Source organism: Polyodon spathula, chromosome 31 (assembly GCF_017654505.1).
Source record: "Polyodon spathula isolate WHYD16114869_AA chromosome 31, ASM1765450v1, whole genome shotgun sequence".
In the NCBI taxonomy this organism is placed as follows: Eukaryota; Metazoa; Chordata; class Actinopteri; order Acipenseriformes; family Polyodontidae; genus Polyodon; species Polyodon spathula.
This window is the reverse complement of record NC_054564.1, coordinates 4,236,721-4,308,809: the sequence shown is the minus strand read 5'-3', so window position 1 is coordinate 4,308,809 and position 72,089 is coordinate 4,236,721. Positions and strand designations below refer to the sequence as shown.

Here is a 72,089-nt window from a genome sequence, read left to right as displayed (position 1 = left end):
TACTGAGTGTACAAAACATTAGGAACACCTTCCTAATATTGAGTTACACCCCTTTTTGCCTCAGAACAGCCTTAATTCGTCGGGGGGTATGGACTCTACAAGGTGTCAAAAGCGTTCCACAGGGATGCTGGCCCATGTTGACTACAATGTTTCCCACAGTTGTGTCAAGTTGGCTGGTAGTGGATCTCTACTCCTAATAGCTCGTTCCATCTCTGTTAGGTCGTCGGCTGCCGTACCCAGCTTGTGTCAAGGTAAGACGAGTTGTGCATTCTTTTATGGGTCTTTCAGCACCAATGTTGTACTGGACTGTCAGTTGACTAACTGTAGCCTGTCTGTTGTTCTGCACAATTCGTGTCAGCCTCCTTTGGCCTCTTTCATCAATGAGCCATTTTTGACCACTGGTCTGCCGTTGGCTGGATGTTCTTTGGGTGGTGGACCATCCTTGATACACACGGAAACTGTTGGCGTGAAAAAACCAGCAGCGTTGCAGTTCTTGACACACTCAAGCCGGCCTGGCACCTACTACCATACCCCGTTCAAAGGCACTTAAATCTTTTGTCTTGCCCATTTACCCTCTGAATGGCACACATACACAATCCATGTCTCAATTGTGTCAAGGCTTAAAAATCCTTCTTTAACCTGTCTCCTCTTCATCTACACAGATTGAAGTGGATTTAACAGGTTACATCAATAAGGGATCATAGCTTTCACCTGGATTCAACTCTTCAGTCTATTTCATGGAAAGAGTAGGTGTTCCTAATGTTTTGTACACTCAGTGTATATTTGTTATTGTTGTTGGCTAGTACTTTTGCTGGCACATCTGCAGTGCGCACACGGTATTCCCGCTTGCCTGTGTTGTGCAGCAGCTAGGTAATAAAAAATAAAAATAAAAAAAACACAGCAGGCCTTGGTGCACATAGTACCCGGGGAGTACAGTGCTCACTGGGCAGGTTCCAATTGTGGGTCTGCCCCCGAACGGGACTGCTGGACAGCCTTAGGGCTATCATACGTGGCTGTGAGCACTTTTCAGAGCACCAGAGCAGATTCCATTAGATCGCTGTATGTCTATAAGTTGAAATATTTTCAGAACTGATGTCTGACTATAAGTCATGACCCAGTCTCTTGCCCCATGCCAGTTATCTTGCAGTTTCTGCAAGAACTGCTTGATGCTGGTAGGTCACCATTCACATTGAAGGTGTATTTAGCGGCTATTTCTGCATGCCATGCCCCCGTAGATAAGGTATCTCCGGGTGCACTTTTTTTGTCTACCCAGTTTCTCAAAGGCATTCGGCGGTTACTCTCTTCCAGGAGGGCCGTTCTCCCCGAATGGAGCCTTGATATTGTACTGGAGGCTCTCAGAAAGGCCCCATTTAAGCCCATTCACTCCTTGAATCAGTCTGTGGAACTGGAGTCCATTAGCTTCAGAGGAAGATAGAAGACTGAACTTCCTCTGCCCAGTGCAGGCGTTGAGATGTTACCTGAATCAAACATTCAGTGAGAAGTGTTTTTGCATCCTCAGCACATGATTCCACACATTAAAGGTAAACCGAGATGGTATAGTGCTCTGCTACAGTAGTGAATGCATTAATTAGCAGCACAATGTTCTCTGAATTTCAAAAGCAAAGAACATAAACAATTCAAATATCAAATCAATACAGTTGTACAACATATTGCACGTTATTACTTTATTATAACATAATTTGGCACAACATCAGAGCTCAAAGCAGCCATGGGGAAAATCAAGCGAGTGCTCAGCATGAACCCCCTCCCCTGACAGTTTCTGTTTTATGTGATAAAGGTGATTAATGTGCACAAACTGGAAGGTCAGCAAGGTTTCTAAGAGTACAAAGAGGGCTATATGATGTAAATGAAGACCAATTAATTCTATTTTAGTTTACATTATTTTATTATTGTCCCAAAAATGTAAATGTGAAACCTCATAACATCTATACATTTCAACATAGCTTATGTATGTTTATTAGGCCTATTGCAATTATGAAAGGAAAAAAAATGCAAAAAGAGTTTTTAAGGTTACTTTTTTAAATTTTATTTTTAGACAATACCTTTACGGAAGTTTTGTACTTAATAAAGAAGATAAGATTGTTATTTACTGGAATCAGTAGGCTTCTTATGGCTTTATATTTGGAGTGCATTTCCTTGATGTTAAACCTTTCATGCATGGCGACCTCATGGGGACAGATACAAAAAAAAAAAAAACTCTCTTCTCGTCTATATTTGGGGACATATGGAAGACCAAAGCTTAAGGATGTTTTTTTTTTCCCCCAGCTATGTTCAGTTGTTCCCTGTTCTTGCTGTATGTGATAATAGGGGCAGACCCTTTTTGAGGATATGAGAATATCATAGTAATCACTTTCAGCCTTTATTGAGAAGATGCTTCCGAAGTATCTATTGACCCAAAACAACATGCACCTAGTATGATCTAAACCCAGAATGTCTTTGTTAAATGTGTGCTGTAAACACAATTAGAACATGGCAAAAAAAAAAAACGTTCTGTTAATTTCAGTGTCCGATGCTGTAAATAAATAACAAAATACTGCAAATGAACATTTTACCATTCAGCTAAAGAGCAGCTCTGTTGTCGAGAGATAAGCACGTGTCTTATGCAGATGTCAGTATTATTAAGTCATCAGTCACTAGGAGGAGGTCATTGCAACTGATGGGATCAAATTATAACTCTCCTAGGCTTTCAGTAATGTATTTATATTTTAATCCTGTATCTTTCATATATTTTGCAGTAAGAGCAGCAGAAAGTGTCTTGAGGTATATCTGGGGTTTATCAAGCCAACTTAGACGAGTTCTGACTTGTTGTTCTGCAACAAAACATGCCATTTAAATAACAACTTAAATAACGCTGATAAGCAGGGGTTCATTTATTAATTTATTCTTGTCTGACAAGCAACAAATATACAGTTCGCAAATGATGAACAGTATGATTAAAAAAAAAAACTCTATATACATGCAGAATAAAAAAAGAAATACTTTCTTGCTCCGTGAACTGAATAACAAAAGTGTACTTTAACTATGTATTACAGGATGCAACTTCTAGGAGTAATAACAGTGTTGTCACTCCTGTTTATCAGATTATTCAGCCCTCCACAGTATTGTTCACACCTGACGATTACGTTCATGTTAATGTTTCATCCAGTGCCTTCATCGATTTACAGAATAAAATCTGCACATGGAGGTAAGATTATTAAGAGCTAGGCGGATGTAGGTCATTGCATATGAGTGAAAAGAGGATGGGGTGGCCTAAAGGCACAGGAAAAACTAGAATGGGTAAAGAATGAGAGAAAAAGAAATTTTCTGGTAAAGTGGTATGACTATGTGTAGCACAATCATGAACGGCACACTGTCATGGAAGTTTTTCACTCAACTTCTGAAAGAGACTCCGTGAGATAGTCAATTTTGAATCAAACAAGTTTATAGCTCAAGGATTGCAAACCTGAGAACACACTCAACACACGCAGGTGTTAGGAAACCGAACAATGTTCTGACTACGCAGAGCCAGTAAGCATAATATATACCTTGTAACCTACAGTTATTGCGAGCCAATCACAGAAGCTTAACTCAATATTAGCGGATAGCAACAGCTTGGAATATTAAGATGAGACCAATCATATGCAACAATAACAACTTATTTAAATTGCAAGCACCCTAAAATCATGCTTATTCTAAGTAAGTCGTTGTCATTTCTGTGAACTGTCACGGATGCAGCTTGCGGTTCCTAAATAAAGAGAACTTCCTCTTTCTAGCTAGTAGTCAGTATCTTTCCATCCCTTGTGAGCCACCTGCCCTGCAGCAAGAAAGAGGAAGTATGTTCACAAACAACTACCAATAATAATACATTATTATTATTATTATTATTATTATTATTATTATTATTATTATTATTATTATTATTATACCTAAATCTTACAACCTGTAATAGCATTTAAAGCTGAGCATGGAGACCCTAAACAATCATAGCAGTAGCAACATTGTAATTTTCCCACCACATTACCTCACAAAACCACCCGTAATTAACGTACCTATTGTTAACATGAGTGCTGTTAAAACTGTCAGAGACTTCCTTTTTAAGTAAGCACTCTTTTTTGTAAGCGGGTGTGACAAAGTGCCCGCCCCTGTGTATGTTATCTGTTATGTGTTGCGTGTGGTGTGTTTAAATGTTGGTGTATAGTCATTGGTACACGGGATATAAACGGGTCTGTGTAACACGAGTGTTAAAAATGTATATGTGTATTTAGGCACGAGGATTGCACAGCACTTCACGTGCAAGTAAAATGTAGTAATATGTGAGCACGGGGAATTGCACTTTTTAATTCACGTGCTGGGATTCAAGTGAATAATTAATTGGTAATTGAATCCCAGCACAACAGTATATATAGATGCACGTTGTCACATACTGTGGTTGGGTGTTCGGGAGTGGAGAACGGGAGATAGAGATAGAGATAGAGATAGAGATAGAGATAGAGATAGAGATAGAGATAGAGATAGAGAAGTGTAAATATAGATTTCAATTGTTTGTGTAGCGTTCTTCCACTCTGTGTTTTGTTTGTCTGTTTATTTTGGCGCGAAGTGCCGTGTCCTGTCTTTTGTTTGTTAAACCCTTTTATTTTACAATAAACCGGCGCCAGCCAGCGCCACCATCATTTCATTTCATCCGTCCTGTGTTGTGTGTATTTCATTCCTTTTCCTGGTTCTGACACCGCCCACTTCGGCCGTCTCTGTGACAGCGGGTCATTCTACAAATGCTGCGGCTTCTGGATCTGAACATTACTTGGAAATGAAACTCATCATTCACTAAGAAAAAGTTGTGTAATGCATCTGTGAACATCTTATCTTTCTTATACAACTAAATTTAGAACTAAATACAACTAAAGTGATTAAGCTGCTCTTTTGTCAGTGGTGTTACTCATACCTAAAATGCAAATATTGGTTAACCACAATCTTAATTATTGATTTTTTTTTAAAAAAAAAAACGTTTAGGAAAGGAATGTCTTCTACCATTTTCTAAAAAATATATATATATATATATATATATTATATATATATATATATATAATATTTTTTTTTTTTTTTAAGTGTAAAATTGCATTGCATGCTATTTATTGATCTGAGCTGGCCCATTTTTCCTCTAACTTAAACAATAACTGAATATGTTTCATCAAACTTGCATAACGATGTCCTTAACATGTTGTCTTTCAAATAATGTTACAAGTAGGCATGTTGAAATGATGAATATTTAGGGTGTGGCATTCTTGTTACCAGAACATCAATCCTCCGTGCAGTGACACCACTGACACAATGTAACACCAATGACATTGACACATTGTTATATCAACAAACTTCATTCATTTATGAGCTGTTAAGAAATATATCACATTTTGACAGCTGACATTTCTTTAAAATACATTGAAAATGATCAATTAAGATGTTTTATTCTAACAATTCTAAAATATTTTGAATACATTTTCTAAAGGAACAACTGTGCTAAAACATGTAAACATAGACTAATCATTGTCTTAAAACTTGTAAATAAAATACAATTGAGCAATATAGCTAATTGTATGTTCTTAAAACATGGACCGAAAACACATTTTCACAATATAAACACAACCTTATGTGCACTGTACAAAAATATAAATGCAACATGTAAAGTGTTGGTCCCATGTTTCATGAGCTGAAATAAAAGATCCCAGAAATTTTCCATACACACAAAAAACTTATTTCTCTCAAATTTTGTGCACAAATTTGTTTTCATCCCTGTTAGTGAGCATTTCTCCTTTGCCAAGATAATCTGTCCACCTGACAGGTGTGGCATATCAAGAAGCTGATTAAACAGCATGATCATTACATAGGTGCACCTTGTACTGGGGACACTAAAAGGCCACTCTAAAATATGCAGTTTTGTCACACAACACAATGCCACAGATGTCTCAAGTTTTGAGGGAGCGTACAATTGGCATGCTCACTGCAGGAGTGTCCACAAGAGCTGTTGCCAGAGAATTGAATGTTCACTTCTCTACCATAAGCCACCTCCAACATCGTTTCAGAGAATTTGGCAGTACGTCCAGCCAGCCTCACAACCGCAGACCACGTGTAACCACGCCAGCACAGGACCTCCACATCCGGCTTCTTCAACTGCAGGATCGTCTGACCAGCCACTCAGACAGCTGATGAAACTGAGGGTTTGCACAACCGAAGAATTTCTGCACAAACTGCCAGAAACCGTCTCAGGGAAGCTCATCTGCGTGCTCGTTGTCCTCACCAGGGTCTTGACGTGACTGCAGTTCGGCATCATAACCGACTTCAGTGGGCAAATGCTCACCTTCGATGGCCACTGGCACGTTGGAGAAGTGTGCTCTTCATGGATGAATCCCGGTTTCGACTGTACTGGGCAGATGGCAGACAGCGTGTATGGCGTTGTGTGGGCAAGCGGTTTGCTGATGTCAACGTTGTGAACAGAGTGCCCCATGGTGGTGGTGGGGTTATGGTATGGGCAGGCATAAGCTACAGATAATGAACACAATTGCATTTTATCAATGGCAATTTGAATGCACAGAAATACAGTGACGAGATCCTGAGGCCCATTGTCGTGCCATTCATCCTCCGCCATCACCTCATGTTTCAGCATGATAATGCACGGCCCCATGTCGCAAGGATCTGTACACAATTCCTGGAAGCTGAAAATGTCCCAGTTCTTCTATGGCCTGCATACTCACTAGACTTGTCATCCATTTAGCATGTTTGTGATGCTCTAGATCGACGTGTACGACAGCATGTTCCAGTTCCCACCAATATCCAGCAACTTCGCACAGCCATTGAAGAGGAGTGGGATAACATTCCAGAGGCACAATCAACAGCCTGATCAACTCTATGTGAAGGAGCTGTGTTGCCATGTATTGCAGATTATGTCTTGCACTGACAAGTTTCCCTGTCTCTCTCAGTGGGTGGTACAATCCAAAAGGGTTTCTGTCGGCAAAAGAGTCCATAAGAAATCTGCAATATATTTCTTGTGGAGGTTTAACAAGGAATCACAAAGCAACCTTCTTTGTTTCTTCACTTTTTTAGTGATAGTATTCTTTTTGCTTACATCATTTCTTATGAAGAACTGTCTCACAAGTGCCTTCCTGTTGACTGAGGCAGCATTTTGTGTTCTGACATAGTGAAGTGCTTCGCCACCAGTTTTCCAATGCTTATATGAAAACCCAAGGCTGCGCTGACAGTTTCTGAAATTTGAACTTCTTGAATAGTTTTCCTGTGAACAGTGAGTGTAGATTTGCTTCACTCTCTTTTCACGTGCATTTTGGTACCTTGCCCTTAAATCCCCTATAAGTGCAAAGTGGAACCTCAGAGTTCTCTTCACAGATGAAGAGATTTTGCTACCCTGGACTTGAGACTTTTGACTGAGAGGCAGCTTTCCCTTGCAAATTGTAGTATCATTGCTTATATGTGTTGTACAGTTTTTTCCTCTAATTCCTGGATTGTCTCCTCTTTGCTCCCAGCACCACTCTGCATCCCTGGATTTTCTGTCTGCAATATGTAATGAAATGATTTATATACATTTTACAATGTTCCATTCCTATATATCATGTGTGCATGTGTATGCTACTAGTCAAAGTCCACGTCAACCAAGCATTGTACAAGCTCAGCCAATATACAAATGATTAACCACTGCAGTGACCAATGTCAACCACAGTATTGTTATTAATATGGATCTTACTCAATCCCAGAATACAAACTTCGTCTAAATATACATAATACTTAACATTAGATATTACTTTATATGTGTGTCCCGTATATCTTTGTTTTTGATACTTGCATAGGTATGTACAGAAAACAGTAGTAAGGCCTATACATTGTTACAAATTACTGTACTTACATCTTTTTTAGACTTGCAGTTTCAAAGATATGACAAAAAACTCACATGCACCCTATAGGCGCCTACCAAATGTTACCAAATGCATTGAACAGTGAGCAAAATTGGCCCTATTGCTTCCACTGCACCAGAGAGAGCGCCCTGCTTTTATTTGCTCACAGCATCCGTATTTGCATGGGTTAGGAGATTTTGGAGATTCATGACGTCAGGAGATTTATAACTGAGCTTGATGTACTAGGGACATCCTCATGAGTTGAAGGGTGGATCAAAACTTTCTTTTCTGCCCTGAGCCTCTCTCTGTGTTTTGCCTGCAACTCCTGCCACCTCCTTTGCTGCATTTTTCCTTCTCTCTCTGACAAATCATTTATCTTCTGACTTTTTTTTTGCATTTTTATATCATTTAGATACTTATCTCTTTCTTTCAAGGCAGGCTGCTCTACGGGCAGGGTCTGCATTCCTGCATCGCCTGTATCTTTTGTTTCTCTGCTGCACTGAATTTCGCCATACCTGACAAGTCATGTGATAAGATATGATATTGCAATACAGTAATGATAATATATACTTTTTATGTTGAACATTTGTTTAGGAGCTGGATAATGTCTAAAAAAAGACACAAATAGTCAGTGATGTTCTCCATTATCAGAGGTGTTACCAGCAAGACCGGTAATACCACTGAGTAACACCACTGACAAATTTGAGGAATGAGAGATTTTCCAAGATGAGACCCTAGCCTCACAGAAAAAAGTTCATCAGCCCTTTATGTACCAGTTAAGCATTAAGTGTATTTGATATTTTTGCTGAAATTACATTTTCCTACCAATAAAAGGAGGTAACACAACCAATGCTTTAAAGTGTGACACACAAAATAACCATATAGTTAATCAAATGAATGGAAAAGTGCAAGGGTGTGCTCACTCACCATGTGCTCATCGCCCAAGCCCCGCCTCCAATGACCTTTTGCAACAGGAAGGACTTCTTGAGGCCTTTTTATTTCATTGTAATGGAGAATTTTCATTGTGGTAACACCACTGACATTAAATTGAGTGACAAAGTTTAATTAAACATATTGAAATAATTATTTAAGACTACTACATCTCCACATATCTATACAAATATATAAATATACTTGCTTCCAACCAAGCTTTAAAAACTATCAAAATATATAATTTTTTTACACTAGAAAAATGTCATAACACCTCTGCTCATAATGAGTGACGGGAATTTTCATGCTCTCACTGACTTTGAAATGTAAAATAAATTAAACTTTTGCTGCTAAAAGAGTAGAAAATAATGTGAATATTCATAAAAACCTTAATTAAGTATTATGTGATTATTTGCCATTTTAATACAAATTTAATTACTATAAAGGTGAGTGACAGCATTTGCAACCACATTTGTAGAATGACTATTTGCATTTTATATTTTGTGTGTCACAAAAATCCGTGCTGTAAAGGGACAGCTGAAGCATTGATAACTCAGCAGTCTACGCACATGCTGTGAACTTCTGCATGCTTCTTAGCAGTTCAAATATTCATGTATATTTCCTAGTCCAACAGCTGTTTTCTGAACCTGCCGTTCAAATTTGCAGCTCTTATTAGAGAATTTCCCCTGATTGTCATTTAGGTATTGTACATTTAAAGTCCAAAATGTGGCAAGCTGCCCAGGTAGAGCCAATTTGATATTGTTATTTTTAAACAAGAGCTTAATTATATTTACTTACACAGTGCGTGTTTATTTAAGTAGCAGGAGTTTTCGGTCTTTTTTTTTTTTTCCAGGAAGGCGAAATTTCTTTCCACTACATCGGTGTTTCGAGTCCTCGTTCGTGACATGGGAACGTGTCTGTCCGTCTGTCCAGATACTCTTCTGAGTAATTCCCTTTAAGATTTTATTAAGCTGTGAGGTATTAATTAAATTAAACATGTTTATTACTAAGAAAAAAAAAAAGCTCTACCAGCATGTTGAGAAACCAATAAACTCAAACAGCCTCCTGGATGTTTGTCAGCTGTACATAAATAGTAAATAGTGTGTGTAGGAATGTAAGGTTGGCAGGAACAGGATTCATTTTGTCCCTGCCAACAATCACAGGTGTGGCCATTCCTCAATTCGCTCTCAATAGAATGAGATGACCAGTAGAACACTCCAATTAGCTGTGCTGTAAACCTGGATGGACACGACTTGGTAAGAAACTGGAACTGTTCTGTAATGTCACTCAAGTCTTACCAAGTCATTATAAAAACCCTTTTAATGCCATGCATCTTCAATTATCGGTGCATTCTTGTAATGCGTGTTATATGAAATATCAGCATAGTTTCTCCTTAATTTCCATAACATGATGAAGAAGAGAAATAGTGTGACAATCAAAAGGAAGCCAAGCCGACTGTTACTGATGGAATTGCGAAATATCTCAGGCAGTCATTCGGTATATGTTGTACGACTGCTCTTAGGAGATCTATCCTACGGTATAGGACAGGAAATATCTGTGTGGTGGAATATCAGCACAAGTAGAATTATTATTATTAACACACAAGTTAAAAACCCAGCTAGATTCGTTTTCTGATTAGTACCAACCTTTTTTAGTCCACTGTGAATTTCATTGAAAAAATAAAAAAGCTGAAGAACAGAATACTGTTAAGGGGCCGATTGTGATGTCACTGTTCTGAATGGACTTTGCATTTGAATGGAAGTCCGAGAGGTGCCTGAGGAATGATTTTTTAAAAACACGGGTTAATTACAAACCACAGGTTGTTGTACATCATAATTACTTACAAAGTTCAAAACTGATTAAATTCTCACACTACATATCTGACTGAAGCAAAAGGTTGTCCTCAGAGCATTTGAAGTCCCTATATTATAGCGCCATCTGTTGGGAAAAGCTGCATACTTTTTCTTTTTAAGAATGAAAACAAGACTCTACACTGAGTGTACAAAACATTAGGAACACCTGCTCTTTCCATTAAATAGACTAACAAGGTGAAAGCTATGATCCCTTATTGATGTAACCTGTTAAATCCACTTCAATCAGTGTAGATGAAGGGGAGACAGGTTAAAGAAGGATTTTTAAGCCTTGACACAATTGAGACATGGATTGTGTAGGTGTGCCATTCAGAGTTTAAATGGGCAAGACAAAAGATTTAAGTGCCTTTGAACAGGGTATGGTAGTAGGTGCCAGGCCCGCCAGTTTGAGTGTGTCAAGAACTGCAACGCTGATGGGTTTTTCAAGCTCAACAGTTTTCCATGTGTATCAAGGATGGTCCACCACCCAAAGGACATCCAGCCAACAGTAGGCAGGTGGTCGAAAACGGCTCAAGAGGCCAAAAGAGGCTGACACGACTTGTGTAGAGCAACAGACGGGTTACAGTTAGTCAACTGACAGTGCAGTACAACATTGGTGCCGAAAGACCCATAAAAGAATGCACAACTCGTCGTACCTTGACACAAATGGGGCATGGCAGCCAACGACCTAACAGAGTTTCTTCAGCTTTCAGCAAAACACAAGAAACTGCAGTTGCAGTGGGCGAAGGTACAAAAACATTGGACACTGGAGGATTGGAAAAACATTGTCTGGTCTGATGAATCCCAGTTCCTGCAGTTTCACACTGATGGGAGGACTAGGGTTTGGAGAAAAGCACATGAGTACTGTACTGTACATGCATCCATCATGCTGCATGTCAACATTGCAGGCTGGTGGTGGTGGTGTGATGGTGTGGGGTGTGTTTTCATGGCACACATTGGACCCCTTGATAAAAGTGGAGAAACGTTTGAATGCCACAGGATATCTGAACATCATTGCTAATCGGGTGTATCCATCTGCTAATGGATTTTTTCAGCAGGATATTGCCCCACGCCACAAGGCTAGGATTGTCCAGGAATGGTTCCATGAACATGACAGTGAATTTAGCTTACTGCAGTGGCCTGCCCAGTCACCGGATCTCAGTCCAATTGAGCATATGTGGGATGAGATTGAACGAGCTATTCGGAGTAGAGATCCACTACCAGCCAACTTGACTTAACTGTGGGAAACATTGGAGTCAACATGGGCCAGCATCCCTGTGGAACGCTTTTGAAAACTTGTAGAGTCCATGCCTCGACAAGTTGAGGCTGTTCTGACGGCAAAAGGGAGTGCAACTCAATATTAGGAAGGTGTTCCTAATGTTTTGTACACTCAGTGTATATACAGTGGTTTGCAGAACTATTCACCCCATACCAATAATGTCACATTTTGTTGAATAACAAATAATTTATGCACAGTTTTTCAAACAAACTATTTTTATTCAAACCTGTAGTGGTTAAACTGAACACTGTTATATGAGGAGGAGGTTAAATGTCAGCAAAACCTGCAAAGAAAATGTATAACATGAAATTTACTGGTTGCATAAGTGTTCAGCCCCTTAAGTCAGTACTTGGTAGAAGCACCTTTTGCAGCAATTACTGCTAGGAGTCTTTTTTTGGATAGGTCTCTGCTAGCTTTGCACAGTAGGATGGTGACATTTTTGCCCATTCTTCACGGGGAAATTGTTCCAGTTCTCATAAGTTTGTTGGTGATTGTCGATAGACTGCAGTCTTCAAGTCTCACCATAAATTGTCGATTGGATTCAAGTCAAGACTTTAACTGGGCCACTCAAGAACATTAATCATCTTGTTCAGCCACTCCAGTATGGCTTTGGCTTTGTACTTTGGGTCATTGTCCTGCTGAAATGTGAATTTCTTCCCAGTCTTGACTAACTTAAACAGGTTTTCCTCAAGGATTTGCCTTAACTTTGCACCCTCCATTCTCCTCTCAATCCTAACAAGCTTCCCAGTCCCTGCTGAAGAGAAGTATCCCCATAACATGATGCTGCCACCACCGTGCTTGACAGTTGGGATGGTGTTGACTGGGTGATGTGCCGTGTTGGGCTTGTGCCAGGCGTAATGTTTGGAATTTAGACCGTAAAGTTCAATTTGTGTCTTGTCTGACCACAAAACCTTTTTCCCCATGTCTGCAGTATCATCTGCATGCTTTAATATGAGGCTTTTTGCGTAATGGCTTGTTTCTTGCCACCCGTCTATACGGGCCAGCTTTGTGTAGGGACCGGCTTATTGTCGATGTGTGAACACTCTCAAGGTCATTGTTGGCTTCAGAGTGACCTCCCGAACCAGTTTCTCGCCCGGTTTGGGAGGGCAGCCTGATCTTGGTGGTGTCTGGGTGGTATGATGCATCTTCCATTTCTTAATGATGGACTTCACTGTGCTGAGAGGGATAATCAGCACCTTTGAAATGTTCTTGTACCCTTCTCCTGCTCTGTGCCTCTCTACCACTTTATCCTTGGCTTGTTTCAAAGCTCCTTGGTCTTCATGGTTGCTTTGATGGATCACTATGCAAGTTGGAGCAAAGTCTTTATATACCTGAGGGAAATTATCTACAAGTTAAACCATTGTGAGTACACACAGGCTGAAACCATTTCACTAATTTTGTGACCTTTCAAACAAATCGTTTGCACCTGATCTAACTTAGGGCTGCAGTAGCAAAAGGGTTGAATACTTATGCAACTGGGATTAATCTGTTGTTCTCTGTAAATCTTATTTATTTGTATTATATATGCATTTTTTAAAAATCATAGTGGAGTAGTTTGTGTAGATTCTACATGTAAAGTCTAATTTGAAAGCGTCATGGAGTACGCTCAGGTGCCAACAAAATGTGAAAACTTTGCAGGGGGGTGAATAATTCTGCAAACCACTGTATATTTTTTGCCCTGAAGCATATGATGCTCCTAACCAAGATGAAGCCTTATCCAATAAAACATGTCATGTGTGGCTCACCTGGTAGATGCGCAGCTGCATGGTGCGCAAGGTGAGTCATACAGCACAGGTACGCGTCCTGGCTCAGGGGTCAGTGGTTTACCATGATATATTTTACAGTATATGGAATAACATAAGAACATAAGAACATAAGAAAGTTTACAAACGAGAGGAGGCCATTCGGCCCATCTTGCTCGTTTGGTTGTTAGTAGCTTATTGATCCCAGAATCTCATCAAGCAGCTTCTTGAAGGATCCCAGGGTGTCAGCTTCAACAAAATTACTGGGGGGGGTTGATTCCAGACCCTCACAATTCTCGGTGTAAAAAAGTGCCTCCTATTTTCTGTTCTGAATGCCCCTTTCTCTAATCTCCATTTGTGACCCCTGGTCCTTGTTTCTTTTTTCAGGCTGAAAAAGTCCCTTGGGTCGACACTGTCAATACCTTTTAGAATTTTGAATGCTTGAATTAGGTCGCCACGTAGTCTTCTTTGTTCAAGACTGAACAGATTCAATTCTTTTAGCCTGTTTGCATATGACATGCCTTTCAAGCCCGGAATAATTCTGGTCGCTCTTCTTTGCACTCTTTCTAGAGCAGCAATATCTTTTTTATAGCGAGGTGACCAGAACTGCACACAATATTCAAGATGAGGTCTTACTAGTGCATTGTACAGTTTTAACATTACTTCCCTTGATTTCAATTCAACACTTTTCACAATGTATCCGAGCATCTTGTTAGCCTTTTTTATAGCTTCCCCACATTGTCTAGATGAAGACATTTCTGAGTCAACAAAAACTCCTAGGTCTTTTTCATAGATTCCTTCTCCAATTTCAGTATCTCCCATATGATATTTATAATGTACATTTTTATTTCCTGCATGCAGTACCTTACACTTTTCTCTATTAAATGTCATTTGCCATGTGTCTGCCCAGTTCTGAATCTTGTCTAGATCATTTTGAATGACCTTTGCTGCTGCAACAGTGTTTGCCACTCCTCCTACTTTTGTGTCATCTGCAAATTTAACAAGTTTGCTTACTATACCAGAATCTAAATCATTAATGTAGATTAGGAATAGCAGAGGACCTAATACTGATCCCTGTGGTACACCACTGGTTACCACACTCCATTCTGAGGTTTTTCCTCTAATCAGTACTTTCTGTTTTCTACATGTTAACCACTCCCTAATCCATGTACATGTGTTTCCTTGAATCCCAACTGCGTTCAGTTTGAGAATTAATCTTTTGTGCGGGACTTTGTCAAAAGCTTTCTGGAAATCTAAATAAACCATGTCATATGCTTTGCAATTATCCATTATCGATGTTGCATCCTCAAAAAATCAAGCAAGTTAGTTAGACACGATCTCCCTTTTCTAAAAACATGTTGACTGTCTCCCAGAACCCTGTTACCATATAGGTAATTTTCCATTTTGGCTCTTATTATAGTTTCCATAAGTTTGCATATAATAGAAGTCAGGCTTACTGGTCTGTAGTTACCTGGTTCAGTTTTGTTTCCCTTTTTGTGGATCAGTATTAAGTTTGCAATTATCCAGTCTGTCGGTACCATCACGTGTCAAGAGACTGCTGCATGATCTTGGTTAGCGGTTTGTAAATTACTTCTTTCATTTCTTTGAATACTACTGGGAGGATCTCATCTGGCCCAGGGGATTTGTTTACAACCTACATATGGACTAATTGAGAAATATTCTTAATTTCATCACAGTGGGGTAGAAAGAACAGGTAATGGCACTGCAGACACTACAGTGAGAGAAAACTTCTCATCTTTTTAAATTTAATTTACCAATCTTAGCTGTTGTGCTACAAGCTGATATAAATCTCAGGATGTAGTACACTAACCTGCGTTCTTTAATAAATGGTCAGAAATGTGTGTATATGAAGGAATTTAGGCAACGCGTCTTCTATGACACCTGGGGCCGGTTTATCAAAACTTTTAATCTGGAAAACAGTGATCCAGATTTTGTAATAATACATTTTGTGATAGCAGAATGTTTTGGTTTTTTAGTGTGGTGCAGCGTGGATGGGAAGCCCCATCCACTAGTAAAAACCTTGTGCAGAAGGTGGCCATCTCCTGAATTAATTAGTTGTGTAATTGTTGCTAATCGGGAGATGGTCACCTGTATATAAACCTGCAGCTCTCTGCACTCCGGGCCGGTGTTCAGAGGAGGAATGGCAGAGCAAGAGGAGAGAAGAGAGAAATTTAAAAACAAAACCGAAACTAATAGGATCAGTGAAGGCGATTGCCCAGCCTGACCTGGGTTTGGTGTTTATTTTGTGCTCGTGACATGTTTTGTTGAATATTTTATTTTGCTCTGTGAGCAGTGTTTTCAAATATTTTATTTATTTCTGTTTGTGTTTAAATAAACGACGCACCACCCGTCTTTTGCCTGCAGTACCTTGTGTGTGTTTTGCTTCCTGCATTCTGGCCTGACATCACCACATCGCCATCCTGTCACACTTGACAATTCACTTTTAATGTTATCGCACATACAAAGCATGCAATGCGAATTTTATTTACTTGGCAGAAATTAACTAACGAAAATGAGATGCACAACAGAGCACATCAACAGGGTACTTGAGAGGATGCGCTTGTCTGAATTACCTGTGTATGGAACTGCTACGACCATGCAACACAGTTCTAGCCTGCATTGCTTTGCATAATACCGCTATCAAATGAAATGTACCAGCAATTGAAGGTGAGGATTTGAGTGTTGACCTGCCGGAGCCTCAGGCAGGACACCATGTTGCACCTTTATAGAACTACAACAGGGTGGACTTGACGATTCACATGAAAGATATGTAATGTTCCCCACATCTGTATTTCTATACAGCACAGCACACACACATTTAAAAATAAAGAAATAAAAAATAAATCATGTGTTGGTGTCACGGATGGCTGGGTGGGTGATGTCACAGACCAGGAAATACACAGGCAAAGTACTGCGGGGCGAGTCGCCAATGCGCTTGTTCTTATTTCAATAACAATAAGAAGCACAAAACAACACAGTGGCCAAAATAAACAACCCCAAAACACAGTGTATAGTCCACTGAAGTCCAGGGGTGAAGTGTAGCTCGCGAAACAGAGTGCAGTTCTCAGGAGCAGGTGCAGTTGATAGGGCTGCTTCCGGGTTTGGGCACTGGCTTGATAGTGACAGTTTCCGGGATGCAGCCAGCTCTCTGTAGTGCACAGACAGGGTAGACTGCAGAAGGGTCGTACTGGGCTGCTGTGCAGGTGTGTAGTGCTGGTGATTCCGGGTGCAATACTGGTTCAAGAGCGTCAGTTTCCGGGATGGCAACAGCGGTCTGGATACACAAAACAGGAACACAGACAAACAAACAAAACACTTAACTCCCGACAGTTCTCCTCCTCCTCTCCGCAATCTCCTTCCAACACGACACGTAACTTCACAGTACACCACAACAAAACAAACCCACCCCTTCCCAGCACAGAGCTCCTGTTTATATTGATGTGGCTGTCCTCACATTGGTAAACAATCAACTAATTTAAAGATTACACACAAGTGTTTCTGGCAGGGAAGGTTTTTAACACACAAAACAATAATAACTTCACAGGGTTTTTCCCCCACAAAGTACATTTAAATAATAATAATAATAATAATAATAATAATACAACAAAAACAATACAAATACATATAGGGGCGGGCGTAACCCCTGTCAGTTGAACATCATGTAAATAAATGAAAAACAAAAGATGATATTCTTGATAAAAGCTAAACCACTAAATGTGTTTTTTTCTTAAATCAGACACAAGTTAATTTAGAAAACTTAAATATGTGAAACACGTATTACAATACTGTATTTGGACATATTAGTGTGTGTTCTCTATCAGAATTCAAACAATATATCTATGTTATATGATTATTAAAATTGAAATAAACTTTTGCAGTAGGATCAAAATGATCCCAATACTATGTCCAAAAGCAATCCTGATTTCCTCCGCGATTAAAAGCGAATTACCAAAGCGAGATCCGGATCACAGTAATCCTGATGGCATGTTGGCATTTTGAAAAACACAATTTCACAATATAATCCAATTTCCAAAGTTTTGAAAAAAAACAGCCTCTGGAAACACTGTGTTCTCCATTATAGGGATACCAAGTTAGTTATTACTACAGCTATGGCCAAAACTACTCTACTACTAGTACGGCTTCCGGTAGACTTTTGCGATATCATTTTGTAGTTTCTTTGACTACAGGATGTTTAATAAAACAGCTACATTTGTGAATGTCTCAATCCTAAAATTCTAGATGATGCAAAACTTTGTCCATAGCTGTACATATACAGTACATAAAAAAAGCACAGTGATGCTTACATTTACTAGCCTTGTATCCTAGATTGCTATCTAGCTGCACCCCTAACAGTAAGTGCCTGATTCCCTGTTATTGTAAAATGCTGTGGCTTGTCCTGGCAGGGTATACTGTAGGTTGATCAAGACAAATCCTAAGTTTCTTTAATGCACTTAATAAAAAGATTGACTTCAGTAAGATTTTTCAGTTTCTCCCTTGAATTTGGAGAGAGAAATACACTTCCTTATCTTCTGTAATGCCATTGTAAAATCTCGTGTTAACAAATGCTTATCACACTACATCAAAACAAAGAACAAAAGAGCCAGTAAACTTGGTATCAAAATATAAATTTATAATAAAACCATTGTGAAAAGTATATTTGCAGGAAATTTACATCAAACGTCTCTGAATAATTTAAAAACAAGTTAATCTGCTACAAATAATTGAAATAAAAACACACTTCGTACCTAGACTGTTGTTGATAAACCACTGAAATATCACCAGCTACCTGAGCTCTCCATGTAGCGCAATGTACCTTTTACAACACATTTTGTTTTACTTTGAAATTAATTTTACAGTAAAGCTATTGAAAATCGCATTGCTGAGTGGGGAAGGGTAACCGAAACATATTAGCAAAGTAAAACTGGCACATTTCTGTAATATCATTCTAAAATCTTACAAAGTCATTGTAAACACCCTTTTTAATGCAATGCGACTTTACCTAGATGTATGTTCTTATGATGAAAAGACAGGGTCAAGTAGATTTTTGTCAGGAATAACAGCAATACAGTGTAGCCAAAGAAAAGAAAAAAATATTACACTTCATTTGAATAAAATAGAACTTTTAGAAATGAAATCTTCAACAGGTGTCAACATCAATAGAAATCCTCATTTCCTGTTTCCACTGGGTTTCTGGTTCTCTTTTCTCATCCGATTCAAAACCCCTCTGCAGAGATTCAGAGCCTTTTTTTTTTCCCCCTCAAACCGCTTTTGTTTTATGGAAATTAAATCTAAATTAGCACGGAATGACCTCTTTGAAGTCGACTACAATGGTTTACCTATGAAAAACATTTATTTCTGTTTTCCAACAGACACGAAACTCTGTCCTTTCTGTTTAAAAAGTAAAGTGCTAAGATTTCTAGTATATATATATATATATATATATCTATCTATATATATATATATATATATATATATATATATATATTTTTTTTTTTTTTTTTTTTTTTTTTTTTTTTTCATATCACAGCGCTTCCTATGAAACACTTTGAAAAATAAAACCTGTGCAGCTTTATTTTTCAAATTGTATATGTTACTGCTGTGATGCATATAATTAAACAAGCTCTATGTTCAAGTCTAAAAGCATGTTACTTTTAAACAAAGGACTGTATTTGGCCTGTGAAGAAAAACGTATTTCCCTTTCAAGTATGAAATGTAACCATTGCCGTATGGGAATTTACCTCCTAAAGACCCGAAACCTGAGTATTGATGTACTGAAGCTGCTCAACAAGCCAGTGATGCAGTCATGCCCCGCCCCCGAGAGTACTTTATGCTCTCACCCCAGGAAACAGAGATAAACCACCGTCCCTGTACCGACCCGGTTCCAACCCGGTGCCGTCCCATACTGAGCAGGTGCTCCCTCTGAAAATGTCACCTCCCACCAGCAGGTGGAACATGAGGAACCTGTCCACCCAGAGGGCAGAGGGCTCTAGCACCTACACGGTTAATATTCTGTAGAAATCAGCCTGCTAGGGGCTGGTGGAGGAGAAAGAGGTACACCTGGTTCCAAGCCCAGATAATTGGATAAGGGCGAAACCAAGGTGTACAAAAGGTGTACCGTCCACATGTTCCCAGTACGGGTACAAGCGGGGTGTTCTCCAGACATAGGGTCTACCTTGTGGGTTCGACCCCATGACCTGTCCCATGCAGTTATACTGCAATTTTTGCAGGCCCTTTCTGATGAGATGAAATCGCCCTCCACGTTAAAGGTCTATGTGGGCAGTGTAGGCTACTCCCCATAACTTTACTAGGTTCTACAGGCTGAATGTCGTGGATCCTCAAAACCCTGGTTTTGAAGATAAAGTGTTAAGGGAGGCTTCCCAGTAGACCCTTACAACACAGGAGTTGAGAGGGGACTGTCGCCCTCAATTTTTTCACCCTAGCTACTTCTTGTTATGGTAACACACAAGGCAGCCTCTCCGCTTAGCCTTGTAGCATTCCAGTCGTTTTGCAATCTTGCCCTTGCGACGGCTGCGGTACACTCACCCTCTACAGCAAACCCTATAGGCCAGGCACTCAGTGATCTCAGACGGACACATGCAGGGCTGGCATTTGTCCTCGAGGCAGGTAGCTCGTCGACATCCGCTCTTGAATTCCCGGGTGCAAAGAGGCAATTTACTTGGTCTTGGTATCGAAGGATGCCCACCGACCTTCAGTCTGTGGGGTTGCTGCAGTGATGGAACATAAATGGACATTCTAAACTGGGTAGGAAATCTGTGGATAAAGCAATTGAGCACTCTAAAAAATTTTCTAAATTATATATATTATACCGTGTGTGTATATATATATATATATATATATATATATACACACACACAAGGTTTTACATAATAATCATAACAGAATGCAAGAATCAAAGACAGAAATGCCATGGAGGAACAGAATACATTACCCATTCACCAGTACCAAAGTGAAAAAGAAATGAAAAAGGGAGAACATTCATCAACTCTGTAATAATGTACCATTGTGCAACAATGAAGGCGTGGTCTTTTGGTCACGTTAGACAAGTTGTCTTCAACAGAGAACTCTATGTTTATATAGAGAAAAATGCAAATCAAATTATATCTGTCTCAGGTATTTAATTATTCTGTGTATACTCCACCTTACCTTCAAAATTGCAAGGAGAGCAATTTCTCGGAGGTGCAATTTCATATTAAATGTCTGGGGCAAACTTTACAGCCCCAAAATGTCGGGTTATCGTGCGGTAGCTTGGGATTGGATATTTGAGTTCTGTAAAGTAGAGCATAATCACTAACTTACAATAACATATTTCACATTAGTCCCATTCTATTCACAAAAGTGGCAGGCAATGGAAGCAAATTAAGTCAACACTTTGCCTCAAATTGTCAACAACAACCAACCCTTGTCACATGATTAAGGTCATAGGTCCCACAACTGAACAATGACCTTTGATCCCAGACAACCCTCTCCACACATGCCTGTTTTATTGATAAAATGAGTCAATAACTAAATGTATATATTGACTGCAACATATACAGGACATTGATGTACTGCTGGAAAATAAAATTGAAATTCTAACTTACCCTTTCTCAGGTACTCGTATCCGTTCAGTCCACAAGCAATTCTGATCTTCAAACTGTTACTAAGTGTCTCTGAAGACCATCATGAGCTGAGTCAAGTGTGAGTCTGTCAAATCCCATCACAATGAATATGTAAAGGTTAAAGACTTGAATTGACTGATTTTTCAAAACTCCTCAAACAAATGTAGAACCATGTTTGGTATTTTGTGCAACCATTGAACATAAAAAAATTAAACAATTTGCAGCCTTTTGTTTACCTGCTCTCAAGCCACTTTATTTGATCCGGACAGAAGATTTGGGCCAGCATCCTTTCCTACAAAAAAAATTTACGTGGATCATGAACTATCTGCCCTTAATTGTTTCTGGCAGTAAAACTTAAGTATCTGAATGGAATGATTAAGCACTTACCTTTCTCTCCAATTCCAGTTTGAGACTCTCAATCAATAGGTCTTTGTCTTGTGATGGACTGTCTTTGGCATTGTCAAAGGCTTGCACTGTTACTTCTGATATACCCTCTGGTGGATCAACACTGTTGTGGAAAGAGGATGGATCTTCCACACAAGGGTGATGCACAGTAGTTTCACAGGTGGAAAGATCAGTAGTGTCTTTTGGTGAATTTGAATTAACATAGACAGAGGACCCATCTTCCACAGATGGATCGGGTGCATTCATTTCAGAACAGGAATGCTCAGTGCCGTCTTTTGATGCATCAGAATCCACGTTGGTGGAAACTTCATGCTCTAGAGGATGGTCACCCACAATCAGCTTGCAGTAGGAATGGTCAGTTACACTGTACACCGCTGTGGTTGAGGTTACCTGTACTGCTTCCTGTTGACTAGTTTCAGTACGTTTGCTTGGTCTTACAAGAGCGCCAAGATCTTTATCTGGTACAGCACTACGCTTGAGGAAACCATTGCTGTCAAACTGGGCACTTGAAAAATGGTCCTGTAACAAGAAGGAATACATATAAAACGAGATAAGATATTGAACAGAATCTGCAGGAATCTTAAATTAAAGTCTGTATACATCTAAGGCCCAAGGTTGTCCAAGAATCCATCATTTTTAGATTATATAAACACAATCTTGAATTTTAGGATTGAGACATAATTAAACAATAAAACAAAAACCTATATGAACATTATTTAGATCTCACGTAATCAAATAGACTACAAGATGATTGTCGGTACCACTTGTTCAGATCAGTTAAACCAATTACCGGGATCATCTGTTTCGTACGCTGCCATCAGGATTAAATTAATACAGACTTGGAAGGTTTTCTAGCCTGCATTCCAGCCCACTTGATGTGACTGAATCACTGGTACGCTGCAACTGATAATTAAGGTCGTTCAAATGCAAAATATTCCGAAATGTCAGCATAAATGCACTGTTATTTAGCATAAAGAAATACACTAATAACCCATTCTGCACAAGTTACTCAAAAAGCTGGCTGAGTAGAAGGCATTAAAAATAGCAGTATATACCCCAGGAGCATAGGGTACATTGAGGCGGCCGCATCGGTACAAATCAAATTTTTATTTTTTTGCGGGGGTACCTTTTTTTTTCTTTTTTAAATGATGTGCCCACTTTCATTTTTAAGTGTGGCATGAGCTACATATTTTTATATATATTTTTTTATTTGCCATTTCTTCATTACTTTGATCTCAGGCTGTGTATACAAATTTGACAGCCAGGGTATTGAAATTTTGTGCCACACAGACATGTTCGCTTCTCATTGGTCAGCTTCCCTAGTTACGCTGTGTGTAGCTCCAGAATTGGATCAAGATTATGGATCAGTGGAGCCTGATCCAGATCCACTTAGTTCAACAGCTTCCTATGATCCGACTCCAATCCCATTTTTTGTTCTCGTACAACCGGACCCTGGAGCTGTGGGCAGTCCAGTATATTATTAGTGGGCGGTTCGGTACTGTACTGAACATACTAAAAGATTAAATCAATCTATAATGCATTTCTTTCAGAAGTAGCCAACACTACATAAGACTGTTTAGTGATTTTATTTCTTCTTATACCAATACTGTTTTCCTGCTGTGAGTCTATTGTTCTTGTGCAAGAGAACGCCGATATAAAGATTCATAGCTGCTGGTTTTAGTGCTTTTCATGTCTTGTATTTTGTGCGATGGCCTGATGCCATGGGATAGAAGAATTGGAGGTAATTCTATCCATAAATTCACTGTTTGGCAACGGCAACTAACATTATACAGTACTGTTTACTGGCTAATGGGGCCATGTGTATTTAGTGCACTGGCACCACTGCAACCTTTCCTTTACTTGGACCTGTAGCTGGCAGTGCGCCAGCCTGCTGTTTGAGATTTTGGGGTGTTTCAGTTGGTCCCCTTTGTGGAAGTATCTGTGAGCGCTGCAGTGCTCGGTGGGTAGTTGGTTGCTGTCTGCTGTTACTGTGCTGTTGTTGCTGTTCGCTGTGCTGAACCCGCTGTGCTTTTAAATAAAAGTGTGTGTTACTGGCATCCTCTTGCAATCCCCAAACTCGCTACAAAATGTTTCAGAACCAGCTTCAGCTGTAGCACCTTCTCTCACCTCAGTTTTATTCTGTTTCATTCAGTTTGACACCGATTCATTGATTTCTTATATAAAAGTAGCAGCACCAGTCCCAGCAGTGTCAGCGCCAGTCCAACAGTGCCAGCACCAATCTTACCCATCCAACAATGCCAGCACCAATCTTACCAGTCCCAGCACCAGTCTTACCAGTCCCAGAAGTGCCAGCACCAGTCTTACCAGTCCCACAGTGTCAGCACCAATCTTACCAGTCCAACAGTGCCAGCACCAGTGTTACCAGTCCCAGTACGTGTCAACACCATTCTTACCAGTCCCAGCACCAATCTTACCAGTCCAACAGTGCCAGCACCAATCTTACCAGTCCAGCAGTGCCAGCACCAATCTTACCAGTCCAACAGTGCCAGCACCAATTTTACCAGTCCAGCAGTGTCAGCACGAATCTTACCAATCCAACAGTGCCAGCACCAATCTTACCAGTCCAACAGTGCAGCACCAGTCTTACCAGTCCCAGCAGTGCCAGCACCAATCTTACCAGTCCAGCAGTGCCAGCACCAATCTTACCAGTCCCAGCACCAGTCTTACCAATTCCACCTTTAGCATCAGTGTCACCAGTCTTAGCATTAACTTAAGTAGCAGTGAACCAAACACATGTCTCTCACTGAAGGTATAAACCCATCTACTTATTCATATTTATGTTACATTTTTGTCCTTTCAATATCATATTTATGAAAATGTAAATAGGGTCATTTTAAGTTGGTGTGCTTTTGCTGGGAGATTTATTTGTATTTATTTTAAATTTCAAACATCATCCAAGGTGGGTCACTGGGTAAAAAAAGTTAGCGACTTATATTGCTTTGCAGTTTGCATCAATAGTCTCCTAGTCTCCTCATCTTCTTAACATGAACTGGATATGCAGGGTTATTTTTCGACAAAAAAAAGATTTTTTCCTCAGTAAAAATCTATTCTAGCGACATCTTTAAATCTTTATAACTGAATCACAAAAACAGACAGCTATTTTTAGAATAAAAGTAAAAGTTGGCGTTTTTCATAACGTGTCAACTGTAGAATGAGTAGATCAACCCTCCCCAGACAGGAGCACCTCACAAATCAAACACGAGGGAGCAGCAGTAATAGTGCTGTTTTTGGGGTTTTTTTTTATTTTATTTTATTTTTTAGATTGGTTAAATGAATACAAACACCCATTTTGAGGAAACACTTGACAGTCTTTCAATGAATAATGAATGAAGTTCTCTGGGAAGTTATCTACTTACCTCACACAGCCTGGAACCCGGAGCAGGAGTTCACAGCCTCAACCCATCCGGTCCTACTCTGTTGATTGACACGACCCATTCCCTACGTCTGTTTCTACACCATTTCCAATGCTTTGGTTTGGTTTGGTTTGGTTTGTCTTGTCTTGTCTTGTCTTGTCTTGTCTTGTCTTGTCTTGTCTTGTCTTACCCTCACACTCCACTTCTGGAGTGGGCTCCAATGATGGCGCCTGCAACCATACGCGCATTGACTCATGGGATTCATTGTCCTACTCTTCGGTTTACTGTCCTTGGTTTTATTTCCAAGTGAAGCTGATAGGTCCATTCCAATTGGTTCACGATTCTCTAACTCCCGCCCTATGAGTCATACATGTGTTTTGTGATAGGCTAGCTTCCCTACCATTCGCCTGTTTATAACCTGCTTGTTGTTCTTGCTAAACAAAACTGCTGTAGGCGAAGGCTTGAAGAAGAGAGGCAATGGCAGCTGTTCATGTGTTCTTGCTTTTATTTTGTGTTTCTTCAGGTAAGCAAATACACATTGAAAAAGACTCTGGGGTTTGTCTTTTTTTTGGCCATGTTAGGTGAACACTCTAGTGCGTCGTTTTGTTTCTATAATTAGGTTATTGATTGTCCTGTTCAATTTAAATAGCGGTTAATACGAGCAATTAAAAACACAAGCAGTTGTTAAAATAATTATGGTTTTTTCTGTATTTTAATTGATCTTAAATAATGCAATAGCCTTACATTTTCAATGCAAACGTTATATTTTTTTACCGCACCCTGCTGTCATTATATATAGACACTGGTCACAACCACAACAAATGGAAACGTCATGTTGGGAGTGCTGTGACAGTTTAGATTCGGAGGTTATGTCATTTATATTTTCAGACAATAATTAAAGCTAATAAAAATCTTCAGAAACAAAGGCAGAAGTCGATATTCATTGTCAAGTGTACACAGTCAGTTTTAACGCCTGTGCGTATTAATCGCGGAGTTTTGTTTCAGTTTGACTAACAAGAGGTGCAGTGTCGGTTTTGAATCAGTGCTACTCTGAGATAACAGTAAAGTATGTGTCTCACTTAATTGCCTTGAGACAGGTTTGACAGCTTGGCAGATGCTCCCTAGAATGATTTGCTATAACACGTTAGTAATTTAAGGGGAAAAACATTATGACCAAAGTGAAGAGCATACGTAATTTACAAATAATGTGTTTCTTAAATAGACGTGTGCCTCCTTTTTCTTTTCTAATTAATAAAATATTTTGATTGAAACTGTTCTACTGGAAGTGTTTATTGATGTTTTAGAACACGCTGAGAAAGTCTTCCTGTGGCGTCATTTGTAGCGTACTGTAGTCCACCAAGCGGACTGAATGCTGCTACCTAGCAGACGCGATGCGACCAGCGCAGCTGTGCATTGGTGACAAGTATCTACCACACAGGCGACGAGGAAGCGACACTGCAGCGACGCAAAATAAATACGATTCAATCATATTTTTTGCGATTTGTGTCGCGTGACAATTAGAGAAGAGCAATCAGAGAACAGCTTTAATGCACGTGGTCCAGCAGGGTGAAGCAGTGAGTACACAATAATACTTGCCATGGAAAAGTACCCAGCGCTTTATGACAGAGGGCATCACAGTTGTACAGATAGAGATTTTAAAGACAATATATGGGGGTCCATTTTGAAGGAACTGGATAAGTCTGGTATTTGGAATATGTATCACTCTTGATCATAGTTTTGTTCTTGATCAATTTGTGATATTTGTATGATGGCAGTTTTCAAACCTGTCACATCGCCTCTGTGTCGCTTCTGGTGTGTGGTCATGTCGCTGGAAATGTATTATTTCCTCCAGTGAAAAACTGCATCTCGTCTAGTGTGTGACAGCCTAAAGGTCTCCACACACTGACAAGACGTTTTCGCAGCGACATGACCATACACACCAAAACCCACACTGGTACGTAGTCTTCAACATGACGTGGAAATTACCATTGTCTTCTGTTTTTTTTTTCAACACATATGGCAATAATACATAATGTACCAGACGTATCCAGTTCCTTCAAAATTGACTCCCATGTATTGTCTTTCAAATCGCTATCTGTATAATTGTGATGCGCCATAAAGCGCTGGACCATGTGCATTGAAGCTGGTCTCGGATTGCTCAATGCCCTAGTTGATGCGCGTCAAACCGCAAAAATTAGGTTTGAATCGTATTTATTTTGCGTCGCCTGTCATGTTGTCTGTGGTGAGAAAGATACTTATCAAAAGTGCAGGTTCTTTTTTTTATTGTTGTTGTTGCATCGCTGCAAAAACCAAACTAAACAAGATTAGTTCAGTTTGCAACATACTAATCAGGAGAGCCAGTTGATTAGATCAGCTAAATTAATTAAGTGGACCAAGTTAGGCTGATCATGGGAACCAACCAATAGACCAGTGTGTAGAAAATATAAATGAGGATCTTGGACGACTTGAAGGAACATTTTCTGTTTGTTGAAGTGAAAATATAATTAGAGCACATTTTCCTTTCACATTTGATACAATTCTCATTGTTGTTACAGTTAATCTTCACAATGCATGGTGTGCATTTACAGAACTATCTACACTGCCCCGTTGTGCTCCGCACACATGTTAATGGTTGAGCCCACTCGATACATGCTGTTCGGTATTGGTTATTTTAACAGTAGATTTGTGCGGTTATGGTAAAAATGCATGTTCAATGCAGGGCAGTCCTGTTCGGAGAGCATGTAACACAGACAGCTCTTCTGCTTTTTACTCTACATGTAACCATTTGTTTCAGTGCGTTTGTTCTGTTTACAATGTTAAATACACCACAGTAAACACAATATCATATATTTTAGATATTGCCAAACTTTTATTTTTCATTATCACAGTCTGAAAGCACATTTCTACATCGGGTAAGCTGCAGTGCATTTAATTTTTAATTCGTTAAATGTTTGTTTTTTTAAATTTATTATTTCAAGAGTACACCTCCTAATTACAGTCCCAAGTATTTGCTGTCACCGTTCTTAATGGTCGGTTTGAGAAATAATGTCTGTTTTCCCGCAGCAGCAGCTGACCCTGCTTTAGTATAAAAAGTATAAAACGGTTTTCAATTATGGCAACATTTAAATGAGCGCATCTGCTTCTTTGTAACTGAATATATCTAGGATAGAGGCGTTGCTATAAATGCAACAAATGAAACAATCAGTTCGTGTTAATCAAAGCACTATTTAGGCACCGTACGATTTGAGTGAGAAAGATAACCATGGTTTATTGGAGTTTATTATTTTCATTATAATAATTTTCTTAAGTTTTCAGTGCATTTTTGTCACAAGTTTTGTCACCATCACAACTGCTGCATGAACCTGTGGTTCCTGTATTCTACTGATGATAATACAGTACCTCTGGAATTCCTTTACAGACCGACATCATAGTGCATTTATAAATGTGAACACAGGTATTGTGTGTGGAATTGGTGCAACGTAATCATGTTATTGTTTGGACCCAAACCCTTCCTCATAGTGGCGCCTAGTTGCTGTAGCTGAAAGGGCACAGCGAGCATAATGGCTGTGAATAGACAAACATTTTGAGGGGCACTGCAGCAATTGATAAGGGCACTACAAGGTTGTGTTAGAAGTTTGGAATGCCTTTTTAAATGTATACATTAAGTGCTATATTGTATCTTGGCTGATTTTTTCAGGTATAAGGAAGATAAAGAATACAGTTTTCATGTGTGTAACTCGTATTAGACCCAGAATAAGCAGCGTAGTATCTTAACTTCACAGGACTTACTTAATGCACTTAATGCAGATAATTTCTGTGACCACCAGGGTCTGTTTTAATACACTGCAGTCAGCTCTTAACATGATCTAGTTTAACTGGTGATCCCAATGAGAGAATCAACCTTTAGTGTGCTGCAACTGGGATCATCGCTGGCACAAAGGCAGTGCAATCAAGTGGATCAAACTCACTTAATCGCTTAATTTTCTTTTAGTATTTCTATAAAACGGAAGCATATATTGTGATATATAAAATACATAACCATGTAGGAGCATACCAAAAATATGTTCTACATGTTTTACCTTTATATCATGCCCTGCCCATACCATACTGTGGGTTCTTGTCCCCAGCTGTGGCGGGTCTGATCCCGGTCCAGTCTGAGTGCACGTTGGGCCCAGTGTTCTGGTGTCAGGATCTCCACAAGGCTGTGCAGTGCGGGGCAGTCCAGCAGTGCATGCAGACAGCATGGAGCCAGCAAGCTGAGGTGAGTGTTGGGGATCAACCATGCTAATTGCAGATGTTTTAGCACAAATGTCTTTAGCTTTCTTCTCTAAAGTTACACCTTTTGTTCATCTGAAATGTTTACAATTTAAATGAGAAATGTAATAAATAATAAGTAAAATATGCTATCATGCTAGTGAGAGAGAGATGCATGGGGTAGTGTGTGATGAGAATTTAACCCCCACCTGAGGGGTATTTTTTGCTAGGTTGGGGTGTTTGGGGGCATGTTTTCTTGTTTATCTACACTTGGAATGTATTTCACTATGCTTTATCATTTGTATATGGTTTAGAATTTTGATATATTGTATGTGAATATGCTGAAAAAAACATATGCAAATAATTTGTTACCACAGACTGTTGTCCAGTTTCCAGGGTGAATGCTGTACCAGCGTTGGCAATCCCCATTGCAGAAACCCAAGTATCACCCACAGTCATTCTGCATTGAAGGTGTATGACTAGTAAACAAGGGGTCTGTAGCAGGCAATACATTCCCCCACCTCCATTCCATGAACATTTTGGGGTACATGGCTAGTGTGGTGGCATGCTCATTAAGTATTATTTTGCTAATCTGGGTGTGCAATTTTTGAAAAATGCTAGAAAGATTTACTTATCCTTTATATATCTACTTGCCCCATCTGTCACACAACACAGACTCAAAAAAAGTGTAATATAACTTGTAGGAGTTTGTTTTACTTAACAGTGACCACAGTCAATCAGTTAGTAATTTAACTGCCTTGTAGCTTGACAGGTTCACTAACAAGCTACACAAGGTTTATTGTGACCCCACCTCTCCTCAAGTGTATAACATACTGTAGCATGCGCAGGGGAAGGCAGCAGTAGGGCTGGTAGGTGACGTAATCACACACTCTGGGACATAAGTCTGACATAAGCTCCTTGGAAAGGAGCCGGCTCTCTTGTACAGCGGTATCGGCACTGTGCTTTAGTGTGAAAGGTCCCGGGTTCGGTCCCCCCTCCACCTGTGTGTTGATTGTCTGCATTAACCGAGATTCCAAAACTGAACTGGGAGCAATGACATTCTGTGTATTCTTTTCTATTAACAGCGAAAAGCAGGCGTGGCGACAGCTGTAACTAGAAAAATAAATTGTAGTAAGGCAATGTGGCGGACTGTCAATCAAAGCAAAAATTAGAAAATCAGAGCTGACAGGTTGCCTGCCTGTAGTCGGTTAAGGTCATGTGATCGCTCTGCCTGAAGATGTAAACGGTTCAGTATTTTATAAAATTACAATATGTCCAATCTGCTGCCGAAGAATATGTTTTGTAAAGTATAAAGAACAAGAAGGGCAGCTGCAGGAGTTTGAATGCGTTTGTACCGCGGGCTCAGCTTTGAGGTGCTGCAATGGGTTTTTTCTTTTGTAGAAACGTTTTCATACTCATTTTTGTACCTGATAACATTCATTAAAAAAATTCAATTGATGCCTATGATGAATACATTTTTGACTAATTAGCTATTAACATTTAAAACATTGAGTACTTTGATGTATGTTTTCAATAGTAATTAAATCAAGTTATTAATCAAACTCATAAATCATGTTACATACCCAAGCAGCGGTAACAGTGGGCAGCAGTGCCTAACGCAGCTGAACAGGTGGGCCTCAGGTAAAAAGTCTGGGAGCCCCTGCGCTAAGGAAATGTTCCTTTCAGAGCACTTTAGAACACATTTGCTAGTAAATGCAACATACTAATATAAAAATAGCTTCTGGCTGTTTTAGCCAGTCTTTCCCTATACGCTGAATTCAACTCCTGATGTGCAGGTGTTTTAGTTTGTTGCATCACAGATACGAAATCATTGCCAACTCTTACTGCTGCTTTGCGGAATTCTGATTTTTCTTGATGTTTCAGTTTTGCCGAGCCCCAGATTTGTAAAGGACTTGTGTATATTTTACAGCTATAAGAAAGTTAGACTAGCTGAATAAAGCTGCATGAAATGATTGTGCTGATGAATCTCTGAATCTGTGCTTTGATTTCTGCAATCCAGTATGCACAGTTCCAGGTTTTTGCACATGGTTTGCTCTTCTAGTACAGCTACTGTAGAGTCTCTTAAGCAGCTAACATAACGATGTACTAAATAAAGCGTATCTCTGAAAAAAGGTGTCAAGCCAAAATAATCGCTAAACGGTTCATAGAACAAAACAGCAGCACAAATGCACTGTTAAATGAACATGTTAGTCTCATTTAAATGACTAATTGCGTTTTTAAAGACAGATTAATCAATGCCCCAAATATTCACTGAGGGCTGCAACATGTGCTAATAATTTAAATCCAGTGACCTATTACTTTATTTCTCTAGAAATATGAATTGTCTTCTGTTGCTTTATTGTTTTATTCCAGCAGCTATACCTCAATTGGGACAACAGTGATAAAGAGGCAGTCTTGCGATTTAGGTTTGTGGTAGCCTGATCCCTGCTGCATCTAATCTCTGTAAACACACGTAAACTAATCACATTCAAACAACTTAAGCGAAGCAAGTAGAATATTGGTAATATGGACAATAAACTGGCTTTGCCTTCGGGAGTGTTCGTTTAGTCCTGAGCAATACCTTAGAATACTTGTTTAGGGTATTTACGGTACCCTTGACTCAGTATTAATATTGAAAAAAAAATTAAAAATCAAGAGTGTGATTTAAGAAAGGGGAAATTGAAGCAAGCCCACAAGAGACTCGAATACGTGTGTACATATTTAGGACCTTCTCTTTCTGCTTCCTGTGTCTCAAAACTACACCCCAAGCACACAGATGGCTATGGTGATATCGGTTTTGCCTTATGTTTACGAAAAAAAAAAAAAAAAAGGTAAAGTTAAAACAGTCTGGTTTACTTGTGGTTTGAGGCCAATTTTCCATATGACCCTTTCAAAAGAGGAAGGGTGTTCTGTTAGACACAAACGCTCCATGTCACCTGGTGTGCATGTGTTTCTGTAGCCTTCAGATTAATGATTTTTTTTTATTATTATTTATTTATTCTTTGAGGAGCAGTCTAAGGTGAAGTCTTGGTGCAAATTTCCACATTGCACCTTTCTTGAAGGAATTAAACGAGGAATTTGTCATGTACTGACAATGTTGTGTCTGACCCCTGTTAATTAGATTGTTGGTCTGAAATAAAATTATATTCGTATTCAGTCAAAAAAATAACAAAAATCCTATAAAGACAGTTGGGAGTTGTGCTGTCTCCTTTGACACAGGAAATTGGTTACAAGGCTTGGCAAGTCTTAGGAAGGTGGAGGTGTTTGGAAGTTGACCAGGCCAGTATGATAACCTAACAATGTGAAACAGAAACCAAAACTGTTCAGTTCACCGGCCCAAGATGCTGTAATAAAAACTCTTTAGGCGTCTGCAGTAAACTGGTCCTTGCTTGTTTGTGTTCAGGAAAACTTGTTTCAAATTGTGTTGGCCCTGTGCGGTATAGCAGGGCAGAGAGTGGGGATTCGAGTGCAGTCATCCTGGTCTGGGGATTCATGTATGGAAGTATCTAGAGTTCATTATAGAACCGCTTATACACTCTCTTGATAAAGCTTGCCAAGGACATTCTTGATAGTACAGTATCAGTCTGGGATATATAGTAGCTCATTGTATGTACCAGTTTTGTCCATCTGTCTGTAGATCCCTGTGACAGAGATCAAATGATTCTTGGTGTTGGATCTCCCTCCCGACCTGTGAGGGCACTATGTAAAAGGAACGGAGTACACTTAACTAAATGGCACGACAATTTAATCCTTAGGGTAGGTGGAAGTTTGTTATTTAGGAAGGGAATGAGCTATGGCACCCAAGTTCAATGTCTCGGACGGGAGACGTTGCAGCATCCAAGGATTGGAGGAGCGGATGCGCTCGTTAAAATAGAGGCCATGAGCGAGGGTGTAAGTAGGGGGTGTAGTGTAAGTGATCTGTTCCTTGGCAAATGTTTTTAGTGTTTTAACCTACAAGGAGTCTGTGCTGCCATATTGTGAACCATGAGTAACACGATCCGGAACTGTAGCGAAAGCCATCATAAACCCGGACATCACTTTCACCCCTGCATTTTCAACTGTAATACACCACAAGCACTTATTCACTGTCACTAAGAACTGTGTTTGTGTTTTGTGTTTAGTGTTGGTGTGATAAACTGGACTTTTTGGTTGCGGGTCAAACCTGTGGGATTTTACAAAGGAAGTGATACACACTGCTGTACTCACTTCCGTCATTTATTATTTCCAGGTGTTTCCCATAAGGCTCTGGACATTGAGGTAATTTCAATAGGCACCCTTGCACCTGTTAATTATTGCCTGTGTGATTAACCCTTTGCACTGCACTCACATGTATTCACTCACCACTCTGCCACATTCCGTTATAAAACTTCCCCATAATAAAAGTATAGCAACGTGTAAAGCCTATTAAAAACATGGCAAATCGTGGTAAACTATGATAAATGCATCGTATAATTAAAGAGGAAGGATCCGCACACCGAAGTAGACGAGGTGCAAGTTCTCAAGGCTAAAGCCATATAGCAATATAGAGAAAGACAGAACTGCACACTCAATTGCACTCCAAAGTATTTTTAATTCATAAAAAAATGTTTTGACATTTTTGACACAGAAGAGCCGCCTTCGGGGTGCAAAATACAATTGTTGGATTACAGAGTTAAATACCACTGAGGTTATAAGAATCAGTGAATATAAATGCACATTAGTAAAAATACATGCATGTGCCAATTAATCAACAGTTTGCTACAATGTCACCAGATTATAATTTCACGACACTAGAAAATTTACAAAAGTTTAAAATATTTTTAATGACAGTCAATCAGAAAGGATTGTATAAAATGTATAAACCCTGAATTCAATATAACCATCAATAGAAAAGATAAACAAGTTAATGAAAATGGGTGTACATATAATTAATACATAAATACACAAGGACAATGTGAGACCACATATCAGATATATTAATTCACTGTCTTAATGTAAGTTGACATAAATCATAAAAAGGACTTAAAATCGAATTTAACATTCATTCCATTAGAACATTCATTCCGTAGTTTTTAAATAATAAATCCTAAAACTGCTCTTTTGTAAAAGTAAATCTAAATGGCCCCCTCTCCTAGGTAGTTTAACCTTCTCTATCCAGTGACACTGGAACAATTTTTATAGTGGGGGTGCTGAAAGCCATCAAACAAAAGTGTAACCCCTGTATATGATGGAAGCAGGTGCACAGCACTTCAGTCCAGTGGGTGCTGCCACACCCCCAGCACCCCTAGCTCCAGCGCCCCTGTCTCGATCCCAAAATAACGAAGAGAAGAAACTGGATGTTGGACTTTAGAAAAATGAGCAGCTCCTGGATAAATTATATTTCTGCACCTCATTGTACTACGATGTTCATCTGCTCTAGATTAATATCTTGTTTAGTTTTACCTATACAAGATTTACCACAGGGACATTGAATCATAAATTACACATCGAGTTGTACAAGAGACTATCCCCTTAATGGGAATTACTTTTCCAGTAAGTGTTTGCTTAAAGGGACATTTAAAAGTGCAAGAAAGTTTGTGAGCATTTATTTACCTTCCACAACACAAAGATATCGTCAATGTATCTTTTCCAAAGAACAATATTAGATAAGTGCCAATTTACTGAAGCATTAGAAATAATAATTTCCCCTAAATAGCCTACATATAAATTTGTATAATTTAGTAATATTGTAGCGCCCATTGCAGTACCTTTTTAATTTTGAAGAAAGAAATCTGATTTGAAATGCAAAATAATTTTGACAGCACCAATTCAGCTGAAGTTAGTACACACAAGAAGTTGAAGGTAAAGGATCACCGTCTTGTTTGCAAAAGAAATGCTCAAAAACCTTTAGATCACTATCATGAGGGATTAGGGCTGCTAAGATTAAATCGAGAATTGATTTTTCAATTGTACAAAATATTTAATAAAGCAATTGACAAAATGAGAAAGCGAAGTCAGGGAGTCAATACCAGCCACTATTGGTCAGCCAGGAGAGTCAATCAGACGTTTATGAATTTTTGGAAGAGTGTAAAGAACAGGCAACTTTTGGATATTTAACAGCTAAATACTCCTATTCCTTTTTTGTAATTTCACCTTGATCCAAAAAAGATTTGAGAACTAACCCTATGTCATTCTTGAATATTCGTGTAGGATCAGATTCCAATTTTAAATAAGTGGAATCTGAGTTGTCTTTAAATTTCCCGTGTGTCATCTTTATAAGAGTCTTGGATATTAGGTATGTTAGAACCACTCTTTCGCCAGAAGTATACATTATTTTCTTCTTTACTTCCATATCTATCTCCAGTGTTCTTTAGCAGGCTTGTTTCTAAAGACATGTTTCTGTTTCCGTAGAATAATGATGTCTGCAGCGACTGCACTAAGATCATTGAGCTGATGATGGACATGCTTTCAAACCACGATACCCAGGTTGTTGTTCTATATTTTAATAACTTATCAAAAGAATTGTATAAAAATCAGAAAATGTCAATGTATTTGTATGAAATATCAATATCCCCTTTGGTCACAATTTTTCATTTAAATGTTTATAAATTTTAAAACCGTTTGTATGAACTCAATGGAGTTCGAGAACTTGCTCTGCCAAAACATTTAAAAAAATGCATGCATTATAAAATGGATCTGAAACTTAACATGGTACAATGTTACACACAGTAACTGAAGGGGATATACTGTTCAGTTGCAGCAAGATGTATTGGAGGGTTTGTGATACAACAGCATCAGATGGTTATTTTTGTGTACAGTTATGGGAAGCAGAACTGAAACTACTTCATTTTATGTTTTAGTTTTTTATATTTATCATAGGTCAAGGTCTTTTTTTGTATGTATGTGGTTCATATTCATGCGACTGAATATATATATATATATATATATATATATCTATATGCTACTGCCCCTCCAATTGACTAAACTACAGCTGCTTTCTATTGCATTTACTTTTGCAGGGATGGAAATAAAACCCACTGCACAGCAGTTTGATCCATTCCTGGTTTTACCGTGAGTTTAATGAGACACCTGTGCCAGTTACCTATACATTATAGCTAATCAAGCTATTAGTAGAACCTGGAATGGGTGAAACATTTATGCAATATGAGTTTTCTGTAAATTCCTGCATTGATACACAAGGTATTGGTTGTCACTGTACATATAAGTATAACAACCAGTCATGCTGGACAGACCAAGAGCAGATATCTGACCGCCCCTAGCATGTAGCAAGCATTATGCAAGATTGAAAAGAAACATTTTTACAAAAAACGTTTGCCCTGACATATTAATCACCTGCTTCGTTTTGACATGAGCAAAGCAGAGATATCAGCAGGTTCAACTCTTCCCATGTTTCATAAATACTAAATGCTGCTGCTGTAGGGGGGGGTGCAGAGTTTAAGGCTCTGTACCCCTACAGCAGCTTCTGCTACTGGCCCCTGGATCAGCACTTGGGGAAACGGCTGAAATCCAGAAGCAAGTGAGTAGAACGCAACCCTGTTATACCGGCGGCTTATCAAAACGAAATTATTTCTTTTTCCCTTCTTCCTCGTCTTGGCTCATGCAGGCTCGTATCAAGGGTACCCTGCACAGTGTCTGCAGTCAGTTGCCAGGGGCTGGCTTGGTTGCCGAGTGTGACAAGCTGGTGGATTCCAGCCTGCCCATTGCCATCCGCTTCATCATGGATCATGTGGTAGGCAGCCAGTCTCTGTCTGTTTCTCTCTTTTCTGTTATTTACAGAACTCTGCAAAGAGTCAAGGGTAGAGATGATGAGTCCAAAGGTTTCAAACCCGTAATTACTGTGTACCAGTTTGACATGTTGCCTGACACATTTTCCAAAATGTTAATCTTGAAGGGGGGGGGGGGGGCAGTTCCCCCCTTACCCATAGGGTGGGGACAGTAATCTATTAACCTGTTATCATGATTTATCAATCCTTTGTTTTAGTCTTGATAGTTTTTTGTCCTGAAAAGTAACGAGCGATAATCGTGTCAGCAGCAATTCTTTCTGGAAGTCTCTCTTCCTGTAGACAACTGATTTGTCCACAAGGAAATGGGGTGTTAAGTGGCACTAATTAAACCGGGCATGAAAGAGGCACTTAAATTCAGTCACCCTCTAGAGATGTGGCTTCATTTTAAAAAGCCAACAACAAGCAAAAAGCAGACTGAGAAAAATTATGGAGAAAGTCTCAATTAGTGGTAATTTAAACAGCATTTATAATAATTGAAAATGTAATTATCATCCAACTCCACTTACTCATTCTTTAGACAAACTGGATGGGTTAAATTGACATGTCTAGTGTGTGTAGCGTCCTGGGCTTGCAGTCTCAGCCAGTGCTCTTGCGCTTGTAGAATCGCCTGTCTCAGCCCCTCCAGTGTTCCCTGTCCTCCTTGTTTTCCTGCAGAAGCCTGGTGCTGTTTGCTTCGCTCTCGGATTGTGCACACCTCAGCAATCAGGAAAAGGAATGCAGGAGCTCCTCACCAATGAGATTTCAGAGACTGGCTACATTGTTTCTGAACAAGCACCACTTCCTTGGCCAGCTAGCCAATTAGAGGTGATTGGGGAAACTAAGCATTACAGTGAAATCTGAGATGAAGTTGTTGTGTTTTTTTTTTTTTTTTTTACATGTGTAAACTCTACACCATGAGATGCAGTAAAATCCATGTTTATATATATATATATATATATATATATATATATATATATATATATATATATATATATATATATGGAAAACTGTCCCCAGTCTGGCAGTAGCGCAGTACGTGATACTGCAGTGCACTGTGAGTTACTGGCGATTTGCCACTGGAACATTTTTTTTAGGCACCTTTGATTGAAAAAAACGCGTCAACCAAAGTTTGTTTAGGCAATTTTTATAGGATTTTAATTCCTGCAAATAACCGGCAAGTGGCGCAATTCCTTTCCAGCTTAAAAAAATCTGTATATCTATATCCTGGGTAGACACTAGATGGTGTCACTGCACCAGCACCCAAGGACCAAACTCCACTGCAAGTGAAATGAATGGTAAAAACTTTGATTTAGTGGAAAGTGCTGTAAACCAAATGTATGGGAAATACAGAACATGTTGTATGCCTGCTTTGCGACTAGAAGAACAGATGATATATTAAAGCGGCTAATATTATAGCATATTGTCCTGTCTTTCGAGTGGATAAAATCTGCAGTCATGGATTTGGAATGAAAGAGGAAGGCAGAGAGATCTAAAATACATTAAACAATAATTTATAAACCACGCATTAGTATTTCAACTGAATTGGAAAATCAAAAAAAAAAAGAAAGACTGAATGCAGGCCGTGTTCTGAGATCACAGTGTATGTACCTCCTCTCCCATTTACCCTGAACAGCAGAGGTAGTGAAGTGTGTGCCTCCTCTCCCGTTTACCCTGAACAGCAGAGGTAGTGAAGTGTGTGCCTCCTCTCCCGTTTACCCTGAACAGCAGAGGTAGTGAAGTGTGTGCCTCCTCGTCTCTTTTAGTGGTACTTTTAAGGGGGCAGGTAATAGAGTGAAGGCAGCAGGCATAGGGTATTACCTTTTGTGTATTTTAGTTGGTTTAGATGATTCACAAGTGGCTTCTTTCATTTTCAGTTGGCTGGAAAAGTATAATTTGCACCACATTACAGTGAAGGAAATGTAGCCCGGTCCCATATCACATTACCAGTTAAAGAAAGGAAAGAAACTCTGTACAGAAGAATGTGTGGTATTTATTTGAAACTTCATTTTATGCATTGGTTTCCTTTGTATGTTCACTCAGTTATACATTTTAAGCAGCGTTTGTTTGAATATTTGTTCCAGCGCTAGTTTTCAAATAGTTTGTTGTTCTGTGCACCCCAGTCTCACTGTCTGCCTGTCTGTGGGTCTCCCAGCTGCAGGCCTCTCCACAGTGCACACTTTGCCTTCTTATCATCAGGAAGCTGGAAGACATGCTCCCGAAGGAGAGGACAGAGGTAAGATTGTGAAGTCTTTCTCGGTGTAAGAGCATATTCAGTGGAACAGATACTGTATCACTGTCTTAACTACTTTTGAGAAACCCTGAACTTTAGTGAATGTTAAGCAGTAATACTCTTGCATTGCATAGAATCGGGGGGTCAGCACTGATAATCGCACATTCCTCTGTGACTGATAATTGATTTCATGTATTTTTGCATAGGTTCAGTGTGACTAATGCGGCTTAAATATGTTCTGTGTGTCCCTTAGTTTTGTTCAGAGTTTTCCTTAACATGCTTTTCAAGTTAAACTTGTTCATATCAATCACCTCTGTTGTCACAATAATGCCCTTCATCAATCACTTTGCATACGTAGTTTATTGGACTAGTGTTGTGTAGTATACAGTACAGCACAATTAGCAGCCGTTAAGGTTAGCAATTTAAATAGACAGTGAAATAGAGAAAGTGACAAATAAAAAGGTCAAATAAGAATAAATTCTATCCTGTCCTTGTCTTCACTAGGACTGTGTTACAGATGTCGCTGTTGACTGTTTCTGATGCCCACGCTGTGTCTGTCCTCTCCTTGTCTTCACTAGGACACTGTGGTCAAGCTCCTGGAACAGATCTGCTCCCACCTGCCCTCCGAGGTCTCCCAGGAGTGCCAGGACTTTGTGGACAAGTACGGGAAGACAGTCATTGACTTCCTGCTGTCCTCAATGGCACCGCACACAATTTGCACCCTCCTGCACCTCTGCTTCGGAGTGGAGAGCCCAGTGCCAGGTGATGTGCTTTGTCACTTTTTTCAGATGTTTACAGAGGGGATGTGTATCCTTAGCAACAAGGATTTTTTTTTCTATTTTTATCCAGTGATCTGGTCATCCAAATGTCCTGAAACTTGGTATAGACATTTATTAGCACAAGGTTTTGAGATATTTATTATTTTTATTCTTCTGGTGAATAAAAGGAAGATCTTAAACCTGTTGCAAGTATTTTGAAATGCTGATAGTTTGACCAATGAAGATTCAAAGAAGAACCAAAATAAGGCCATTCTTGATAAAGATGTACTATATATTTGGCTATGGTAAGATGGACAAAACTGGCGCTAACTTGGTCCCCCCCCCCCCCCAGTTTTTAATATGTGCTCACAAGTTCCAGTTTTGTTTTACAATTTAAAATGAATCCATTCATAAATATTGTTTCAATACAATTATATTATTTAGTACTGAAACATGTAAGTGTATAGCCATGTTTCCCAATGTCCCTGTCTCCTGGTCTCTGTAACACTCCACTTTGTTTATCCAGTCATCTCCACTGTGTCAGACTGTGAAGTTTGTGACAGCCTGGTCTCCAAGGTGAAGCTGTCCCTGGGTACGAATGTCACGGCCCCAGAGTACGAGGCTGTCATGGACGCTGTGTGCTATTCCTACCAGCCTGCCTTCCACGAGGTCAGTGTCCCTCTGTAGGGTTTCTTGCAACATTCAGCCCTGTTTATCCAACCTTTCTATTATTGTGGAAAGAAAATAAATATCAGTGGTACAATACTACCATAGTAAGAAATGACTAACAGGCTGATCTAGAGACTCTGAACTGCCCCTACATGGTTTCTTCCTCAGTAATTTGTTTTTCACAAAAACATCTTTCCCCTGGTCATACTATACATTTACTTAGTTTGCCGTGTTTTCATATGCTTTACCGTGCACCTCTGGGCTTTACCATGCTTTCATAGGCTTCATTAGACTTTGCTAAGCTTTTATTATTGAAAGTTTTTATAAGGACACACAAAGAAGGAGTTAATAATAAAAAAGGCTGTGCTTTGCTTTAAACTAAGTACCGTCAATAGAAGTCATTCTGTAATTCAGTATACGGGTATACAATACATATTTGTATGACTGGTTTATTAATTTAGTGTTGATGATAAATATATACTAATCAATGTGTATATAAAGTTGTTTTTTTGGGGGGGGGGAAACGTAGTAAATAGTAACTGTGTTTGATTCAATTCTCTTTTTATCACAGAACAAACAAATAATAAACTAGCCAGGGCAGGTTTCATGCTGACATCCTGATATTCAAAAAATGGATGCTTTTTTGTTTGTTCTAGTGCAAGAGCTTTGTCCAGTCCTACAAGCACCAGCTGCTGAAGGTGCTGGGGAAGCCTTGGGATTCTCAAACAACCTGCAAGGTAACTGACCTGTGTATTAATGAGAAGTGGTTTAGAGGGGAATCATAGTTAAAGACTGTACAGCTTTAATTACAAATGTATTAACATATCTCAATATATCCTTATGAAGATTTATGTAAATGAATTGCATGTTCCCGAACAAAGATTTCATCTCACAAATTCTTCACACCACATAACAAGAGGCGCTCCACGTGGAGTGCAGGATGTGCCCTATAGCCTAGGGATCGCCGGTTCGAGTCCAGTCTTTGTCACAGCCAACCATGACCGGGAGTTCCTAGGGGGTGGCACACAATTGACTGAGCGCTGCCCGGGTAGGGAGGGCTTAGGTTGGCAGGGGAATCCACGGCTCACCACGCAGCAGCGATCCCTGTGGCTGATAGGGCGCCTGTGGTTCTGCAGTGGAGCCGCCAGTTCCCTTTCAATTGAATGACAACTATTACCGAATGGGGAAAGAGCCTCTCTAACCATCAGTCACTGAGCATATATAAAAAAATGCTGCCCTGTCAGGGCCCTTCTGTGAGGGGGAAGTCCCTCCCACCTCCTTTTATAGAGGGACATCCTCACAGTAGCACATCGCCATTTTCTCTCTCACTTCACTGAGACAGGGCACAGATTGCTTCATGCTTTCATGTCCGAATTTGGCTGATTTGTTGGTTTTTACCTACAAATTTATTTACATCCACTGTAAAATCACGTTTTCTAGAGTTAAGAGTGCTCTTGGCTGATTCTCCCGTCAGTTTACTGACTAGAGCTGGTTTCAACCAATCTTGCGAGATTGGCGAGCAGCCATTACTCTTTTTCACTACACGAGGCTTCGTGCTGTTTGATATACTGTGTGGGGAGCTGTTGTGGTGCTGTAAGGAGACTCTGCGGGCTCATGGCGCCGTTAGGCCAGGCATCAGGGAGGTCGCTGGTGGCGATGGGGGCCGCTCGCCGGCATTGGTGGCTGACGCAAGCCAAGGTCTTGGAGACCCGAGAAGGTGGTGCTACTGGATACTCCCATTACAGGGCAGACATTTGGGGCGACCATTGATGTGAGACTTGAGAGGTCCCACAAGGCTACAGAGGTCACCTCCAAATTGTCACGCCTTCTGGCTTACCATTAGCGCCCAAGGTGGCATTCGCAGCCTGCTGGGGCAAAGGGGCCTGAACACTGCCCTCCACCCCAGAGCAGGCAGAGGCAGAGCTGGCGACAAGGGACCACCGCCTGCCAGGGGTAACCGGTTCTCCGGCTGGAGACCGAGGCCGGGGCCTAAGAAAGACCAGCCCCCTCCCAAACCCCCCCCGAGAGACACTGGAGTGGTGGCTCCGTTCTGGCAATCTGCACCTCGGATCTCCCCTTGGATCACCTCACAAAAGGGAAGTGGTCACTACGGACGGGCCTCCAGCCTGGGCTTGGGAGCAGTCTGGAATGGGAGAGGAATAAGAGGTCAGTGGAAGGGACATGGGCATTTATGTGCGCTCGCTGCCAAAGAGCTGCAAGCAGTGAACCTGGCGTTATCTCATTTTCTCCAGCAGTTAGGGGACAAACATATGCTGGTCCGGATGGACAATACTAAATGGTAGCCTACATAAACCACCAAGGCGGCCTGTGCTCGCCGGGCCTTCGCCACGCAACACACAGACTCCCGTCCTGGACGCACAGAAACTTGCGTTCCATCAGGGCAGTTCACATCCCCGGTGTGGACAACAAGGCAGCAGACCTCCTGTCCAGAAGAGCTCCAGACAGCTTGGAATAGAGACTGCATCCTCAAGTGGTGAAACAGATTTGGGAGAGGTTTCATACTGCACGAGTCGACCTCTTTGCCACAGCCGTCCACTCATTGCCCCCTGTGGTTCTCCATGGAGAGAGACGGGGAGGGGGGGGAATCTTGAATTCTTTCTTATTTGTCATTGCTGCCTGCTTTGATAAACAAGCATTGGAATGTACTTGATGGTCTCGGAAACCTGTCCTACAAAATGAATGAATGATACAAGGAAGCTGACCGAATGGGTGATCCCTGGTATGTATATGTGTGAATGAATGAGTTAGGGTACAGTTAATTGGGCAACAGGTACACCACTAACATTCCAGAAAACATCCATATTATAAATGTTATTAATTTTCTGGTATTTGGTTCAATAAATACTATGTGTGTGTGTTTATTTCCCCCCCCCCCAGCAAGTTGAAGCTTGTGTAACTGTAAAGACTGTCCCTCTGTTGGGAACAAAGGAGTGCACCTGGGGACCATCTTACTGGTGCACAGACATGCAGACTGCAAAAGAGTGCAATGTGAGTACTGACACCAAGAGAATTAATGTAAATATGCTCACATATACAGTTTGTCAAATTGTTTGTTTTTGGCTGTCTTACGATACACTTTTTTTTAAAAAGGTCATGCTGAAGATACAGTATTAGTGGTCCAGGTCCATCTAAATATTCTGATTATTTTGATAGTTGGTGATATGAAAGAACAAAATGTAAATGTACTGTCAGGAGATAGTTCACATTTTATCAATCCGACTGGATTCCACCCGCCCAGTGATCTAACTATGCGATCCCAAACCCATGCTCAACTTCCAGTTGAAACAGCTGTCATTGAATTGATTGTTTTAGTATTTCTAAATGTTAAATTCTATAAATTAACAGCTCATAATGGCTCTGCGTATTTCATCCATAACTGTAATTGTGCTAAATTTTTAAATACTAAAAGGAACTTTAATAAATGAAAAAGACTATTCTTTTAGTATTGTATGTGGTGGCTCATTAGTAGTTATATAGTCAATACAAACAGGATTAGCCACATATATAAAGCTTCCATTTTAAGTAATGTTATTAAAGTGCATTCCTCATAACTTAAATTAATAAATTGGAAACATTAAGTGGCATAAACAGCAGTGTTATTTGTGTGTCATGGTTTTGGATTTTGCACGTCAATGTCTTTGAGTTACACTTGCACCCCCTGGTGACCGTTTTTATTAAACATTAAGGTGCGTATTGAAGATGAAAAGTAATTGAGAAACAGATGACTTGCCGTTTTTAATAATTACCAACAAAGCTTGGATTTTGTCTAGCTATTGAGTTTTAAATACTGTATATCTAGAGAACTGTTTTTCCAGTTGTGATTTGAACTTCCTAATCAGACTCCTAAGCAGTAGTTATTGAGTGTCAGAACCTGGGGGGTGTATGGAAGCTGTCTGTCTCTCCACGCTGTAGGGTGCCTTGATAAATTCACTGCTGCATGCACCGATGTAAAGCGGATTCACCAAACCGTTGTCCAATGAATTGTTGTTAAACAATATCACATTTACCAACTTATCCACAGTAGCCAACTGAGCTGGTGACGTACAAGAATTCGATATGAGACAGAAATAGTGTCCTTTTATGCTTCAGATAACTGTTACAAAGTTGCAAAAAGTGGATGAACTTTATTTGAAAGTGTATCCATTAATATATTCATATTTATAAATATTTACAGTTGCAGGCTAGCTGCTTTAATGTAACAAGCTAGCTCCTAATTAGTGGGTTAAAGATAACTAAACCTTCGTCCCAATAAGCTTTCAGCTCGCACAGGTCAAACACAGCCTTGCATGCCGCAGCAGCACCCTTTCCATTACTATCAGTGCTGTCGATTCTGTTAAATTCCTTGCACCGCTGAGCACAAAGTGATGTCACTTCCGACTGAGCGATGCAGAGCACCGATGATTTTAACAACGCACATGTACCTTTTTATAACGTGTGGGGTGTGTGTGTCTTTGGAGGTTTTTTAGTTTTTGGAGGTTTTTTTGTTTTTGTGTGTGTGTATTTCATTGTCCTGAGTCACTACTGTGGTTAAATATGACATTTACTACCTTTTCCAGTAATAAAAAAAAACAAAACTATTCTTTCTTTTCTTTACTAGGCTGTGGAGCACTGCCAGGCTCATGTCTGGAACTGAAGGCTGGCTTGAGGACAGGTGACCAGGCTTCACGTAGAGCGGCTCTCAGCAAGGTCTTCCCCAGCATGCCACAACAGCACAAACCAATGGACCAGAGCAGTCTCAGCCAAAATACTGTCCAATTGAAAACTCACATTAATACTAAAATGAGTGTGCTAAAACCATGTTTTTTTTTCCTCCAAATGATGTTACTAACCCTTTTCAATTTGATGGTTTGTACAATTCAGTTTTAGATAGGCCTACAGTGCAAACATTATCTAACACCTTTATTGCAGGAATCAAACTAATATATTTGTTCGAACTTATTATAAAATAAACTTGTTTTCAAACATGTATGTGGTATATTAAAGCTTAACTTTTTAATTTTCTCCAGGGAAACCATTTCTTTGCGCAGTCCAGTATTTTAATGTAGTTGGGTGACCATTTCAGCCTACCAAGAAAGAAATAACTAAGAAAGCAGAGCTGTCAAAACACTCAATCTCTAATTTTATTTCTATTGTCCAAATCTGGCCTCTACCCCCATTCTTTGTATCAGTTTAATCTTCATTAGGAATAATGCATACATGTTTTGCTAATAGATTTCAGTTTCTGCTGTGTATTTTACACTGTTCTCAAGTGCTTAACATACCAAATAGGACACTATCTTTTCACCAGTGGATCTGTTCAAATCATTTTAATTTCAAGTTTTGAATGAATTTATTTCCATCATGTATCCTAGTAAATGCAGCAGTTGATCCCTGTGTTTTAAATGTGATATTTAACCCTTAGTGGTCCATTTATTCAGCGCTTGTCAGGACTGTTTATTTTACACATAACCCCCCCCGCCGAGAGTAAAACAGGTTTAAAAGGCACTACATCTCCAGCCAAGCCCACCCCTTGTTCGCTGTATTTTTCACATTCCTCTGTCATGCATACTGATAAATCCTCTCCTGATCACTCATTTTATCACCAAACTTCTCAATAATGCAATCCAAGTCATTATTTTATTACTATAACATCTCAAAAAGCTCTGCAAATGTCTGCGATATTCTTTGAGCACTGGATGCAGAAGCAGCTATCACCTTTGTTTATGTCCGTGTTATCTCTGTGTATTGCTCAGATACAAGAAACATGCTTGACGTCTTTTTGATGATGTTGGACAAGGTTCGACATAAGACTGGAAAGGGAAAATGTAATGTCGCACCTGGTCCCACATAGGACCGCAAGGGGTTAAGGCCTGCCAGTTTAATCCCAATGACAGAGTACAATCATTTGTATGGATTGTTAAATCTAGAACATGGTGATTCTGTATATATTGTTTTTAATTTTAAATTAAATGTTTTCCTGGAAGTGAATGTCTTTTTTTAATTCTGCTAATTCAGTTTGTTTATTTAAAAAAAAAAGCAACAAAGTTTCACTTTCAAGCCCTGCAGGATACCCCTGCTAATGGCAAAGTGACTATGAAGTCAAGTTAATATTACACAGCACTAAGAGTGTTAAATGTCATGTAAAAACATGTGACAATGAAATGCAAACTTTTATTATTATTATTATTATTATTGTCTGGAATAGAACACAGTTACCCATTCAGTTATTTATTTTCTGCATAAGGTACCTTCAAAACAAAGAAGTCATTCATAGAATGTATTCCAAAGTTTGTTTATATATATATATATAAAAAAAAAAAAAAAAAAAAAAAAAAAAAAAAAAAAAACACACCTTCATACCAAAACCTGTTAGATACTGGGGGAGAAGTTAATGGTTCTGACAACTGACCACAACAGCATGTAGGTTTTTGCAGTTTTGTGCAACAGATGTGTCGAAACGAAACAGTACACTAAATTCCCTGCTTGCTTTTGAGGAAAAAACTGACTGTCCTTAAACTGTGATGCTGTCACGCACCATGCTGATTAATCTCATCATCATCCTCCTCTCGTCTCTTCCAGATCTGCAAACAGAAAATAACACTTTTGATAACCTTTACTATTTGTTACTCATTAATGCCAAACAATGCTGTATGGAAAAGAAATGTGCCTCGTACAGTTACAAAAACTTGTTGTTAAGGTGCTTGCTTTCAAGCCCATGTTAAAGATCAGCTAATTGAAGCAAACTTGACTGTCAGGGTGTGCTACCTGGAGGACTGTACACGAGGAATTATTTTAAACACATTGCAGCATTAAAAATAAGTATATGAGTAAAATTAATCTATGGCCATGCTACTATTACAAAGTTAGATCTACCACTACCATGTTTTGAGGGCATACAAACCCTGTAGGGGGGCTGTGTGGTCCAGTAGTTAAAGAAAAGGGCTTGTAACTAGGAGGTCCCTGGTTCAAATCACGGCTCACTCCCTGACCTTGAGCAAGCCATTTTAACCGCCTTGTGCTCCGTCTTTCAGGTGAGACGCTGTTGTAAGTGACTGCAGCTGATGCACAGTTCACACACCCTAGTCTCTAAGTCGCCTCAGATAAACGCATCTGCTAAGTAAATAAATAAACTAATAATAACAATAATAATAAATGAATGAAATGGTCAAGGGGGTTTTACCTGAATATAAGCCTCTGAGAGCGTAATCATCTGGGGCAGGATGTCAGTCACCTGAAGATCCTGGAGTTCATACCATTTCCCTGTCCCCTGTTAGGAGAGGCACAAACCAAACAGTAACTGCATTGTTTCTACACCTTTTCAACTAGCAACTTTACCAAGGGACCAGCAAGCATTCTCTACTGTCTGATGCTTTCGTAATACTTACTGCATTCTGTAATACTGTACCTACTGCAATCTGCAATAGCCATGGTTTCAATATATATTCCATCTTGTACCAGTCATCACAAATTGCTAATTCAGTCCCCGTTTCAGAATATTCATATGGTTTATATTCTGAAACATTTATATATTTACATGGTTTACATTCTGAAACAAGACACCCCAATAACTAGAGGTGACTCTTCCTAGATAATCACCCTTATGGAACCTACCCCAATAACTAGGGGCCTCTTCCTAGATAATCACCCTTCTGGAATCTAACTGACTCGCCCCTGAATCTTCTACAAGCAGAAGTTTTTCCTGCATATTTTCAGTCAAGATTCTTCATTACATGACGCAAATAGTGACACAGAAGACTATGTACAGGCACACATCCCAAACACAGTATGAAGCTACCTGCAGTTGTCCAAGTTGTTGCTCTTAAATGATTAACAAGTATGTTAGTAACATATATCTTCCTCCTTGGCTGCAAATACAAAACCATAGCCACGAGAACCATGAAAAAACAGAAGACAGAGCTTGAGCCACATCCTCCTTATGTAACTATAAAGTAGACAACTGTTGGATACACCAACACTGTGGTAAATCATGTTGTTGCCAGGTTTAACTAGATAAGCAGTTATCTAGTTGGATGTAAAGACACATGGACAACCATCTCCTTATATCACCTAATCCACACTGTGAGTATCATGCTGAAACAATGAGGTTCGATCAATGACAGTTGCCCTCTTACATGGTGCAGCACATGGATTCTATAAGCCCCCTCTGATGGTTTCCCATCATGCACGACGTTAGCCACAAGGTCATATGTTGTGTTCTTTTCTGTCACCTGAGCTTCCTCAGTAAGGTACTCCCGCAGGTCAACGTTTCTGGGGAAGAAAATAAATAAAATATGAACAAAGGAAATCATTATCCAAACATGTCTGTTTGTATCATCATCAGACAAACAAGCTAAAAGCTATATGTTTGTAGGTATGTAACGAATACTGCCGAAACAGACAAATCATTTTTACCGTAAATAAATAAAACAAATCAATACATATTTTTTTATTTAGTCAGGGAAAGGTTTTGACTAAAAAATAACATGTAGGCAATAAACAATGGGGTGGAACAACCACAATAACACATCTTAACAAAAAAGAAAGGGCAAGAGAGAGAGAGAGAAACATGAATAAATCATATCTGGGTAAACAGGTAGTGGGGGCGGAGGGTCAGAGTGTCTGATGCTTCAGCGTACTCCTTGAAGCATGGAGCGACGCACAGAGCTTGACACCGCCTCTTCGCTGTCACTTGATGCTGATGGCAAATATTCTTCGCTTATGTCTTCACTAACACTCTCGCGGACATCCGATTCAGTGGAAGAATTGTATGTATTTGAATTTAAATGGAAATCTGAATTCAGTATTATTACTAATACTTCTTTCTCACTGAGCGATTTTCGCCGGTTTACAAACACTGTTGACATTTTTGTGACTGAATTATTTGTAATTCAGTCAATATTTGGCGCAAGAGACCAATAAAAGGTGTTACAGAAACCTAGTGTTACAATATTATATGATCAGGGGTCTTGTAGGCTCAGTAATTCAAGTTTAAAGCTGGGGACCAGAGAGCAGTGAACGTACCGGTATGTTCATACTACTCAAAGGGTTAACTACTGGATAGTTTGTACTGCATGCATATAACATACCAAATGAAAGGCTACCAAATTTCCTTTCATACTATGTAAGTTGCAACAGGATCAGGCATACTATGTGGTAGATGAGAATATATGTAAACAAATATAAATACATAATAAATAATAATAATAAAAAAAAAAATATTTGGTCACTGCTATTACCTTGTAATCATACATGGCTAAAAACCAAACTTACACTGCACCATCGAACCTCAATTTGAAATGAACATGGTGGGGAGCTGAGCTTCTAAACCTTCCTACGATACCGCCCCTTTCAGTCTAGCTGCTAAAATGGAGCAATAGACTCAAAACAAAACCTAAACTGTGAACTCTGTCACATGATGAGAGGCTTAACTTCAAGTGATCGTAGCTCCAGCTAGGAGTACCGCATACACACACTTAATACGTCCTTGAAAAACCCAGTCTGTACTTTTAACAACATGTGCCTAACCTTCGGCGCGCTGGCACCCCAAAATGAATGGGGCTGAGTTTTAAGAGTTAAAGCGAAAGCAACCACTTGCAAAACAACACCTAGATAGCCTTAATATCGGATTTTTTTTTTTTTTTTTTAACTCTTTACTTACTACAGTATACTGAGTTTCTATAATGTTTAAAGATAGCAGCCGAGAATCACGTACAAGAGAATAAAGTCAAGCGGTATCTTAAAATATCTCTGCAAGATTTTTCCGCACTGAAAGTTGCAGATATGCAGGAGGAAAATGCACTATTCCCGTGATGAAATTCTAGCCCTGTGTATTATGTCTCCAGGTGAAAAGTCATCTTGCAACACTAACATTACTCACGTGATAGGGAAGTTGACAATGGTGGGGTTCTTCTCAACAAAGAAGTTGTTTTTTGTGAATCTCTTGATGCAGAAGATGAGGTAGGGAGGCAGCTGGGTCAGCTGAAACCTCTTCAGGAAGTTTTCCTTGTAGGTTTTGTACTCCTTGGAAAACGAAAGGACAGAGTTGAGTGAAGTATCCCTTTTGTTTGATACTGTGTAGCTTTTATTTGCAACTATTTAAACTGATTAATGACAACCGATGTATGAACTGTGCAGATTTATACTGACAGCGCAACAGTCATACCAGCTCAAGGGACCACTAAAAGTGGAATTTCGAAACAGATGATTTAATGTGAATAGTGTCACTATAGGCAGGCTTAATTCACGTGGAATGAAGGGGCTCCCGAGTGGTGCATCCAGTAAAGGTGCTCCGCATGGAGTGCAGGATGAGCCCTATAGCCTGGACATCACTGGTTCAAGTCCAGGCTATTCCACTGCAGACCGCAGACTGGAGCTCCCAGGGGGCGGCACACAATTGGCCGAGCGCCGCCTGGGCGGGGGAGAGCTTAGGTCGGCCAGGGTGTCCTCGGCTCACCACGCACCAACGACTCCTGTGGTCTGGCCGGGTGCCTGTGGGCTAGCCTGTAAGCTGCCCAGAGCTGCGTTGTCCTCCAATGCATTACTTTTTACTGAGGTGGCTGCATGGTGAGCCTGTAGTGTGTAAAAAAGCGGGTGGCTGATGGTACACGTTTCGGAGCACAGAGTGTGTTCGTCTTCACCCCTCCCAAGTCAGCGCAGGGGTGATAGTGGTGAGCTGAGCCTAGAAATAATCGGACATTCTAAATTGGGAGAAAATAATAAAATAATTGGCGACTACTAAATTAAAAAACAAAACAAAAAATGAATGTGGAATGTGCTTCAGACCCTTTGACAAGCCCACGAGTGTGTGTTAGTGTGGGAGTCCCAGTTGAGCCGTGCTCACCTTCTCAGTGCTGCCGTTGAACTTGCCGAGGATGCTGAAGAGGGGGACCTGTGGAATAATAAGCTGCTCCTTCTCATCCTTGTAGAGAGGGGCAGTGGGTAGGTCGAGGGTCAGGTACAGGAAGGTCGACTCGGACATCTTCTCTTGGTATTCCTCGTTCAGCAGCAGCGCCTCTTTCTCCTCTGCAGGCTAGTGGCAGATAGACACATAGTGAGGAACGAGTAGTGTGGCTAAAAATCACTGAACCCCAATGGGATATTTACAGGAACCGTCAGTGTTTTCTCTTTAGACAAAGGCGAGGTACAAAAAGATGACAACAAATATCAGACTTTACCCTTTTTACGGTGTTAAGGCAAAAGCATAAGAAAAGGGATTTTTTGAAGTTTGTGCTTAAGGGTATTTTCATTTTGTTTCTTTACCTCAAAATTGTAATGCAAAGTTTCCAAGACAGACACATGCAATACATATTGACAACACATAACAAGGATTAGATACAGTACTCAAAGCAGGGAATTTTCACCCTGCCAGACTCACCAGATCAGGGTGAGGGAGCTTCTTGGAGAAAATGCGCATGGAACCCTGAAACACCTTTGTAATTATTGCTGCAAAGAGACAAACAAGTTTAAATACTTTATCTTTATATAGGGAAGTCACACAACCACCCAATCAAACTCCCCATTACTCGTGAAAATAAATGCATGTTAAATTTGCACAGAGACAGATTGGGAGTACCAAGGCTTGTGTCAAAAAATCACTTGTTTTCTCTTTTTTTTTTTTTTTTTTTTTTTTTTTTTTTAATTGTGCTTTTAACCCTCAGCCACAGGAGGCTTCAGAGAACAGATGCCTCGAGCAGAGAATCTTTATGCCCAGTTTGCTATCTGTGCCCCCAGTGGAAGGACTGTACTTACAGGGCTTTTTCTTTGTTCCCCCGAGAGCCCCATGCAAGGCATTCACAAACCAGGAGAGAAAGTCCACAGCATCACCTAGACAAATCATAAATAGGAAAATAGATAATCAATAATAAAAATGATTATGCACACAGTTAAAAAAAAAATTGATCCCAAGATGAACAGATAGATGAGGGGAATTCCACAGAAGGGACATTTAACAGAATACCGAATTGTGACACATATTCCTAATAGTTAATAACTTCATCCGATCATGAATATTTCACAGGTGCAAATACCCTGTTTGGTGATCTGGAAGTTCTTCTTGCTGCACAGGACGACAGCCTGCAGCATCTCGTGGGGCGAGACGTGAGCCTTGAAGTTGCGCGGGTTCCACAGCTTCCTCATGAGCTCCCCAAAGCGCTGCACCAGCAGGAACATTATGTCTCCAGGCGGCCGCTTGATGGTCCGGTAGTTCTCCTCCTCCAAGAAATAGTTACGCAGCGGGGGTACGTTTGACAATGCCTGCATAGCAATCACATAGAGAACATTAGAATAAAGAGGGTGCTGAACCGACTGTGATGGTAGTGAAAACAGACAGCAAAAACGTAATGTTAGCCTGCTAAAAGCCTAAACAAGGTGTGAAAGTAACTTACTTATTTCCCATCAATGAACACAACATTAGAAGTCAGTATGATAAAAAAAAAATAGGTCACAAAGACAAAGTGTTAAGCAGGTGTAACTATAGCATTACTGGGTTAATCAAGACTAAAATAATCAAAGAGCTGCTTCCATGCAATTACCTGCAGCACTACGTTGGCATAGTCATTCGCCTTGATGTTGTTCAATCCCACGATGCCTGGCAGGTAGGTGGTACCATCGTAAGCACGGTACAGTTTGCCTTGCTTGTCCAGGTTAGCGATGTGCTTCTTTGTAAAGGTAGGCTTCAGTACATACTGAAAAAATAAGGTGTTTTTTTGTTTGCTTTGGGTTTTTTTTTTTGGATCGATTAATTTTGGACCGTGTTTCAGCAACGTTACCTCCATCTGGGCCTAGAGTATATTACGCTACATTATAAATCATGAAGCCATAGCAGCAGATCTCATTCCAGTACAACTTATTGCCATATGTGCTGAATACCAACTGACAAAAATCAACATATTTCTGTCAGCTGTTAATATTCAGAACATATATTTTTATTTATTTTTTAAATAAAACATAATCTATAAGAAGTTAATATGTACAGTTTCTGTTGTGATTTCAGTCCTCTTGCTCTACCAGTGCTCATAACGAGACACTTATACCATAATAGACAGGGTCAATTGTACATTAGCTTATAGAGCAAGTGGAATCAGAGGTTTCAGAATGTACCTTTAATTAGGGAAAATAGACACACAGCCAAACAACATCAGTCATGAGCAATAGAACTCATAACCACTGAATTACTCCCTTCAATTAAGGAAAAAAAAAAAAAAAAAAAAAAAAACAAAACCTATATTGGTCTCTGTCGAAGATCTAAGATAAAGTTTGCTGTTCTCCATTTAGGAGTCCAAAATAAGAAAATGACTTGGTTAGTTTTTTTTTTTTTTTTTAGTTCTTGTCCCTCTGTTACTCACTGTGATGTCCTCCAAGGAGGAGTCGATGATCTCATAATTGTCCGGCAGGCAGTAAAACTTAAGGGTGTGCAGGTTAAGGAAAACATGATGGCTGAACTGAACGCTGTGTGTGTAGGCATGAGACTTCAAACCACGACCTGCACAGTAAAGGAGGAAACACATGCATTGTTGATTGTATCTGCTGCTTATCGGGCTACAAGCTAATACATTTCCATATTGCTCCATTACAACAGTGCACTGTGACTAGCAGAAGAATCATGCAGTGGAAGTCAATCTAGAAGTTTTTATTTTATTTTAAGATCCTGCAGAATCAGGTTAATGTATCTTTGCTGTACCCTGTGTTGTTTGTATCGCAGTGATATCTTTTTCAACAAAATGCCAACTGTCTTGATATTTTTATTCACACCTCATGAGTAAGTCAATCGAGGAATTCCTTTTTTTCCAAATTTTACTCGGGAATGTTCACCAGGAGAAACACTGCAGTGACAGTTCATGATCCCTTCTGCAACAAGTCTGGCGTTCTGCTAGAAATGTACAGGCGTGTTGCAGGAGCAGAACATGAGCGCTGCTGCAGGGGGAGGGGCATGATCGAAATGTAACTTTCTGCTGGCAAACACTCCTGAATAAAAGTTGAGAAATATATAAAAAAGTGTAATGGAACAGGATTAAGGTTTGATACGGATGTAAAAGATTTCGATTCTGCACCATCACATTTCATCAACACTAATGGCTGGTTTGACACTAGCACTAATCTTGGACTGCCCAATGCCACATTGGGTAAGGTAGGCCACGATTCGTTCTAATCAGGGTCTGCGAAAGGTGCCCTGAAAGACACAGTAATCTTAATATGACTAAGAAACCATGTGGTTCACTACATCAAATGAGTAAGATCCAGGAAAATATTAGGCAATATGCTTGTGCATCAACTATAATGATGACAATCGATACCCTTAACATTGCTTTCATCTATATCAACCTATTTTAACAGCTGTCCTGTTTAATTATAATATTATAGGAAAACTTGGCACCCAGTATTGTTGTAAAACATGTGGTGTTAACATTTATCTAAAAAAACTGGTCTACAAACTTGAAACCCCCGCCAAGAATCGTCCCCTGGAATTCCGATATGCAAGACGTTAAAATGCTGTTTTTACATTCCCCAAAGCAGAGGGAGATAACACACCTTGGAAATATTTCCCACAGATGAGACAGGCGTAGACGTTGATATGGGAGAGTGAAATGGAGCACAGCTTCTCAAAATCGAAATCCAGGATACTCCTGTGAAGGAAAAAACAGACAATCCTCACACATAAATCAGTCCAGTCACAAAAGCAGGGATGGAAACATGACTTCCATTGCAGTGCAGTTAGATCCACTCCTAGTTTCACTGAGTTTAATAAGACACGCCTGAGCTTATTACCTACACAATGTGACTAACCAAACCATTTTAGTCTCATCTCTCCCTGCAAATGCCTATATGGAATGATATGGTGAACACAGTCCACAACAAATCTTAAGAGTGCCCCATTTTCCTAATATTTTTGTACCTATATAAAATGTTACTGTCTCTAATGTGTTAATAAAAGCTTTTTTCTGTTTTGTTTTAAAGCTTGCATTCTCTGTCATTACTCCATTTTGGAAAAAAGCAACCCCATTTTTATTTTTTGTTTTTCCTTTTCTTGTTTTTGTTTTGATCTAGCCCTGATATGTGATTAATAATGTCTTACCGCTGCTGGTCATAGGGGAGACCTACCCGGCACACAAGAGAGGGGGGGAGGGGGCACACCTTCAACAATGTAAACAATCTGGACTGTCAACCTCTGTTTTGATGAGAATGTACAGGCCAAACTACGGAAGAATTTACAGAGCACAGCTAGCCAGTGATACCCATACAAGCCAGGTATGCTGGCGCAGGAGCAGTGTACCTGTTAATGGTGTCCAGGTAGGGGCAGTGTCGGCTTCGACAGTCTTCACTAACTTCCTTGCATCTCACCGCCTTCGCTGGAACTGAAAACATCGGAAAAAAGAAACGACCCAACTTACATGTTTGCCGCCAGAAAAAAAACATGCCTACAGAATAATTATTATTTCGTTTGTTTTTTTTGTTTTTTTTAATTACAGTACCTTTTCGTGACATAATGTATGTTTCAAGTTTTTTTTTTTTGTTTGTTTGTTTGTTTTTTTAATTCTCACGTTTATCATCCTCACAACACTACTGGTATTGTATATTTTCGTAGTTCTTTCCTTTTTACTTATGTTTTTTTTTTTGTTACGCAGGATGTAATCTTTTCTTGGACTGTTCGACCATACAACTTCGGCTATAACGATATAATAATGATTATAATAATATACCGTAACACGTTCATTTATTTAGATGGCGTGTTTGACTAGGGGTCACTTTCTTACCCTCATCTTCGTCCTCCTCCTCCAGTTCAGGGTCTCTCTCCCTCTTCATCGACATTTTGTCTTTAGTATGATTAAATAATATATATTTTAATGTATTTATACAGTATACAATTGTATTACTGCTGCGTTTTCAAATTCCGTTTCCAAGGATAGCCATTCACTCTCTGAGAAGCAAAAACGAAAGAACAGGCCGACCGAAAGCTAAAACACGCAACAGGACGCCGCCGGTGAGCTGCGAAGCTGCGTCTCTGGGTTTGCCATTCACTCCAATGATAGATCGGATCAAAATGGAGCGGGACACAAAATGCTGCATAGTACTTCAATGTATTGCATTAACACTGCAAGATATGCTGGCTCCAAAACAAAGATAGAAAATTGCCATGTATCCGATCTACACTGATTGCTATTGCACCATGTATTTTATTAATTAGTTATGCATGAATGTGCAATTGTCGGATTGTAATAGTCACTCTGGGTAACATGTTTGTTGGCCAATAGCATAGTATTCCTGAACGATTTGTTTAATTCAGTTTAGTGTAATCGATAGGGCACGGGTTGAGGAGATATGCAGATTAGGAAGCAGTAAAGTAATATTAACACAAATACTCGAAATGGAAGTCTTGCGGGAGGAGGAAGCAGCAATGGGACCAGAGTTTGACCACCAGACAAAATTCAAGCCCAGAGGCCGCTTGGACATGAAACACGGATTTCTGCACCACATCCGCAGGAACCAGATTGCCAGGTTCGGTTTGCCAAACAAAGACAAACAAACAAATAAATAAATAAATGCAAAAAAATCAATTACTGCATTTAATTATAATGTGTAAGGGTTTGTACTTTTTAAAAGCTCAGCAGCGTCCGTGTGTTCTCTCTGCGCACGCGTAGCTGTCAGAAGGGAAGGACAGGGTTTGACTGCTGGATAAGTTTGTGACCTGTAATCTTAACTTGTTTGTCATATGCTGATAAATCGTCGAGTTTGTATTCTGACAAAGAATGCATAACGTTATACTCAAATGAGATTTCGCCTATTGCACAGGCGCTGGATATACAGTAACTAAACTATAACTTAGCTACACCGCTGCAGTTGCATTTTAGTGTTGATAATTTGTAAAAAGAAGGGGGGAAGCATTTTGGGATCCTTGTGATGTAAGGCGCTATAGAAATATGAATTGTTGTTGATTTAGTTTGAGAGGAGGAAGAGGCAGAGGGTGGGGTGTCCCTCGTGTGCATTGGCAGATGGTGCTGTGACCCTCAGTATAGCCTGTGCTGTACCGTGTCTGACAGCATTGTCCTTCAGCACTGAACTTCACATGCAGCAACATACAAAATGAATAAGTAAATCATTCTTCCTTTCTGATTCAGAGATGACTATGACAAGGAGGTGAAGCAAGCCAAGGAGAAGCAGAGAAAGAGACACACGACCACAGCCACGCCCACCCGGCCGCGGCGCCCAGACATCCAGGTGTACCACCCCCGACGCAGGAGTAAGCATGCAGACCACTCCTAACGAACTTCGCAACACTGGGCTCATTCCAGCTCAAACCCTAGAGAGATGTTCCCTCTTTTTGGGGCTTGTGCCCACATGGCTGGGACCTGTTTGACAATCAGTTATTCAATCAAGACCCAGTCACATTTCCACAAGTGTATTCAGCAGGGATGGAATTAACCCCATCCCTGCCAAGCTTCAATACAAAACACACCCACACTATTTAGACCAGCAGGGCTGCTGATGATACATAAACTAAGTAGGGTTGCAAAAAATTGCGCTGCGGCAGGAATCCTGGGCATGCAGAACAGAAAAGTGTGTGATGAGGAAGGCCCTAAAGCTTCCAAGAGTTCCCATTTTGACGATCATTGACTTAATTTATTTGTCATGTCGGGGGGACCTAATAAACAACATTATAATTTTAATGACTTGACTCGAGATGTTCCTGTTCAGGAATTTGTCTCATTGTAATCCTAAAACAGAACACTGGCCAGTTCAATGAACTCCTTTAGGACCTGGTTGGAAAACAATATCTGGAATGGATCTGGAGGTCCACTGAGTTGGGAACCACTGCATTAGGATGTTGAATACCACCTATTAGATTTACAGGTGTAGTACCTAAGGTTTACAGTAAATAATTAAGGCGGCACAGCTTGTGTTAAGTGGAGTTTGTAATGCGATGAAAGAAAGAAGGGGAGGGGGAGGGCACTAGTAGCTGCAGATCAACTTGGAGAAGAGGGCAGAAGAATAAACAAAGAGGAGGAAAATGGACTGATGCAAAACCTGTATCAGAAAGTCAGATCCGGTTTTGAATTATCTATGGGTGATGGTCTCTGAACTATTACATGAAAATCTTCATTACATATGTAATCGTCATCATTGCCCAACCCCAGGTGGTCCAGAGACCTCTCCAGGCCTGGAAAACGAGGAATGGAACGAGAGCAGCTCCAGCACTGATCCCGACCAGCAAGGCACAGAGCTCTTCTGCTTGGAGTATGAAGCTGACGGCGGGGAGGTCACCTCGTTCATTGTACACAAGGTGAGAGAAATTCTAGGACAAACACTTCGACCTTCCTGTTTGTCTTACTGTTCTGTTCTGTCATGTCATGTCTTGATTTGAACGTGAGTGGCAACTACACTTAAGGTCCTTTCACAGCAAGTGCGCTGCATCAGAGCATCCGTGTCCAGGGTAACATTGTTTTTTTTAGAATATTGTACATCTTATGGAGGCTTTCACACCGGCCGTGTAGCGTCAAACAGACAGTTTCAGAAATAGACTGTGCTCCTATTTCTCTGTGCGCGTCCGGCGTAATTGGATTTACTTACCCTATATATATATTAGTCGTAAAGCAAGCTGGAGACAAGTCGTGTCACAAACTTGATGATCAGCGCTCCATAGGGATCAAACCTCTCTGTACAACATGCTGTATCAGAATAATATGTAAGAAACAAAAACGCAAAATAACTGCAAACTGTACCACAGCAGAAGCAACAGATGCACACAAAGAGAACTTCAGACTTTATTTTTTAAAGGTGTGTAACCCTGCAGTTTTTGATGAAGATCACAGCCGAGAGTTTATATATGATCTGTGTTCAGAATTTCAGCAGTCAGTTAGCAGTGTGGCGGGGTGGAAGTCCTGTGGGTGTGGGGAATATTGGGTTGGTAGGGAGGGGGTTAAATTCCTCCTTGTTAGAACAGGTGGGAATGTGGCTGGAGAAGTAAATTGAATAAATGATTAATTAGGCTGCAGTCCCAGGTGTAATAAAAAGAGTAATCACGGGTGTTAATGTTGGTGATAGAGGTGGAGGTTTGTGTTGCTGTGCTGTGTTTATGTCATGGTTTTGTAGACCTTTTGTTTTGGCCCTTGTGCTGTTTGTTTGTTTGTTTGTTTGTTTAGTGTACTGTGTTTGTATTTAAACAGCAGCTTTCTTGTCCTCAAGTCTCTCTCCTTGCCGGTAACAGCTTGGCCGTGACGTTCCCATTTGTATTTGATTTTTTTTCTGCAAGAGACACAGAACTTTATTGTTTAGTAGAAGGTTTGGCTGAATACCGAACCGAATACCGAATCTACAAATACAAGAAAATTGAAGGAAACTGTTGAATGAAAAATAAACTGGCAGCTATGTACAAGGGACTACTCTCTCAATCTATAGTTTTGAGCCTTTTAGCTAACAGTATTTTTATTACTGAATGGAAATATATTCCTGAATAAGATTTCAGTTTGAAACTTACACAATTTACTGCTGGCCCCCTCTCCCCCACAAAAGAAACATCAAAGTACAGAACCGTTTACTTTACCTTTACAAGCAAGGAGAGCTGCATCTTTGCCTAACCCTCTGTTTTCTTTAATGATATTTCAACCTGTGTCAAGAGAAAAAAATTACAGTGATGAGTAACCTGAATCTCATTGTAAAATAAAACACATGTTGATTTAAATGCACCGTGTGTGTAACACATATCAAATAGGCTACAAAATAGTTTAAAAAAATCTTTTAGTAAAACAACCATTCCCAAATGGTTCATCTTGTATTGACACATTACAATAACATAATTTAATTTACTAAAGCATATTGTTCAACAGCGTCTTTGCACATCTGACAGTTAAAAATATTTATATTTCTGTGCACTGTGTTTTTTTTTTATTTATTTAAACGCAGTATTATCTCTAGAACATGTTTGACAGACAACGCAGCAAAGCACAAAAGCCTACAACCAGTTTGCTGTTAAAGTGTGATGTGGCTGTGCTGTTGCATACGGGGGTATGTTTGCATTCAGCAGCTGCGTGATGTTTAGTGTGTGTGCCACCAGTAATAGGGAGTTGAGAGCTGCGACAGAGTTCATCAAACGTGTTCTTGTTATTAAATACATCAGTTATGTTCAGTACCGGATTCCGTGTTTTTTATTTAAAAAGAACTGCACACATTGGAAGAATGTATTAAAATGGATGTGCATCTGGGTGGATAGAGGATTCGGATTCCATTCACCGACTCCTAAGTATTCGGCTGAATCCGAACCCTGCTCAAAAAGTAGGATTTGGGCCGAATCCTGGATTCAGTGCATCCCTAGTTTTCATGAGATTGTATCATTTATATTACAGTACTTAGTGCTGAAAGTTCCAAAAATATAATTCTGTACTTTAAGGAAAATGTTGAGTTCAGTGGCAGCTTCAGATTGATTGACACATTGCTATGAAAACAACTTGACGGCGTCAAGATACGCTGAACGCTAACTGCTTTGACGCGACACGCTTGGTGTGAAAAGACCTTTAGAATGCATCTTGGAGTCTTCTCTAGCACCCGGCATATCAAAACTCTCAAGTGCTTCACACTTCATTACTGGTTAAACGTTGTCAACAGCATGGGTAAGTTAGTAAAGTATGTTTTTAAAATCTTAAAAGGAGTTAATAACGTTAACCCTTGTCAAGACAGCACCAACCAGAAGAAAAGAACACAGGTGGAAATTAAGTGGAGACAGACTTGGAGAGCAGGAGACTCCTCTTCACACAGAGAGTGGTGTGGGTGTGGAATGGGTGAGATGGGGTGGAGATGGGTGAGATATTTTTTTTTACCCACACCTTACCACACCCCACTCATACCCAGTCATACCCACACCTCACCTACAACTCCTAAATACCCACTCCCCACACCGCAAAATCATAAGGCTTCCCCACTCCCCCCCTAACTTATTTTTTTTTTTCCCTAAAATGGTCTTTCCCGGTGTAGTCTGACCTAGTAAACCAATCCATATTTAACAATGGAATCCTAGGTATTTTTTCAACAAGAGCACTTTTTCTAATAAATTGTTACCTTAGGTATCCTTGGGTAAACTAAAGGGATTTTTTTTTCACGCTTTCACATTAATTATTGAACCTGTAGTTATTATACTCAGCATAATGAACTTCACCACGTTGGTAATAATGAGTAATTGCACATAAAATGTCAAAAGGTTGCATAGCAATACAAAATGACTTAAGCATAAAACAAGCATCACCTCCACTCCGCAAATTCATTTACATAGGTATTATAACACAGAGCTAGATGTTTAAAGGAATACAATAAATATATATATATATATATATATATATATATATATATATAGATAGATAGATAGATAGATAGATAGATAGATAGTAAATAAATAAACTGCTTTCTCCATTTGGTTATTACTTTATGTGTCCGTCCACAATACAGATTTAGTACAAAGAAAAATATGAGTTCTTCACAGCGTCTCAATAAAATACAAAGTTACAGTACATGGGCTGTTACACTTCATACACGCATATTCTTCTAACTAAATGTATTTTTATAAATATGACAAAATGAATGACTTGCCTGTATTAGATGTTTTCATTTTTCTTTGAGTTATTGTTGGGCTGAAACTGTGCAGCAAATGTGGGTGTGGCAGGGCAGAAGAAAAGCCCTGCACATAATGAGGGGGTGGGGCAAAGCCCTGCATATAATTAGGGGGGTGGGGCAAAGCCCTGCACATAATGAGGGGGTGGGGCAAAGCCCTGCATATAATGAGAGGGGGTAGGGCAAAGCCCTGCACATAATGAGGGGGCGGGGCAAAGCCCTGCATATAATGAGAGGGGGCGGGGCAAAGCCCTGCATATAATGAGAGGGCAGGGCAAAGCCCTGCATATAATGAGAGGGGGCAGGGCAAAGCCCTGCATATAATGATAGGGGGCAGGCAAAGCTCAGCACATAATGAGAGGGTAGGACAAAGCACTGCACATAATTGGAGGGGGCAGGGCAAAGCCTTTCACATAATTAAAGGAGGCAGGGCAAAGCCCTTCACATAATTAGAGGGGGCAGGGCAAAGCCTTGCACATAATTAGAGGGGGCGGGGCAAAGTCCTGCACGTAATTAGAGGGGGCAGTGCAAAGCCCTGCTTGTAAATACATGTGTTGTTTTATTGTAGTATTGTTTCAAAGATGTGTATTGTTTGTGTTTATTTAGAACAGCACCAGCACAGTCCACGTGTTTTGGGTGGAGGAAGATATTTGGGTTTATTTTTGGGTTGTTTTTGTTTCAACCTTTTATTTTGGCTCAGTGATCTATGTGTTTTTTGTAAAACTGTTTGATTTATTTTTGTTCAAACCTTTTGTTTTAAATACTGACTCAGGAGAGACAAAGATGGACACATGTGTCCTCTGAAAAGTGTACCGTCAGCCATCCGCCATCTGCTTCTTTTCACTGTGCAGGCCCGCCATGCAGCCAACCCAGAGCTACAGTGTCTGAGGACCACGCAGCTCTGGGCAAGTTACAGGCAGGCCCTCAAGCATCCTGCCAAGCTGGTGCATGGTGAGCCGAGGACACCCTGGCCGACCTAAGCCCTCCCCACCTACCCCCTAAGAACGTCCGTCCATGGTCGGCAGTGGAACAGCCTGGACGAACCGGCGATCTCCAGGCTATCGGGAGCCCCCATTGTTCTGGTTTTAATTAGACCCCTGCATTTAGGTGATCTGAAGCTATTTACACTTTAATAAAAGTACATCTGCTTATTCCCCTTCCTCCAGGAGGATGCCCCTGACAAGGTGGTGGAGATGGTTGCTGCAGGAAACAGCCTGGACTCTGTGATGAAGGCAGCTTTGCGGGCTCGAATCCAGGAGGAGATGGACAAGCGCAGTGCTAAGCGCTGAGCAGATCTGGGGGGGAGTGATGCTGCTCCCTGAACACTTCTCAACACGGTCCAAGGGCATGGGAGGAGGGAGAATATTTTTTCACATTTTGTTTGGAATTGAGCCAAACAAGATAATTCTCTGCTTCTGGGGTTAAAGGTAACGCTGTTGTAAAATACAGGCGTGTATGTGACCTCCGTGAAAAGAAGATGGCACATTGTTCAAGACACATGTTTTTGCAGAACTGCTGGCAGCCGAGAGCCTTCTGATCTGAGCTGTCAGTCCAGGGCCAATGCTCCCACAAAGACTTGCAAGTGGCCAAAGTGGCAGACGTAAGTGCAGGGCAGATGAGGAAGGGATGGGGGATGGGGGTGGGGGATGGGGGGGGGGGGGGGGGGGGGGGGGGGGGGGGGGGGGGGGGGGGGGGGGGCAATAAGTTACACTGCCTGAGTAAGCCAGGGTTGCCACTGGTCCAGAAGCAAGTACTGAGAGATGAGTCCCACTGTCCCCCACAAATGTTGAGGGACCTAAAATAGAACTTCAGCCCTGGTTCAGGGGATTATTGACTTTGACTGGGCAAGAAGACAGGTAGGAACTGCAGAAGGAACTGTTTGCAGGAAGGACCCATCTCTCATCTCAGCTGTCGGAATCACAGAGCCGCATTTCTCAAGCAATGGCACGCCCGCGAGTGCACTGCGCTCCAAGCATTATGCATGCAATTGCTTTTCGAATATGACTCTGCAAACATTTAAAGCAATACAGAGCTTTTGTTTTTTTGTTTTGTTTTAAAAGCTCATTACTGTCCATTTTTGTTTTCAGTACAGTTTGCATTACCCTGTAATAGTTTATTGTGCTGTAAAACACATGTCAATTAAATGTTTTAGTGCAGTTCATGCCAGTTGAACATTAGTTACTTTATAATAATTCTAGAAAGCAATAAGCATTTTGAGGTCTTGCTAGTTCCTCATAATGGCAGTTGACTGTACTGTGTGTTACTTCCTTGTACAGTCTATTTTCTGGTTATAGTTTTATTTTAAAATAATATTGCATTCTATCCCTTATAAAAGTTTACTTTAGTAAAAGCCTAGCAAAGTAACAAATCATAGGTGAGCACTGTAAAGCTCAGAGAGGTATGCTGGAGCATATTAAAAAACATGGCAAACCATGGCAAACTAATTCATAGTATAACTATAGGAAAAACATGGGGGGAACTGCAAATTTACAGTGCAAATGTGCTGTGGTAAACTTTATAAGGGACAGCTTGAATACATAACATTGAACCAGGAGATGGGTAGAACTCTGGGCCAGTGTGTTTAAATGGGAAAAAATAGATTGTAAAGCATTTTTCCAATCCTGGTCCTGGGGGACCCCTTTGTCTGCTGGCTTTCATTCCAACTGAGTTCTCAATTATTTAATTGAACCCTTAATTGAACAATTAAGTAGCTTAATTCGACCTTTTTAGTTGTTTTTAGCTTGAAACCTACAACTGTTTAAAAGTTAATTATACAATTTTATAAGTAACTGTGACAGAGATCGAATGACACTTGGTGTTAGATCTCCCTCCCGACCTGATAGGGTACTAGATAAGAGAGCAGAGCACCCTGGACTAAAAAGCATGACACTTTATTCCTGTGGGTAGGTGGAAGTCAGCCGGCTAGAAAGAGGACTTAGCTATGGTACACAAACTCAATGACCCGAACGGGAAACGTGGCATCTGCAGATTATTTATTATTTATTATAATAATAATAATAATAATAATAATAATAATAATAATCTTTATTCATACAGCACATCTCAAAGCGCTTTACAGTTAAAAACAATACACAGTGATATTAAAAATGGACACAAAGCAGGTTACACATTAAAACAAGGACACACAACAAGTTTAGCCCAGAAACAGAGGACACGCAGCACCAGTACTGTAAACCCTAATTGGGAAGTAATTAGGAAACCCTGCTCTAGAGTACCTGGAATCCTCCAATAGAGAACTGAACAATAAAGGAAGTGGCTCTTCACATGTTTGTTGTTTCTTGAGTCGGCTGTTATCTGCTTACTCTGATTAGAACTTTTAGTATTAAACTTAGGGTTAGCTGTTGTGGAGTGCAACACTATGGTTCTGAACAGCCTGGAAAACAAACAAGATAAGGTGACAACAGCACAACAATAAGGGACGACTTCTGTAAAACTGCTGGAATGCTTACGAGAGGGAAGAAGTCTTGATTGAAACATTAAAAATAGAGAAAACTAAATTAGCCATTGAGTCGTCTTCTGAATGTGCCGAAGTGCAGACAGTTGATGGAGCTGCTGTTGGAATACCATTATAATCCCAGTGTGTTACCCAGTAGAACCATTGGAATACCATTATAATCCCAGTGTGTTACCCAGTAGAACCATTGGAATACCATTATAATCCCAGTGTGTTACCCAGTAGAACCACTGGAATACCATTATAATCCCAGTGTGTTACCCAGTAGAACCACTGGAATACCATTATAATCCCAGTGTGTTACCCAGTAGAACCATTGGAATACCATTATAATCCCAGTGTGTTACCCAGTAGAACCATTGGAATACCATTATAATCCCAGTGTGTTACCCAGTAGAACCATTGGAATACCATTATAATCCCAGTGTGTTACCCAGTAAAACCACTGGAATACCTTTAATCCCAGTGTGTTACCCAGTAGAACCACTGGAATACCATTATAATCCCAGTGTGTTACCCAGTAGAACCACTGGAATACCTTTAATCCCAGTGTGTTACCCAGTAGAACCACTGGAATACCTTTAATCCCAGTGTGTTACCCAGTAGAACCACTGGAATACCTTTAATCCCAGTGTGTTACCTGGCAGAACCCAGAAGATGGGGTTTAAACTATTCAATTGATTCAGCATCAACAACATGACTAGGGAACCCAGTCCATACCCTCACCACCCACTATGTGAACAAGTGTCTCCTTCGCTCTATCTAAAGTTTCCACTTAATTTTCAAGTGTGTCCTCTGGTCCTGGTTTCTGGGCTGCTCTTAAAGTATACAACAAAATATGAAAGTGATGCATTTCTACCACTGGCTCATACTAGTGTGGTGTTTCTGCTTCTGCACCAGTAGAGTGTGCTGTTGGTCCATCATTGAAAATGATCCTCGCACATTATACTTCATCAATTCATCATTTCCATGTCATTGTGGCAGGGCTTGCAACAAACTCTAAAGTAAAGTTAGAAATCATTTAGAACATTATACAGCACATACAGGGTTAAACTTTAGCCAACATTTTAAAAAATGTAACCATAATCAGCCCCTAACAGGGAGTAGTTAAATATCTAGCAGGACAAGCCGGGAAACTCACTAAGAAAGACATTTCAATGACATATTATCGGATGCTAGGGATGTAATAGTTTACAATCCATGTGTTAAATATTTCACATTTTTTGTAAATGCTTAACCATTGTCAAAGGTGTGCAGGTCAGTTAAAGAGGTGTATTGTTTCCAGTAGGATGTGTACAGTGTAAGGTAAGTCTTTTACACATGCACATCAATGTTGTTCACATGTAGCCCTAATGCAATGTTGTTCACATGTAGCCCTAGTGCTGACTGAGGACTTTTTTAACCCTTTGGAGTACTATGTCAGATCTGGTCCGACATTACAATTTTCCCTTTCCAGCCCGATGTCAGACCCTGTCCGACATCATCAAAAAGAGGTCAAACACAGGTCTCTAATCGTTTTTTCTCCAGAAAAAGCCAAGAAAACCTTTCAATGGCCAAGTGAGACCGAAAAAAGGGAGAGCGTATCTAAGCAATACACATAGCCCCTGCACCATAGAGATAACACAGACACAAACAAAGACAAATGAGACAGCTGCTTCTGCAGCTGGCGTTCAAAGAATATCACAGACATTTGCAGAGCTTTTTGAGATGTTATAGTAATAAAATAATTACTTGGATCGCATGATTGAGGAGTTTGGTGATAATACGAGAAAATACAGCAAACAAAGGGTGGGGCTTGGCTGGAGAGCCAGTACTGATGTCCTTTTGCTATGCAGGGCCTTTTAAACCTGTTTAAAATAAATTGGATCTGATGCACCTACAATCCATGTAATAAATATTACACATTTTTTGTAAATTTTTAACCATTGTATTTAAATTTAGAGTGACCAGTTAAAGAGGTGTATTGTTTCCAGTAGGATGTGTACAGTGTAAGGTAAGTCTTTTACACATGCACATCAAAAAAAAAAAAAAATTCAAAAATAGCCCTAATGCAATGTTGTTCACATGTAGCCCTAGTGCTGACTGAGGACTTTTTTAACCCTTTGGAGTACTATGTCAGATCTGGTCCGACATTACAATTTTCCCTTTCCAGTCCGATGTCAGACCCTGTCCGACATCATCAAAAAGAAAAAAAAAAAAATTATTAAAAAAAAAAAAATTACAGGTCTCTAAAAAAAAAAAATAAAAAAATTTTTAAAATATTAAAAAGTTTGGTTTTAAAACATAGTGATTTAAAATCAATAAAAAAATAAAAAATAATTTTGGTTTTTATTTTAAAATTAAATAACTAAAAAAAAACTAAATTTTAAATTTTTTAAAAAATAAAATAAAACCTTTCAATGGCCGAGTGAGACCGAAAAAAAAAAAAAATAGAAATTTTTTAAAAAAAGCAATACACAAAATATTTTAAAACAAAAATAAAAAAATTTATTAAAATTTTAAAAGCTGCTTAAACAAAAAATGTTCAAAGAATATCACAGACAATTAAAGAGTTAATTTTGAAAAAAAATAAAAAAAAAAAAAAAAAAATGCTGCAAAACACAAATTTTACAATTTTTTTTTTTAAAAAAAAAAAAAAAATTTTAAAATTAAAAAAAAAAAAATAATACAAACAAAAACAAAAACAAAGGGTGAGAAACAGCTGCTAACACATAAATTTTAACTTTTGCTAAAAAGTTTTTTTAATAATAATTTTTTGCTAAAAACAGACATTTGCAAAAAAATTTTTATAATAAATATATATAATAAAAAAAATAAAATAAACCATTTTTTATCTTTAAATAAGGAACCACTAACAAAAAAATTTACGCGTTTAAATGTGAAAATAAACATTAACGATAAATGATGGCAAAAATATTTTAAAAAAATATTAAAAGCGCTTTAATATAAATTTATATTATCAAATTTATAAATTTAGATATATAATTATAAAATTTAAGCGCTTTGTAAAAAAAAAAAAAAAAAAAAATTAACAAATATTTTAAATTAAAATAATTATTTACAAGCGCTAAAAAAAAAAAATAATTAAAAAATTACAAAAATTAATATTTACCAAAGATTCAATATGAACTACATTCCAATTTTGTACTTTACTTTTTTTTATTTAAATTTAGAGTGACCAGTTATTATTTTTTATTTATTTTCCACTCAATTAGGAATGTACAATTAAATTTTTTCTCCTCACCGCAGCGAGTCCCCACACAGCACAGGCACTCTGAGGGCGTGTGAGCATCCTCCGGTCTCACAGGCCAAGCAGTCCAGAGCAGAGGTGGACAGGCTACCGATTCCGGAGAACAGAGACCAGCTCTGCCTCTTATCCGCTCTGAATATGTTCAGTGTCTGGCCAGTAGGGTTCACTGTTGCACGATTAAGAAACGGAGTCCCTGTCTGACATCACAGCGTGTTCTACTCTAATCAGGCACATTGAGAGTTTAGGGTTTGTTTTATTTTATTTCGTTTATGATTTTTCATTGGTTTCTAAGGGAGGGTGCATAAAACTTGAAATAAGAAATTAATCCATTGGTACAAACTGTGTTGACAATATTAACCCTTAAACCAGTGCTGTTATTGTGGACATAAATATGAAAGAGGAACAAAATATGGGTCACTTTTTAGAGTGTTATTTAAGAGTAACCCAATTCTATATTCTCTAGTGTTATTCGGAGGGCAGGCTGGTTTGCCAGTGAAGTCAGGAAGAAAGTATTCTGATGAAGTAGGTTTCTAAATGTATTACTTTGATTCCATTATTCTTAAATGATAGTTCTTCAGTAGCCCAATAAGTCCAACAGAGCCTGGTTTCAAAGTTGCTATGGATTTGAGAAAACTTCCCTTTAAATTTACTTTGATTTGCATTTTTGTTAATGTATTTTTTTTTAAATATTTACCTAATTAATGTTTTAACCTTATAAAGGTAAATTATATTTTGTATATTATGAAAGCCCTATTCATAATGTAATTAATTTAGCTAAAGACAAAGTAAGTTCAAGCTTTAACTAATACAGCTAAGTGCATGGATATTATTTTAATTGGAGGCTTGCTGTTATTGAGTCTGCAACACTAACACTATTACATACAGACCAAGCTCACCTTTCCCTGGATGTTCTCCAAGTCTCTGTCTAATCAGGGGCAGTGAAACCAGACACGAATGCTTCATAGTTATAGATACATTTCTATTCCAAATAAAACCATGTAGGCTGTGTCATCATAAATGAATAATTGGCAATAATAAAAACATGCATTAGGCCATGCCCATATAAGCTCAACAGGTTCCAAGTAGTTGGTTGATCTCAGAACTTTGTCAAGTTGGGGTTTAAAGTATTCAATTGATTCAGCATCAACAACATGACTAGGGAACCCAGTCCATACCCTCACCACCCTTTATGTGAACAAGCGTCTCCTTCACTCTATCTAAAGTTTCCACTTCATTTTCAAGTGTGTCCTCTGGTTTCTGGGCTGCTCTTAAAGTATTGTTTAGAGTTAAGCGTTTAAAATGTCTTCAATCAATTCCCAGAAATTCTTCTATTCTTATCAATAGATTTGATTCATTCAGCCTATCTTCATAGCTCATGCCATTGAGCCCTGGGATTAATAGCAGTCTATGCACTTAAATTCATGAAATGAACATTCTGGGCAGATTCAGATATCCTGCTAACCAGTCTCAGGACAGCTATAGTGTACCATGCTGCTCCTATAACCACTATGAGAAAAAGCATACTGTCTGCTATGAGCTTGGATCACTGCGGCTCTTCAGTATCCTAATGCTCTCCCCTACAGAGGACAAAGGCTGTGCATGTTCACTTTAATCCTAAATCATTTTTTGACACCCAGACATTAGCACTCTTTGAGCCTCTGGCTAACCCAAGGGCACCCACCTAGCCTTTGCAAAGTCAAACTCATTTTGATATTACAGGAAGAGGCATGGAAGCAATGCTCAATGAGCATCTACAGAAACTGAAAGGGGTGGGGAGCTTTGAACAAACTGGCTTGCATCCAAATCAAATTGAGCACACATCACTAGTCTTAGATTAACAGAGCATTACTGTTTTTTATGTAGAAATGGCAAACTCAAAATGCAGCCTAACCGTGACAAGCTGTTTTTGTCACACGTGGACAAGGGCCAAACAAAAACACACACTGTGATGTTGCTGAAGTCTGACAGTTTTCTTCATGGCCTCTATGTTAGGGTTACAGGAAGTCTTGTAACTGTTTCCACTTTTAAGGCTTCTTATCCAGCAAATTCTAAGCTATTTTAACACTAAATATTAAAAATAGAATACATTAAGACAAGATATTATTAACACGCTTAAAAGTGTATGAATATATTTTCATATAACAAACAGATCCTTTTCTATGGAGGTCAGGCATTAAAACGGCCAGATTACCTAACAGAGTTTCTGTCTCTGTTTAAACCTCATTTTAACATAAACATTTTAACAAACCTCCAAATATTAGGACCCACCATGTTAGGAATCACAAATAATCCCTGTTCCACAGGAAGTGAATTTATGGTGTTGTGGCAGTATCGATGGGTTTCACAGTCAATGTCAGAATAAAGCCTGGAATACATAACCATATCAGCGGTATGGCTGAGTTAGCAAGATAAGATTTTGCACATTTGTTGATCGGCAGTTTAGACATAGAGTCTTATGCCTATAGTAAAATATGAATTTGTTAAGTGATGCAATACTGACTGACCTCAGCCTCTGAACACTAGGATGCCTGGATATTTTTCACACTTTTCTATAGGTGTTATTTGGTGAGATGAAACAGAATCAACAATCTGATTTGTTGAACGGTTCCACCGTTCTTTTCTGTTCGACCAGAGCCAGGTCAACAAACAGATCCAAAAACATCGACCAAGCGGACGACGCCTGGCTCTGTGCGCCTCCCCAAATTCTACCTACAGTACAGATACCTGGAGAGCTCCCAAGCAAGGCAATGCTGCATCAATCTTGCATCAAGCCCTTGTGCTTGTGTGCGACAGTGAATGTGTGCATACAAAAAGGATTACATTGTTCCAGACCCCTTTGTTTTCTGTTAGCTTGTGCTTGGCACAGCACTGTTTATTTGAGGAGACAGTGACTCAGCAAAGAGCAGCCAGTGTCGAGTCAGAACAGCTCACAACAGGTCCTGACTCGCAGGAAGCACAGGTGGGAGGAGTCTCCGGCTGCAGCAGCACAAAGGGCAGGTAAGGGCTGCCTA

General features: G+C 39.6%; 3 protein-coding genes across 4 annotated transcripts; 2 read left to right on the top strand and 1 right to left on the bottom strand.

Moving 5' to 3' along the window:
• Positions 1-25,525: 25,525 nt before the first annotated feature.
• LOC121303171 (prosaposin-like) lies at positions 25,526-46,017 on the top strand. Its single transcript, XM_041233688.1, has 11 exons — positions 25,526-25,635; positions 29,240-29,373; positions 35,736-35,810; positions 36,949-37,074; positions 37,784-37,933; positions 39,261-39,341; positions 39,917-40,100; positions 40,623-40,765; positions 41,422-41,502; positions 43,664-43,774; positions 45,384-46,017. Exons 1-11 carry the CDS (start codon positions 25,590-25,592, stop codon positions 45,417-45,419), a joined length of 1,167 nt encoding a protein of 388 aa, XP_041089622.1. The 5' UTR covers positions 25,526-25,589; the 3' UTR covers positions 45,420-46,017.
• Positions 46,018-47,094: 1,077 nt separating this feature from the next.
• On the bottom strand, positions 47,095-56,668 carry LOC121303186 (U4/U6.U5 tri-snRNP-associated protein 2-like). Its single transcript, XM_041233712.1, has 13 exons — positions 56,515-56,668; positions 56,034-56,115; positions 55,292-55,386; positions 54,109-54,245; positions 53,296-53,448; positions 52,792-53,017; positions 52,514-52,588; positions 52,140-52,207; positions 51,606-51,794; positions 50,643-50,785; positions 48,898-49,033; positions 47,946-48,032; positions 47,095-47,346 (listed from the first exon to the last, which is right to left on the bottom strand). Exons 1-13 carry the CDS (start codon positions 56,567-56,569, stop codon positions 47,293-47,295), a joined length of 1,500 nt encoding a protein of 499 aa, XP_041089646.1. The 5' UTR covers positions 56,570-56,668; the 3' UTR covers positions 47,095-47,292.
• Positions 56,669-56,802: 134 nt separating this feature from the next.
• On the top strand, positions 56,803-63,980 carry LOC121303187 (UPF0561 protein C2orf68 homolog). 2 transcript variants are annotated; one of them, XM_041233714.1, is made up of 4 exons: positions 56,803-57,256; positions 57,877-57,998; positions 58,894-59,039; positions 63,520-63,980. In XM_041233714.1, the coding sequence occupies exons 1-4, from the start codon at positions 57,126-57,128 to the stop codon at positions 63,640-63,642; spliced, it is 522 nt and encodes a 173-aa protein (XP_041089648.1). In that variant the 5' UTR covers positions 56,803-57,125; the 3' UTR covers positions 63,643-63,980. The 2 variants fall into 2 exon arrangements, with proteins under 2 accessions (XP_041089648.1, XP_041089647.1); XM_041233713.1 differs by lacking the exon at positions 63,520-63,980 and adding an exon at positions 63,205-63,511.
• The last annotated feature ends 8,109 nt before the right edge of the window (positions 63,981-72,089 follow it).

Coding starts and splice junctions, on each gene's coding strand:
- LOC121303171 (XM_041233688.1), top strand. CDS start 25,590: ATGGCAGCTGTTCATGTGTTCTTGCTTTTATTTTGTGTTTCTTCAG. Junction 37,075..37,783: donor GCTTCATCATGGATCATGTG/GTAGGCAGCCAG, acceptor GTTTTCCTGCAG/AAGCCTGGTGCTGTTTGCTT. Junction 43,775..45,383: donor AGACTGCAAAAGAGTGCAAT/GTGAGTACTGAC, acceptor TTTCTTTACTAG/GCTGTGGAGCACTGCCAGGC.
- LOC121303186 (XM_041233712.1), bottom strand. CDS start 56,569: ATGTCGATGAAGAGGGAGAGAGACCCTGAACTGGAGGAGGAGGACGAA. Junction 56,116..56,514: donor GGAGGAGGACGAAGATGAGG/GTAAGAAAGTGA, acceptor CGATGTTTTCAG/TTCCAGCGAAGGCGGTGAGA. Junction 55,387..56,033: donor TACCTGGACACCATTAACAG/GTACACTGCTCC, acceptor TTTCCTTCACAG/GAGTATCCTGGATTTCGATT.
- LOC121303187 (XM_041233713.1), top strand. CDS start 57,126: ATGGAAGTCTTGCGGGAGGAGGAAGCAGCAATGGGACCAGAGTTTGAC. Junction 57,999..58,893: donor GTACCACCCCCGACGCAGGA/GTAAGCATGCAG, acceptor GCCCAACCCCAG/GTGGTCCAGAGACCTCTCCA. Junction 59,040..63,204: donor CCTCGTTCATTGTACACAAG/GTGAGAGAAATT, acceptor TTCACTGTGCAG/GCCCGCCATGCAGCCAACCC.